The sequence below is a fragment of the Eucalyptus grandis genome, chromosome 6 (assembly GCF_016545825.1).
Source record: "Eucalyptus grandis isolate ANBG69807.140 chromosome 6, ASM1654582v1, whole genome shotgun sequence".
NCBI classification, from domain to species: domain Eukaryota; kingdom Viridiplantae; phylum Streptophyta; class Magnoliopsida; order Myrtales; family Myrtaceae; genus Eucalyptus; species Eucalyptus grandis.
The window spans coordinates 45,462,970-45,533,502 of NC_052617.1; the positions used below are offsets into that span (position 1 = coordinate 45,462,970).

The 70,533-nt window shown below is 40.1% G+C and overlaps 7 protein-coding genes across 8 annotated transcripts; all 7 read right to left on the reverse strand.

Moving 5' to 3' along the window:
* Positions 1-1,066: 1,066 nt before the first annotated feature.
* On the reverse strand, positions 1,067-3,675 carry LOC120294230 (scarecrow-like protein 9). The gene has a single exon (XM_039314203.1). The coding sequence runs from the start codon at positions 3,630-3,632 to the stop codon at positions 1,521-1,523; it is 2,112 nt and encodes a 703-aa protein (XP_039170137.1). The 5' UTR covers positions 3,633-3,675; the 3' UTR covers positions 1,067-1,520.
* Positions 3,676-12,048: 8,373 nt separating this feature from the next.
* LOC104426459 (uncharacterized protein C24B11.05) lies at positions 12,049-14,825 on the reverse strand. 2 transcript variants are annotated; one of them, XM_010039522.3, is made up of 9 exons: positions 14,686-14,825; positions 13,849-13,923; positions 13,655-13,720; positions 13,421-13,518; positions 13,260-13,297; positions 13,064-13,151; positions 12,648-12,968; positions 12,496-12,561; positions 12,049-12,421 (listed from the first exon to the last, which is right to left on the reverse strand). In XM_010039522.3, the coding sequence occupies exons 2-9, from the start codon at positions 13,907-13,909 to the stop codon at positions 12,269-12,271; spliced, it is 891 nt and encodes a 296-aa protein (XP_010037824.2). In that variant the 5' UTR covers positions 13,910-13,923; positions 14,686-14,825; the 3' UTR covers positions 12,049-12,268. The 2 variants fall into 2 exon arrangements, with proteins under 2 accessions (XP_010037824.2, XP_018721452.2); XM_018865907.2 differs by lacking the exon at positions 14,686-14,825 and having other exon boundaries at positions 13,849-14,648.
* A 10,481-nt stretch (positions 14,826-25,306) lies between these two features.
* Positions 25,307-26,787, reverse strand: LOC104426457 (probable WRKY transcription factor 49). The gene is made up of 3 exons (XM_010039521.3): positions 26,475-26,787; positions 26,218-26,367; positions 25,307-25,975 (listed from the first exon to the last, which is right to left on the reverse strand). The coding sequence occupies exons 1-3, from the start codon at positions 26,714-26,716 to the stop codon at positions 25,450-25,452; spliced, it is 918 nt and encodes a 305-aa protein (XP_010037823.1). The 5' UTR covers positions 26,717-26,787; the 3' UTR covers positions 25,307-25,449.
* A 9,697-nt stretch (positions 26,788-36,484) lies between these two features.
* Positions 36,485-40,040, reverse strand: LOC104426456 (protein FAR-RED-ELONGATED HYPOCOTYL 1-LIKE). The gene is made up of 3 exons (XM_010039520.3): positions 39,712-40,040; positions 37,151-37,812; positions 36,485-36,722 (listed from the first exon to the last, which is right to left on the reverse strand). The coding sequence occupies exons 1-3, from the start codon at positions 39,747-39,749 to the stop codon at positions 36,649-36,651; spliced, it is 774 nt and encodes a 257-aa protein (XP_010037822.2). The 5' UTR covers positions 39,750-40,040; the 3' UTR covers positions 36,485-36,648.
* A 9,609-nt stretch (positions 40,041-49,649) lies between these two features.
* Positions 49,650-52,483, reverse strand: LOC104426455 (laccase-17). The gene is made up of 6 exons (XM_010039519.3): positions 52,231-52,483; positions 52,000-52,151; positions 51,504-51,748; positions 51,258-51,386; positions 50,110-51,075; positions 49,650-49,954 (listed from the first exon to the last, which is right to left on the reverse strand). The coding sequence occupies exons 1-6, from the start codon at positions 52,375-52,377 to the stop codon at positions 49,824-49,826; spliced, it is 1,770 nt and encodes a 589-aa protein (XP_010037821.2). The 5' UTR covers positions 52,378-52,483; the 3' UTR covers positions 49,650-49,823.
* Positions 52,484-57,824: 5,341 nt separating this feature from the next.
* Positions 57,825-59,747, reverse strand: LOC104427889 (aspartic proteinase PCS1). Its single transcript, XM_010040900.3, is given in 3 exon segments — positions 57,825-58,410; positions 58,504-59,250; positions 59,253-59,747. Coding segments are annotated over 3 exon segments (1,320 nt in total). The 5' UTR covers positions 59,437-59,747; the 3' UTR covers positions 57,825-58,021.
* Positions 59,748-63,032: 3,285 nt separating this feature from the next.
* Positions 63,033-66,888, reverse strand: LOC104426454 (amino acid transporter AVT1D). Its single transcript, XM_010039518.3, has 11 exons — positions 66,400-66,888; positions 65,618-65,874; positions 65,282-65,496; positions 65,123-65,146; positions 64,846-65,026; positions 64,525-64,744; positions 64,307-64,442; positions 64,005-64,170; positions 63,824-63,867; positions 63,667-63,729; positions 63,033-63,572 (listed from the first exon to the last, which is right to left on the reverse strand). Exons 1-11 carry the CDS (start codon positions 66,600-66,602, stop codon positions 63,477-63,479), a joined length of 1,605 nt encoding a protein of 534 aa, XP_010037820.2. The 5' UTR covers positions 66,603-66,888; the 3' UTR covers positions 63,033-63,476.
* Positions 66,889-70,533: the final 3,645 nt, after the last annotated feature.

Genomic DNA, 70,533 nt, shown 5'->3' on the forward strand with positions numbered 1-70,533 from the left:
TTCGTTTTGGGGTCTCGCAAGAGGTAGACTTTAAGCACTCCTATTTCCTTATTCCCGGAACCAACTTGACCCGTGAGTTAGTTGAGTCCACTATTTAGGTTGATGAGGATCTCCATTATCGGGTACCCCATCGCTTTAGAGCGTGGTTCCTTAACTATCCTGATGGGGCTCAAGAAGGTCCTTTGGAGGGTTTTGACGGGCCTCCCGTCGGAACCGAGGAGTGGGAAATAGGGCATCCTTTGGATGTCGACATTCCTAATAGTGTCGTGGAGGACCCGGAACCCAAGATTGGAGGGTCTGGAGCTTAGGTGGCTCGGTAGTTCTTTTTGAACTAGACTTAGCATGTAAATAAAGTGTGTTTTATGAAAAAGGTGTAGCATGTGTTTTCACTATCCCATGTGTTTGATTGTTGTTTGGGGTTTATGAGTTAGCTTCTGCTTGTGTATAAAATGAAAGGGTTGGCGACGCATCCTGAGATGTCGCAAATTTTAGTCGACCACCGAGGGATGTGCGTGTGCTCGGGATTAGGGGCGTGACACCTCGCATGATGCGAGATTTCTTTTTAAAGTTCTTAGCCACTAAAATATTTTTAGGAGTTGCTACTAGCCATCGTTGGGGGTCGGTTAGAACCCAATCAAGATGTAGGGCTCTCAATTTTTACTCAACTAAAGAATTCTAGGGATGGGGACTTGCTCATGCTAATGTTTCCATTAGAACCCTTTAGGTACCTAACTTAACAATGTGTAATCTAAACGACAAATTACTCTTGATTACCATTTATAATCCCATTACTCACAAAGTGACTATACAAATGTTTTTGTAGGAAGTTCATTAAAATTCTAATATAATATTATCCTATTCTAGAAAAGGAAATTGGCAATCAATAAATTGAAATGATGGTGCGGTAAGTAAATACTCAAGTAATTGAAATGCATCTACCTAGGTGCGAGAACTGAAAACAACCCACAACTTGTTGAGTTAAGTTATACAAAGCTCTATTATTGAGCCTCGAGACACGAACCATCATAATCTTGCTATTTGAACTTAGGCAAGCTTAATTCTAATCAATCGAATAAGGTGAAATCAAAGCTAGACAATTCTAATCGTTTATTTGAATGTGAGGTTAAGTCCAATTGATCTTATTTAACAAAGCATATGCTAATTAAGCTACCAACGTCTAAACTAGGCTAACTGGAATTAATTTAAGCTAAACTATTACAAGAATTAAGGCTGGCTTGGACATTGGCCCAAAAACACCATGGCTCCATTTGGTCGCCGCCTCTTCTGGTCGCCTCCGGCCACTATGGGTGTCGGTTTCATCAATTCAACCATTCAGTCAATGCAATCAAGCCAATCACAACATTGGCAAAGCTCATACCTGGGTAAAAACCCAGGTATAAACATGTTGAGGAGAATGATGAAGGGATTCCGACATCCCCGGTCATCTTCTGATTTTTGACAGGTGCTGTTAGTGACGGCCTCATTTTTGCTCCTTTAACAATGCGCACGCACCGATCTCGCTATGCCGGTTTCCAAGTAGAAAAGGCGTATAGAAACCGTCCCTTCCATCCTATCAACAGCCACTTGCCGACTTCATCTACGACGAAATCTTTGTGGTAGCGCGAAGCCATCTGGTTGAATACGAACTGCGCTAGCCTCCTGCTTAAGGGCACCTGCACAAACCCGGCCCTCATGTTGCGTAATTGCCACTGCTTGTACGACTCCGGTCTCTCCACTCTCTCCCATCCCTCACAGGCTATCGTATTCAACGCCTCCCTCTCCAACGTAACCTTCTCGATCAGCATCCTCTCCTCGTTTTCGTGGGGTATTATATTGTCAAGCATGTCGAATAGAGAAGAGAAGTGATGTAAAGCCTCCCGAAACCGAGTGACGAAGAACGGGGCATTGTAGTTCCCGTTGACAACACCGTGGATGAAGAGATCCGGCTGGGCTCTTCTTATCAGGTTGAGGACAATGTCTCGCGGACTTTCTTCCGCGATGGTCTCGTCGAACAAGTTCTCAAACCTGAACATGCAGTTGACTATAGTCACCTCGTCCCTATCGATCTTGAGTTCCTCGAGTTCAATGAACTCCCACCTCTTCGCAATGGCGTTGTACTCAAACGGCACGTTGAAACTTCCAGCGTAATTTGCCAAGCGCTGACCCGTTTCCTTGACTCTTTCTGCGGGCCTGAATCCAGGTTGAGGCAAGTCTATGCCAGTGATCCGGAGCTTCGGTGGACAAGGTCTCTGGGAAAGGCGCTGAATCAGAGTGGGCCATCGGAATCCATAAAGAATGCCGAAATCAATTATATGAATCCTCATCTCATCTGCCACTGTATCTAAAATCGACGTGATCGAGACCACGTTAGAATATCTTTGGAATGGACAGGCTGCAAGGTACAGGTGGTACGCATTCAGCATATCAGCTGCTGTTGTTTTCCTATTGACGAGGCCTCTATATATCTGGCTGCCTGTGCCGGCCAACCGCGCCTCAAGACCATTAGCGAAGTAGTGAGCGAGTCTCTGGGTCCCATTGCCAAAAGGCGAGGCGTGTTTCCTGATCTCATTCAGCAGAGCATTCGTGCTCCTATGATCATTTGATGCCACAGCTTGTGCACATCGGATGAGGAGCATCCTCACATCGACTACCTCCACTTTCCCTCTTTTCTTCTTGCCACGACCTCTGCCACCTTTGGGCTCTTCGATCTTGTGTGCGATTTCATTCTCTCTGTGCTTCAACGATGCACGGAGATTCATAAGATGCGCCAGGCCCTCCCCTTGGCTGTTAAGTAGAACCACGTCGAAAGCATCTGAGCGAAGTATGGATTCTTCATGAACAAAAGCCTGCTTGGTACTTCTCTCTTCCATGTTCCCTTCCTCCCTATGGAGACTCTCTTTTCTCTTCCATGCACCGAGACGGTCTACTTTGTCAATCTTTCCGTGTGGTTCCTGATGTAGAAGTTCGGTAGTTGCTTGATTAGGAAGAAACTTGCTGGATTCCTCGACCCCCATCCTAAACTGCCGTACGAATTGGTTCTCACCACACAAGTCAAGCCTCTGTGCATTACCCCCTCGATTAGGTTTAAACGCCGCTGGACTAATATCTTTTTCAAAACTCAGAGTACCATAATTGCTTGGATTTTCAACCTGACGAACATTGGCATAGTGTCCGGTTTTTCTACTGCTGACAGTGCTTGTATATCTAGTGCTGTCTAAGAGACTGTCATTCGATTGTTTGTCATTGTAGGTAATACAATTCGTGCGACTTGGCTCAGGTGAAGGCGGGTACTTTTGGCCAAGGACCTCATAAAAGGATTTTTCAGCTGACAACAGATCCAAAGAATCTTGAAGCATGCACGTCTTCTCTTCTATGTCTTCTTCCATGAGTATGCGACTTATGTATTCGAAGACTGCATCGGAGAATTCAGTCTCTTCGGTGTCCGGTGCATCATGACATTCATTTGAAAATGGGGCAACATCAACCAAATGATGCATCTCTCCACATCTGTCAGGTGCGCTTTGAAAAGTTGGTCTAGAAACTAAACAATGATCTACAACAGCAGATATTGACTGATCGTCCGATGGGAACCCATCAGAAGGATACAAGGCTCCTATCAGTGGATCCATCATTGAGTTCTCACTCACTCTGACGGGAATAGAGCATGAAAATACCAGCTTCGCTGCAATAGATTGGTTATCTTAGCCCAAAGTTCGTGGTTTCGTTGCTCCAATTCAAAAAAATAAAACAAAAAAATCTCGGCTAGCTGACTTATCCTATTGTAACCTCAGATTCAGATTGCCAACCCAAACCCTAAAAGAATCAATCTGCACAAGTTCCGAGTAATATTTGAAAAGGTGACGATTTCTGGATGCCGATCACTGTTGTCAGTAATAAGTAGATCAAGTAACCAAACCAATCCTTATTTGCGCATACCCTTCTACCGCTTTCATATAAAATTCTCAAACTCACATGTCCTCTATGATAGTAGATGACTTCAATCCACCTAATCTCCGCTAATAATTTTGTTTGCATCTAGTTTTTACAGGAAGATCGAAAGCATACCTGAAGGATATCCTGGTTCTGAAGAGAGAGAGAGAGAGAGAGAGAGAGAGAGATGAGGAAGCAGAAGCCAAGCCCAGTCTTGATACGCCTGAAGAACAGCAGCAATTACTGCCACTACCCAAAGAAAATTATTTAAAGACCACAAACTTCACATGATGACCACCTTGTCAAGCGTGGAAAATTTGTTAATGTAATGGAATCCGTCGCACTAAAATATTATATGTTGATTCGTACGTATGTACTTCGACTAGGAAACACATGAACAAAGTCATTGTTTTCTTTTCGTAGTCTGGTCTGCAGCGATTGCTAATATTATAATGGATCGGGAATCCTCATTGCAGGATTCAATGTCAAAATAAAGAAGGTCCCCGCACCCGGTCAATCTCCCGCGAAAAATTTCACCCCATGTGCTTTCTGCAGAACTGGAAAAGAGGTGCAAGGTAAAAGAGTAAATTTGCAACCGATGGGAGGAGAGGACCACTTCGAGATCTGTCGGTTCTGTCTCGTTCTCTCCATGTGAATGGACTTGCCAAAATGAACTCAAGACACTATGTTATGTCCAAAAAAGCAGATCCAGAATCACAGGACCATATCATAAGGCGAACTATTAGGATGCAGTTGTAACTTTTATTGACTGTTGATATCTACTTCTATGGTAAACCTCTCAAAAGTAGCAAAACCTTCTAACGAAATTCCCATTACCTATTGCAGACATGCTCAATCAAGGCAAGAACACAATAATACCAAATGAAAAATCAAGCAACTCCTCAATTCTTCAAGCAAGTCAAATACTTTTTGAGGTTCAAATATGTACAAGCTGTGAGAGTGGAGACTCTTGTGACCTACCCCTCGAGGGGCTGCTCTCGGCGAATAGGTTTAGAGGTATTTGCTCAAAAGACAGTCATAATGGTACATATAAGTGACGTACTCAAATTTATCACCAAATGATAACACCACAAAATGTACATCAATTAGGATTGCATGCTCTCCCAAGTCCAAATCTCACATGATACACAATTTCAATTTAAAGTTCTTAATCACTTAAGTATTTCTAGGAGTCGCTATTAGCCATTATTTGGCGTTTGTTATAACCCAATCGAGATGCAAGAGCGTGGTCTCAATTTCTACTCAACTAAAGAATTCTAGGGATGGGGATTTGCTTATGCTAATGTTTTTATTAGAACCCTTTAGGTACCTAATTTAAAAATGTGTAATCTAAGTGACAAATTACTCTTGATTACCAATTATAATCCTACTAGTCACAAAGTAACTATACAAATGTTTTTGTAGGAAGTTCATTAAAATTCTAAGGCTCCGTTCATTTCATAGAAAATAACTTACAAAAACGTTTTTCGAATTTTCCAAATGTTCGTTTCATGAAAAATGAATTGCTTGAGGAAAACATTTTCCATGAAAGGAAAAGAGTCTTCTAAATTACGGAAAATATTTTCCACTTTTGAAAAGTGAAAATATTTTTCTCACTTGATCTTTCTTATCTCACACCTCTATAAACTCTCACTTTCTCCTCCTCTTCATTCTCCTTCTTTTTTTTTATTTGAATTATTTTTTATTTTCTTTGTTTTCCCTCTTCTTCTTTATATTTATGTCTTCATTTTCTTTTTTAAAATTTAGTTTTTAATTCTTTTTCTTTTTCTTCCTTTTCTTTTCTTCTTTGTTAGCCGCGCTAGCCATGGCAAAGTGATCGCCACTAGGGTCGGCCAATGGCTAGCAATCGGGCGCCATGGCTAGTGACCGGCCACAAGCCAACTCCAACCTCTTCTAAGGCCGATCCGGCGAGGGCGAGGCTTGAGCTCGCCGAACTTGGCGGAGCTCGGACTCGCCTGGATCGAGTGAGCCACGAGCTTGCTAGCCTCAGCAGAGCTTGAGCTCACTTGGATTGGGTCGGCAAGCTCAAGGCTCGGCTAATCTAGGCGAGCAAAGATCTCGTTGTTCGATGCGGCTCACCCGCACGGCCAAGCCTTGAGCTCGTCTGATCTCGGCAATTGCGTTTGGTGGTCGTGGCAGCCGGCCACATCGAGGCAAGTGACGATGAAGGAAGGAGGATGAAGATGGAGGGAGGAAAGAAAAGGAAAAAAAAAAAAAGAATAAATAAATAAATATTCCATTTTTAAAAATAAAATTAATTAAAAATTCAATTTTTTAAAATATATATAAATTAGAATTAAATTTTCTTGGTAATTTTTTCCCAAAAAATCAAATTAGATAACGAACAATGAAAAAAATTTCACTTCAATTTTAGATTTCAGCCAAATACCAAAAAATATAGTTTTTTTTTTTTTTGGAAAATGACTTCCTAGAAAAAAAAATTGAAATGTGATATTTTCTGCGAAACGAACATACCCTAATATTATTTTATTCTAGAAAGGAAATTGGCAATCAATATATTGAAATGATGGTGCATTAAGTAAATACCCAGTAATTGAAATGCATCTACCTAGGTGCGAGAACTGAAAACAACCCACAACTTGTTGGGTAAAGAATTATACAAAGCTTCATGAACCCTTGCTATTCGAGCTTAGGCAAGCTTAATTCTAATCAATTGATTAAGATGAAATATAAGCTAGACAATTCAAATCATTTATTGAAATGTGAGGCTAAGTCCAATTAATTTTATTTGACAAAGCATATGCTAATTAGGCTACCAATGTCTAAACTAGGCTAACTGGAATTAATCTAAGCTAAACTATTACAAGAATTAAGGCTGGCTTGGACATCGGCCTAAAACAACCATGGCTCCCTTTGGTCGCCGTCTCTTCTGGTCGCCTCCGGCCACTACCCATGGATCTCGGTTTCATTCATTCAACCATTCAATCATTGCAATCAAGCCAATCGCAACATTGGCAAAGTTCATTCAATTCAACACTCAATTTCCTTAGGATTGACTTTTGATTACTCATGCAAATCGACTAAAGCCTTCCTAATCCACAAAGGTTTACTAATTAAGATTAGCAGTAGTTAGCCTCTACTTGTACTCACAAAGTAATATGGCTAAGCCACTAATCACTAATTAGCACTAATCATCCCCAATAAACAACCCGTTGATCAACACATGACGTGAGCCTAATCACTCATCTAGCAATCACATAGAAAATTCAATTAAACATGCCTTTAGGTTAATTAGCCTTGAACAATCAACAAATAATGAGTGAGCCAATGATTGGATCACTTGCTTATCTTTCCTGATTCTTGGCAATTATGTTTACACTTAATTTGGAAGCTTAATGAACTACCCATTAAGCAATTCAATTGTCATTAAAAATCCTGAAGTGTGTAGTTACTTCGTGAAGACCACTTAACCTGATTTAAATTCTATTGACCCAAGATTGATCCAACACCGAGACTGCTCCATATTAGACTCAGTTTCGATCCGAGATTTGAAAATTATGGGAAAAATATAAAATAAAATAAAATTCAAAATCCCACCAAATTTTACAAGGAGCTGGTTCATTCCGCTACAAAAGTTTTGAACTTTTGCTAATAAGCCCTCAACTATGTGAAAATTGTAGGTTTTTCTAGGAACTTAGTTGAAGACAGTTTTGTAGGCCAAATATAACCCTCTCCGATTTAGCCAAATTGGCCCCTAAGCTTTGCTATCTGGTCCTCAAACTTTCCAGTCTACTCAATTGACCCAATGAACAACTTTCTAGTTTTAAGTGTTTACAGAAAATGACTTGAATTACGTTGAATTTGCAAAATAATGTTTGAGAAAATATAAAATCATTTTCCACTGAAAGCTTAAAAATCTATCACTACTTCACGGATACGAGATCTTCGATCAAATGACTTTGGAATTTTACAACAAAAAAAAAAAAAAAAATACAGTTGCAAAGATATCGATATGTATTGATGGTGATGTTTCACGAAGATTTTTGAAATTCTTCTAAAAAAATTTAAAAAAATCTGAGAACGCCTTGGGGTCACTGGACTCCAAATTCCAGTTTTGCACAAACATATTCAATCATCAAATCATGCAATTTCAAACATCCACAAGGCTAATTCTATCACATATAAGCATCGTTTGGCCATTTTCAGCAAAATCCATCAAATGCGATTCTATGCACACAATCAAACTTGGATCAAAGTTGAAAATATCCTAATTGGCATATGTCCAATCTATGATCATCTAACAAAAACTCAAGCCTCTATCAATCCTAATCATGAATCCCTAACATGCATTGATCTAGACATATATTCAGCACTAAAATTGGCCACTATGAAAATATTCTATATGCATTTGGCCATATGCAAAAATGTCTTAACTAAGTTCAATGAACAATGAATATAGTAATCCAGTGAATAATCGAGCAATCCGGCCACCACGATCACTTTGAGGAATCCACTGTTTGGCCATGGAAGCTCGGTAATTAACTGAACCAATAAAGTAAAATCAATGAGATTTTTTGAAGTAACTAAGCTCCAAATGAACGATCAAGGAACGGAAACAAGTTGAAGATGATTCGGTGGAGCTACGGCCACGATGTCATCGAGGACATATCAAGGATTAGCGGTGTGTTGATCAGTTGTCAATAGAATGCTGGCGGATGGCTAGAATACGTAAGGATTCCGATGGAGCAAAGTACCAGCATGGAGCACGGTACTGTGACCGAGAGGAACCTGGCCAACTCCAAGACTATCTAGCAAACTTTCGGTGAGGCACTAGCTATGAGGACGACGGAGATATCTTAAGGAAGATCGATGCACTTGGAGGCCACTTTTTTAAGGCCGGTGATCAGCGGGAGGACAACGTAAATCGATGGAGCTTGGCACGACCGAGAGGAAGAGAGAGAAATTTTGGGAGAGAGAAAGTGAGACACAGAATTTTCATATGAATAATGAGTCCCCCTTGATTTTGGAGCAAAAATTTGCTATATAACCCTTAGTTTGAATTCTAGCCCTTAGATTTTTTGACTGCTCATATTAAATCCTCAATCCTTAGATTTTTTGACGGCTCATATTGAATCCTCAATCCTTAGAAAAACCCCTAATTAGGCTGAATTTTCATCACATAAAATGATGAGTTGTTATTTTGAATGCGCAAGATCAAATAAACAATGGATGGCATTTTTTGTAATTTTTAAAGGGGCAATTTTGTAGTTTTGGCATGTGAAGGGAGTAGATGGCCGGGCTGGTTTTTTTTTTTTTTTTTTTTTTTTTTTTTTTTTTTTTTTTTTTGGGTCATAAGATACGACTTTCATTACTAATTAACAAATTGATAACAAGAGTTTCCAAAATCAAGACGTAAAATCAACCATAGGACATTGGGGGAGAGAGGGTTTAGAGATTCATGTCAGTGGAAGGGAGCTAATTTTGTGGGATTTGGCAACCCAATCTGTAGCTTGGTTCGATTTCCTAGGCTCGTATATGATATTCACATTGTGTAAATGGCCCACAAGAATTCTACAGTATTGTGATCGGATAACACCAGTTTGAAATTTGTGAGAAAAAAATGATTGGGTCAACACTGGTCAAACTGCTTTAACTCAGGCTTGACCAGATTGAACCAGTTCAAAATATGTCCTAATTTTGTGCAACTTAATTCAATTTCATTCTATGGCTTGACTTGTGTGACTATTAGGACCTAATTGTGAATTTTATTAGGCTTTTGACTAAATGAATTAGATCAAATTAGTCAAATTGGATTAGCATGATTTAAATTGAACTGGCTCAATTTATCGCATATGGGTAATGCCAATTTCATGACAATTGGTTCAGTTCACACAAACTAAGCCTCAGTCCAATTGATATGGCTTTTGTGTTCAATTGCTAAAATTGATTTCAATTAAGTCATATTGGCTTAAATCACATGGGATTGATTTCATTGAATTGGCTTGTGGCCCCTTAATTCTCTCAATTGGCTTTTACTTGATAGCAATTATGTCTTGTAAGATTGCTCTCTAACTAATCATAGAATCACAAAGTGTAAAAACATAATATGTCAAAGATTTCCATTTGTCAAAATTGTCTGCATATTCAAAATCAATGAAACCAACAATCGAATGTCCTATTTACAACCTCTATCAAAGACTAAACCCATATCTTAAGTACGTTGAATGTAACAAAAAATTCATTTTACGGCTTGCTAGTGAGCTTTACCTAGATATGCCATATACATGCTCATAACACTAACTGCTTGGGAAATGTATGGACAAGTGCAAATCATAACTTACATAAAATGGCCCTCAAAACTTGAATTTGGAACTGAAGACATCTTATCTTGCTCTTTGTTGGTTTTAGGCAACAAAGAAGCCAAAAGCCTAAAATGAGATGCCAAAGGAATACATATCGGTTTGGCATTTTTTATGTCAAAGCATTCAAGAACTTTATCAATATACCTCTTCTAGAAAATGTATAACTTTCCAACTCGTCTATCTCTATGAATCTCCATACCTAGAATTTCCTTGGCAACTCCAAAATCTTTTGTTTCATAAGCCTTAAACAAAAAGATTACATTTGATTTTGTCACTAAACCACAAACAAGAAATTTAAACATCTTACAAAAACATTCCATTTCTGAAATTAATAGTCTTATAAAAATAAAGAAAATCAACTCAAAAATATTCAAAAGATTACTCCATCTTATCTAATGCATTTTGGAAAAGAAATAAACATATTGTACAATTACCATATGAACATGACTTTTCTGGAAAAAAAAATTCCTACTAAAGTTAGATCTATTCAAATGAATCAAGAAGTCTTACAACTTTGCCACACAGAAATCCAAAATCTTTTGGATAAAAAAACTTGAAAATGTCAATTACTACGAAGCTGTTTTGGTTTCTATGTCGATAAAAATGTAGGTATCCCACGATTAGTATTACAAACCTCTCAACAAAGCATTAAAATAAATAAGGTATCAAATTCCTAATAAAAAGATTTATTAAATAGATTACACAAATCAAACATATTTTCAAAATGTAACGTGGATTCTAAAAAGAACAAATATGTAAGAAGGACAAGTATAAAACAGCTTTTATAGTCCTGTAAGGCCAATATGAATGGAACGTTATCCTTTCACAATATTTTTATTAAAACCAATTTCAAACCACTCACAAATACTAAAAAGTAGTATATACTTTATTCGGACTTTTATTCAACGAAAATGTTATTTCATAACTGATAATATATATAATTTATATTACTTTCAAAATATGAGTTTACAAAGTAGAAGAGGAGATAACACTACTCACTTAAAAATACCCAAAACTAAACAACGTAGCTATTTGAGCTAACGATTTCATAATCCTATCAATTAAACGAGAATAGGTGTCAAAATCAAGTAAAACACTACTTTAAATAACAACTCGACTAAAGTATGCTTAATTGCTAACAAAATGGCTCCTATGTGTCAACAAATTGCTGACCCATAGCGATTATTCAAAGATAATTATAATGTTGAGCTCAACTCGTTAAACTCGACTAAACCGTCACTCCAAATCAACTACCATCAAATCCCAAGACTCCACAATGCCCTAATCCATGATTTTCATGAAATTTCAAAAATTAACCACTCTAAAATCGAACATCACAGTTTAAATTTCACATAATTTTGCCCTAATTCTAAAAATTACTCCGATTTGATGAACAAATGGGGTAAACCCTTACTGAATGTTGCGAAACGATGTAAATTTGGTTTGGCGAGGTCTTTGTGGCGTATACTCCTTCCCTTAATTCTTTTGTCGTTATCTTCTTCTTTTCCTCTCTATTTGCAAGCACTTTCTTTTCCTTCTTCTCCTTTGGTCCCTCGGTCGTCTCTTTGCTTTAAATAAAGTGGTCTTCTTTTTCTTTTTCTGTTTTTTATTAGCCACTTCAATTGAACAAGTTAACAAACCCAAATGTTAGAGTTACATGGAAGGACCAGATTAGAGGTGCGCTCGTTTCCACATTGCAAATCTATAAAAAGGGATTTTCTAGGATGATTATGTTTCGACGGTTCAAAGCCATTCTTCTCAGACAATATGCAGCTACAGAATTCGATCCTGACTTAACTAGAACAGGAAACGAAATTTATTGCAATTATGAACATCCTAGACCGAAAACAGGAGAAGGTACTAAAAAGAACATTTATATACAATCAAAGCTTACTGCTGAACATGTGCTTCATCAGAATAAAAATTGAGCATAGAATGCAGATTTCCAGAACTACATTCCAATTCTTCAATCAAGAGATTACATTAACATCTATCTACGCTGTCACAGAAGTCTCAACTGCGACCGCGCCAGAGTAACTGACTTCTGACTTCAAATCATCTTCCCATAGTTCAGGCAGCGCTTCCCTCAGGTTGTGGATGCTTTCCAATGCATAGTCTGCGCCTTTACACCGTTGAGATTTTCCAACCTGCACATGTTTTATAATCTTCTTCAGTTTCAGTAGAGTGAAGATTTCGGTATAGGACTTCAGTTTTGACTCACCAGCACGGTGTGAAGTCCTACTCTTTTCCCTGCCTGTATGTTGCGAACGCTATCATCAAAGAATATCTGAGACACGAGCAAGAGAAATATTACTCAATATTATGACATAAGAGCGGGTCAGCCGCAAAAATGGCTGTCAAAAATAATCTCACCGTTCTGTGAGGATTGATGTTCGCAATCCTAAGTGCTTGCTCTATGGCTTCCTCAGATGGTTTACATACAATTGGCGTCTTTGGTAATCCCAAACCCAGGTCGGGTCCTGAGAAATGCCCGATGATGTCAAAAATCTTTGAACTCCCACCGTAACCAGTGCTAGGTGATTCCACAAACTCAGCGTTGTCCTCATTGCCAGATGCAACACTGCCGCAAATAGTATTTAACGTCTCAAAGCAAATGATCCCTTCAAAGCAGTCTTCTAGACCGAGCCTGCTCAAGACTTTCGCAGCATGGATCTTATCAGCATTCGTGAATATCTGGCCAATTCACAGAATGATGTCAGATGGGTTTCAAGGGTACTCATGAATAACTGTGTCATTAGGCTGGGATATATAGATGGCGAGGCACATACAATTTTGCGGTAAGGCAGGCTGAGCAAGAGACTCCTAAGGACCGGGTCTGGTTTCAAGCTTTCATAGGGCAATCTTCCGTGGACGAAACTGTAGACCCCATGATGCTTTTAGCCACATTCATGTTATCAATAACATAGAAAAAAATTCATCTAGTCAACGCAGATTTTAATCAAGGGTGGTTTCACTTTGTCTTACCTATGGTACTGGTCATAATCAAAGTCATAGCCGATCCCCTGCTCAGGAAAAGGCGAAAAGCAAAAGAAACTGATCAATATAATCCACGAACTAACCATGCGCCCTTAAAAAACTTTCGAAGAATGGCGAGTAACTAGAAAGGGCAGTGACCAGAATCATACCCTGAGACCTGCCATTGTTGTCCCATAATTTTTGTACAGCAGGTTGCACAGAGCATCCAATTTGCTCTCATCTATGCCAAGCTTTTCAACCATATAATCTACAGAAAGATAAAAAATAAAATAAAATAAGAGGTTCCACATCATAAATTGCACTAAAAAATTGATCTCCTCCTCAGCACACAAGTACAGTTCAAACAGAAGACAGAGAGCCGAGGCAAGGCATGGCGAATTCACCTTGAATATTCTTAAGGCATTCTTTGGCAATGCCAGAGCTGATTGGATAAAGGGTGTCATCTAAATCTGCAAAATGCATTTCAAGGACAGAACTTTCTCATCAATCCTTCCATTCTGAGCTGAAAAGTGCAAAGATTTGAGGACACATAAATACGAAAGAGATCCAAAAACATGGAGCAGGAGGTTCAGATTACCAAAGAGAAGGCAGTCATATTTGGGACTCTGAGATGCGCAAAACAGGTCCTGGAACTCCATCTCCGTCACAGAACCTTGACAAGAAAACGAAGAGGCGTGAGTACTACGTTCCATTGAACTCGCAAGTTCCCCAAGGTTATCTGAAAGTTCAGCCTGAGTTTTAAAGTGAGGAACTTCATGGCTGTTATGAAGCCAAGAGTCATTGCTGAGATGACAGCAAGAGAAAGGAAACAGTTAAAGAAGATGAGTGGCCATTAACAGATGGATGGCTTGGTTTTGTCGAGAAAACAAGCCATGAACAACCAGCACCGCCAACACCACCACCACCGTGTGGTGGAGGTAAGAGAACAATTGGACCACTGGATTTTCCATCGACTGAACAAGTGGTCCATCCACCTCAGTTAGGCGCGTGACTAGGAAAATTGGTGTCGATCTTAAAAATAGCATTGATAAGAGAATATGGGAGCTTGTCGGCCACGGGAAAAGGTGTGATGAAATCCAGAAGACAAACGAGCATGACGAAATGACGTCGGATGAAGCCAACAGGAAGAAATAATGTCATTTTCACAAATTTGTATCTTCTAATTGCGTTGCATTTCAATTTTCAAACGTAATGTGTATGGATGACTCCAATCTTGACAACAATGAACCACTTAAACCGTCCATTCGGGAGAGTTGATTGAGATGGAGTCTCAATCATAGAAAAGACGCCCTTTAGAGCGTATGCTGCAGAAATTGCTTCCAGCAAGAAGTCCCAACTCCACAACTTTGTCTAACGAAATACAGACTCGAACAGAAGAACCAAATCGAGCTTCATCTAAAGAAACTTAACGTACCAGTTGAAGATGAGCAATGCAGGTATTACAAGAAAGAGACAGAAGAGAGAGCGAGAGAGAGAGAGAGATGAACGAAGGAGGGTGAATGCGAAAGAGCAGAGAGAAGCAAGAGAGAGCGGGGGGAGGAAGAAGGGGAGGCAGAGAAGGAGTATATATAGGCTGGAAAGCAAAGGGCCTCTTGGTTCATTGTCACGAGTCGCTTTCGTATGAAATAATCTATGGTTTTGGCTTGTCCACGTTCAGTTGATCAAATAATTAACTAATAGCGAAAACGAAGTTGACAAGAAACCATACTTTACGTGCCTGGCCCAAATATAAAAAGCTCGAAAAAGAAATTGGGGAAGAACCCATCAAGATTGGCATTAGAAAGTCGAACAAGAAAACCATAAGGAGTACAACTTTTCGGACTCTTTCTGGCTCGTGAACTCAATTCCACGACAGAATATTTAGTCCTTGGAGTTGGATCCGCTTGTTTATTTCCTTTTTTATAGAGAAGGGGGTCTTTTTTAAATAAATTAATTTCGAGACAATAAATATATTCTTAATTTTGTAGGTCATATATATAAGATTGGATGTTATATGCGCATTTTATTCACATATAATGGCCTTTTCATCACTGTGAGGTCAATTCCATAAATTGGACTTTAAACATTCGTTTAATCAACTTATTCACTCATTGTGCAGTCCAGTGCATAGACCAGAATCTCGTGGCATAATTTCCAAAACGATTCGCAATTATGTGCAGATCATGAAGTCGGAAGTGGGTCCTCTCCGTATAATCTTTTGTAAAACAAAAAATCTTTACATGGTTTTGGATTCAAACAGAACTTTCAATATGAATATAGATCACAATACACGCTAATGTATGTCAATTTCAATAATAGAGTACAATGTTTGATTACGATATTGAATCGGAAAAGCCCTTTGATTCTTTCTTCTGCGGGACTTGATCTTCAAGGGTTTGATGGCTTAATATCAAATCAGATATCACGAATAATCAAATCCACTTCACGAACTTGGCCTGGTGGCTGATCCTCAAGTCGAAGACGATCTGAGTGTCGACGACCCTAGTCCAATAGAGCTTCTCGTTCTTAAAAAGGTATCGTTCTTGAAGAAATAAAAGTTTTACAAACTAAAATGATTTTTTTTTCTCTATTCGCAAGGGATGTCGATATAAATGAGAAGCCTTCTATTTATTAAAGAGTGGGAGATGAGCCTTTTATCCTTATACTTCAACGGAACTTAAGGTTTTCCATCTGTAACTTGAAATTTAAATAAATATCTAATGTATTTTAATAGCGACCAAATAAATGTTGATTCAATTTATTTAAATGATTAATTATGGAATGAGAAGCTCTCATCTGATTTTTTTTTTTTTCTGTAGAGAATGATGACATTTTCAGAAGGATGAAGTACTTGCTCATACACAAAGAATAGTTAATCCTCATTCCACTCAATTATTGGTACCAAGTACTAATAAAAAAAAATTGAATGGTCCCCATTCTTCCTCTCCCTCCCTTGTGGTCTTCCAACGTGTTCTTGATGGCAAGTAACCGGATGGACTCTTCCTGACTTGGTTGCTTTCGGCACAAAAGAATTATTGAGCGTTTTCCTTGCTCATAAAATGACAAATTGCTAATAGACTTGCTCCTCTTTTTTTGGGTAAATCTAATTGCTTATTTTTCATAATCGAACGGAGATTAGCAATTTAGCTCCTCATCGCAAAATAAGTACCTGATAACTTGTTAGCTCGAAAATCAAGAATTTTGTGGTAACACGTGATTCATTCTGGTTTTCCTCGTGGTGTGGATATCAAACGTGGTTTATTTTTTAATTATAGGAGTCGTGAATGAATAAAGCAAGGGAAAGCATTGAAGTTCAACTTAGACCGCCAAAGTAATGCGATTGACCGGTTGATAAAAGAATTATTCTTTTGGGGGGTTATTCGTTGTCATCGAGGAAGATGCCAGGATATGGAATTGAAGTTAGATGCCAGATCGTGAGGCCACATGCGAAGGCACAGACGTGGAGAAGTGGTCAATTACCACCAGCTGACATAAAAGTGTCGAGGCTGGAGTAAATATACTCGTAATTCGAATGGAGCACGCCTTTGATTCATTGTCCGCTTTGCTTTATTTAAAGGAAAGAGGAGTATGGAAGCAAAGGCTGAGATCTTTTGGGAAGGCACTGGTCAAGTTTGGTTGGGATGCTTTGGATCATAGCTGTAAAGCATGGCCAGGGTGAAAGATCTCGGAAGGTTGGTTCGAGGGCATCTTCCTCCTTTGGAAAAGATGGGTGTGAATGATCCGAATTTTGGATCTCCGAATAAGAGCAGACGGAAATAATATATATATGGGCTTTGTATTGTATGATAATCAACCAATTAGATTTTAGGATTCCGATTCATCTATGATGACGGATGAGCACGGTTCGATATGGATTGAAATGGAATGCCAAAATATTATGAACATACTTGAAATGGGGTCCAGACACGGAATGAAATGAGTTGTACCTAGATTTTGGGAACCAAACAAGATTGCGTTCCTTTTTATTTTATTTTTTCCTTTTTTGGTCGCTAGTTTCAAGCTCAATTTCTTACGAAGAAAAAAATACATTGAAGTTCATGTCTGTATATATCTGAGATAAATTGCAATTATATGTTGGCGCAGAATTGAGGTCTTGGATATTCTTACTCTATATATATGTAAAGGCTTTTCTTTTTCATTTCTTTTGGACAATTAAAAGGCAAGTCCTAAATCTTATTGCAACAATACACTTGAGTTCTAAAAGCATTCATTTTGTGCATCTTAGTCTGGTATTTGTAAGTTCAACGTATTTGAGTTCATCCATTAATTCCGTCCTATATAAGTGGATTAAAAAGGCTATGGCTTGTTTTTTTCTTTTTCAACCTTATTTAGCCCTGAATACAAGGTAATCGTGTGGATTTTCTGTCCACTAAAACCTAATGGAGCTGACGAAAAGTAAAGTGGGCAATTATGACAAGTTTTGCATGACTTAAATGCACAAGATGCTAGTGCATTGTTGTGACAAGTAAAGGGAATCCCGCTGTAATTGTCCCATTTCACGGTGTGTGCCACTTTTCCTAGTTTTGAAGGATTGAAAGAATGTGCTAGAACTTTTGTTATATCAAATCTACATAGAATTGATTAAGAAACCACTATAAACATATTAATTTCGTTTGACAGATGTGAAAAACGATGATTTCAAATTGCATTTGTCATGTCTTAATGAAGGTTAGATCTAGATAGGCCCTTAAAAGGCTTAAAGGGAAGAAATAGATGAGAGATCTGTGAGGTGGGAGATCTTGCAATGTTACTCCGTGTTCCCACTCACCTAAAAAGAAAAGTTCAGGTGGGAACTAAGGAGCTTTTTTAGTGGGGAAGGTAGATTTCGTCGTTAGTGATTTTTTTTTTCTTTGCTACACGTCAGTATGATTTAACATGGTATTCTCTTAGGTCTTTCTTTATGAGTATTGACAATTCTATTTTGTAATATTTTCCTTCCTGCTATGTTCCTTGCAAGAAAATGTGGTTTTCTATTGATATTATGTATCCGTCTTCGTAAGTAATGTAATCTATGTTGTTTAGGTAGAATTTTCCTTTCTGTAAAAAAGAATTATTTAAATAAGATGAAGTCAACATTGACTGAATATTGATTGAAAAAGTTCTAGTTGAAAAAGAATTTTCTTTAATCATTAGACATCAAAGAAAAAACCTTGCAAGTCGGCAAAATATATAGATTCACATAGAAAATTTTTAAAATAAACTTTGAACTTTATAATTCTTTAAGCTTATTGATAACTACCATGCACTATTCTCTATGTCAGTTCATTAAAATCTAGTGTAGAAAAAATTGGAAAAATTGCTAATTCAATTCTAAATTTATTATATGGATATCAGATTTCTCTCAAAACTTTTCAATTCTACTTATGTAGCTCTAAATTTTTGTGTAAAATTTCAATGTAATCTTTCCAATTAATTACTAGTAGAAATGGTTGACATGACAGTCCACGTAACTATCTAGGTCAGATCACTGCTCGTGTCATAGAGGACGACCGGCGATAGTTAGACACATTGTCAGCAATTTCAAGTTAAAATTGGCCAAAATGATTATTTTGAATTTTTATAAATGGGGTTAGAACTTCATTGGCAAAATTGAAAATTTTAATATTAAATCAACATTTGAATGATAGGTTTAATATTGATTTAGGAATTACCTGAAAAAAGAAAAAGAAAAAGTTGACTCCCTATTTCTTCAATGACTTACACCCCCCTCAATTCGAAACCCTGCTACTCGATCACTAAACTGAGTGATCCTTCGACCAAAAAAAAAAAAAAAACTGATTGATCCGAGTAACTGTAATCTATTTTTGATCATAGACATAGGCAGACTTGGCTGAGGCATGTGAATCCCTTTATCCAGTTATTTCTCATAATTGTCCGCCATTCCATGATTTAATGCAATAAACTTGGACACGTGTTATGATCTCAGCCGTGGCTTTGAGCTAAACAATCATAGTAAATAGTAATGCCTTATTATCCTCTAATTTCTAGCTCCAAATGATGTCTTGATCATTTTCAGTTATTTGTAATTGGCCTCATTTTCAGCATTAGAACAAGTTAGAATTGCTTCTCATGACCCATTATGTTAAATTATGATGTCCCTTCTATAACGTATTAGACTCCATTTTTGTTTCCCAACTTAGTCTACGTTTTTTTTGTGTGTGCAATCGAATTACCAAACTCGTTGGAAGATCTGACTTTGACTGCGGAAGATTAATCATATTTGTCGTACATTATATTTGTCGTAGAACTCTAAGCTAGAGGATTTTTTTAAGAGTATTTGTGTACCTAATTATGACCTCATGGAGCACGTAACTGCATAGAAAAGTCTCTGCTCAATCGACACCAAAAATAATGTTTCAATTGATTCCTTGCTTCTTTACCAAGACTTGCTCAAGAGTATGACATAATTTTGGAAGGAGACTCATTTGTTAAGCTTAGATGATCTCTGTTGTATCGATGTCATGATTACCAATTACAATTGCTTGTGTTGAAGAAGTCTCCTGATTAATGTTATATAGTTGTCATAGAAAGATGAAAATTATTATTATTATTATTATTATTGTCAACGTGTCCATTTCCTATGTATGCGTGCGCGTATATTAAAGAAAAAATAAGAGTTAAACTATAGATAGGCACATAAATACAACGACTTTGGGGTAATTGAATATTGTCTCTTCTGGAGGACAGCAAGATGGGTTAGTCATAAGGGCCCTTGAAACGCGGCAGGTTCCTATGATGGTTTTCAACGTGCTTGGTTGGTTGGCAGACGATGCTTGCACGACCATAATACGATGGGTCCATTCGTTTAATTTATACATTTAAATAGGGTTAATGCTACAAAAATTATGAATTTTTGCGTACTCCAATAAAAGATTACCTCCAATTTATAAGTTTACATTTGCTCCATTACTACTCTTTTGAAAATCATGATGTGGAACGTGTGATTTGAGGTGGAGACATTCAAAATGGCGATTTGAGTACATGTGAGAATCCTTGGTGTGACAATATTTCCTCGCCTTGTACCGTGAGGACTATAAAATACAGTTATAAAAGTTTATATGATCGTACCTAATAGTAGAAAACTAATTTCGTGCTAATTATTAAAATATGAATAGTCTTCAATATAATGATTAGTTATGATACTATCAAGATAACATAATTATCTTCACCGAAATTGTTTAGTTATTATTTGATATTTCATTTGTCAGTCATATAATATATGACTATGTCAATATTATTATAATTGTTGTTATCACTGTAGAAATAATTAAAAATAAATTTAGTTGTAAGTTACGTAATTAAAATTAATAATCTAACATCGGAAGAATGAGTGGGAGAAAAGACACGGGATATTTTGGGAATAGCCATTACATCTAGGTTGCAATAACTATTTCAATTAGGAGGCATATAATGGTTATTACAAATTTGGTTGTTATATGGATTGCGCTATAATAACTATTACTTTAAATAAAAACTCTAACTAACAGTCAACCTGTAATAGATCTGTAACATAATAGTTATTATTGCTACCAAACATGCTGTTAGGACAATCTACCTAGCTGTCCATGGGACACGAGCTAAAGATGGGAATTGGTCATCTCCTATTGAGACAAGGTACATTGACTTCGTTTATTTTGGATGGAAGTCTCTAATTTTTTAATAGCGTGATCTTTTTGTTATGTCTTTATAGCCGAAAAACAGGACCTTGGACCAAAAGTTTCGCAATTTCACTTCTATCTTAGAGACTCCAATTTGATCACCTATCCAAACTAACTATCAATGCATTAACTTTTGCGCAATCTATTAAGAATTTTGTAAGATCCAATTCATATATCAAATAATGCATTGAGAAAAAATTTGAAATCGAAAATGGTGGAATTGAGTTAAATGAAAATGGTTAAAGTAATTCATCATTTGAGGAAGATATTTTAGATCGTAAGAAGAGACAAAAATTAGCTTTGAAGTATAATCTGCAACATTAGTTTTTTCGTCTTCATCACCAAACAGTTGAACTTAAGAAAGTGACAACTTATATAAAGACTAACCAAGCTTAAACATGCAAGATTGAGTGGAGAGGAGCCCAAGCTTATTGAAAATGCAGTTGAGTTGAGCTCAAGCTTTGAAAAAACATATCCCTACAAGCTCAAGCATAGTGTGCCATCTAAGCCACGAGTGCCTGAGTCAACTCAAGCTTGATATTGAACCCTATGGACTTTATCGCACCCTTCGAGCTCAAGCAGAGTGTTGGATCCAGTCCATGCATAATCGAGTCGAGTCGACCCGAGCTTGATGCTAAATTGTGTGGAGGGGGACTCCATTTAAGCCCTTTTCTCGAGCATGGAAGTCCAATTAATCTCCTTTACTTTGAGCAGGCAGCCTCATGATCATCACAATTCAAGAAGACAAAAACTTAATTTATGTGAACACTGGCGGTGCTATGCGAGAAGAGATCGCTACTGAAAATCTAATTGGTCCAGCTAAGGGTCAGCCAATAAACCATGCTTACAACCCCCGTTAAACAATCGATGATCTTGAGTGTCTACGAAGTACACCGTCGATTTAAGATCTCTTTCCAGCCGCAAACTACAAATGTTCCAGCCCAAGACCTGACCAATCGAGCCCTCAGTTTTGTGCTCCCACCATTAGTCAATCAATAATTATGTGTCGGAAAGAATAATTGAGAGGGTGGGAAGAATCAAATGAACGAGACACCCCAAATGGTTGGCGATGAACCAGTACGTACGCCCTTTGATGGGGACTATCCTCGTCGTCCTTTCGCTTTACAACCAGGAGCCCATTGATAGTTAGGACCCCCTGCACATTTTCTGGCTAAAAGGCAAATTATTATATGGGGAAGGCCCTTGGCTCGAGGGCGAAAGCGATCGTCCAGCTATACACTCATTCGAATTCCGACACGTGTCTATTGAAGAATCCGATTAAAAAATAAGGACATGGATATTTGGGTCACGGATGATTGAATAAGTGGATGTGTGGATGAAAACTTCAACAGAAAAATCTTTCGAGAGTTAGATGGTCCCGTAACTTTCCAGCGTAACCCTAATTATTCAATTGCTAGTTGTCTCGTGTAAGAATCTTTCGAAAATATAATGGTCCCGCAACTTTCCAGTGTAACTCGAATTATTCGATTGCTAGTTTTTCATCTTTAATTAGAGATATCATATTTAAGAGGGCAATCAAATTTCTTCTGAACTTGATCGACGCCATCCTTTAGGCGGCATCTGCTCATCTACTTCAAAATTTTCTATTGATGTCCATTTGTTTCGAAAGTGACAGATAGAGACCCAACAACAGTTAGCTTGCTTTTATTTATTTATTTATTTATTTTTCTTGTTTCTAAAAACTAGCATTTATTAAATATGTGGTGTCCAACTTTAGACAAATAGAAATCCCCGAAGATGGCTGGAAATATGGGTGGGCTTAGCCCAATAGGAATCCAAAATTTGGATTATTGGATCACTGACAATCGCCAGTCCGACGGTCAACCGTTGTGCCAAAAAGAAAATTATAGTCCGTGACCCAATGGCCATTGATCGGTAACTGTTGGAAAACCCCACCCTCCTGGCCCAAACGACTTGCCAAAAAAGATTTGCCCTTTATAAATTAGCCCCCTCCTCTCGTTTATCACCATTCCTTAATAGTTACTCACATATTACTCCCTAACACTTTTGCTCACTAAAACTATTTGTCAATTTCGTCTATTTTCTCTTATAACAATCTAATCGCATTTTAAAAAAAAAACATGGAAAGCAATAACAACTATTGTTTCTTATTATTACAACTCGATCCGGACTTTACCATGCAATTTTCATAGGACTCGTTCATTGAGTTTCACGACAATAATATACACATGTCGGCTCTGCCCTCGCAACAAGCCGGATTCCATGACGACGAGACACAACGACTCAACGATAGGAAGGAATTGCTGGGTGACTGCTGGAAGCTAGTTTTGACAAGACACTTCCGCAGATGAAACCCTTACCACTGGAGAAAGGCCCCAAGCAGCTGCACAACTAGCTTGGCAGATAAGTATGTTCGAAGTCCAGAGGATATTCCAGCCCTAGATCGAGGCCAATTGTCAAGAAGGCCATTTTGCACAGTATGTGATGCCAAATTCTTGTAATATTACAAGAACATTCCACCTATTTTGGTGTCCTCTGTCTTGGATCAGAGGTTCAAGTTGGAGGGGCTCGAAACACTTATTGTTCCATTTTACGAAAATTTGTATGCTGCCAATTGATTTGATATAATTATGTTCTTCCCCATTGGCGGAGATGGAGCCCTTATTGAGTGGTTGCCTAGAAAATTTGTACGGCTTTTGCTTCGTTAGAAGAAAAGCACCCTGCAACCTTTCGCTAGCTCTTCATCTTCATCTACTGATGAGTTGGAGATGTGCTTGACAACAAACTACTGTAAGTACATGGAAAGAGTTGATGAATACAATGCTGACTTCATGAATTGGTGGAAGAGGAGAGACGCCAGTTTTCCCAATCTTTCACCATGACTTATTTATTCCATTGGCGTTTATGGTACTATGGGAGTCCGTGTTTACTACTAGCCAACGAACATTAAAGACGATAGGAGCGACTTGGCAACAAAAAATACGTAAGTAACTGTTTGTGAGCATGATTGGTTATCTCAAGAATTGACTCCAATCAAACACGCCTAACATGAACAAGAGGACAATGATGAGGGACACATTTGAATTATGGTGAGGGACACATTTCGAAAACATTAAATTTATTAAACATTTACTTGGGTGAAATTTGTATGTTACAATTATTAGGGCATTAATGAGTGCATTTTTTTTCTCAAACTACATAATACTTGTTTAAATGAATAACACTCGACATTTTCCTCAATCAACTTTTCAAATATTTGAAAATGAAAATTAATAATATTTTCAAATATATTCTTTCATTAAAAAAAGTTCAATTTTCAAGAAAAATATCGAAATAGGTCAACTATGCTCGACTCAGCATGGCCTAGTGGCCAGCCTACTTGAACTTGGATTTAATGGATTGAATCAATCATAAACTATTGATTTTGTGACACACATTACGAGCGAGTAGTTGTCATCGTAGCCAATCTAAAATTAATAAGAAAAGGTGCACTTGATAGTTTGATTTCAATCCGAATGAGATGAAAAGTATCCTATGTGGCCTTGGTGATGTATTTTCGAAAATTCAAAGTTGAATAAGTCCAAATAAAAAGAGTTTAAATAATTCTTTCGCTAGGATTGAGATAGACCCAAATAGGTAGGAATTTTTTTTGAAAAAAATCACGATGTGGCTCCAAGAGTGGCACCAACCCCTCGTGTTCTATTAGAACCTTGCGGTACTTGCAGCACTCCACGAGTGACCACTATAGCAATGGCCGTCGTCGTCCTCTCTCTCTCTCTCTTACTGATATCCTCTCTTTTCTGCCTTATTAAGTAGTTTAATTGATCTTTTTTATTTGTTTAATCATATCTGAATATACCAAAAACTTTGTAGAGTTAGATATGTTCATATCTGCAATCTCTTATCCTATCTTATTTTTGACCCGGGCAACCAAAAGCAGTCCAAGAGTCTCAGCTCCTAGAGATCCACTTCCTTCAAGATACGAGAGGCCTTGAGTTCGATTCCTAACTTCGAATAGACAATGGTCGAGGAGACCAACAAAATCAAAACCTATCATCACTTCATTTGGGCTTAACAGGTTATCCAATCTTAAAGGCAAAACAAATTAACAATCCATTTTGTGGATCGAAGAGAAACACCCCATCGATGATAATATAGCCCTAATAGGCCCACTGAACATAGCCTTGGAGTCGATCATGAACAGCCCGAGTCTTGCATTTGATAGGCATTTTGCCTGAGTAGGTCCACAACTCAAGAAGATAGTAAGCTCCAATGCACATATCAGCGCCCACATTAGGACTTCTCTCTACTTTGTTTAGGCCTAAATTAGAGCGATCCGCTTGTCAAAACGACTCAAATGCACGATAAAATTGAATAACAATACACAAGCTGGAATTTATATAATATAACTATCGCTTATTACAGCTATATATAGATAAACCGGGTACGTTCCTGTTACAATGCAAAGAAACCTTAGAAACATTGCCTAATTATTCACCTTTTAAACTATATATGACTTTACGTATGTGCACACATGTTCACTTGATGCATGAGCCGAGGCCTATGCCATAATATGGCGGTGCATAGCTCGGGGAGCATGACTGATAAGAAGGCGAATTCGGGGGCGAAAGGTGGTTGTACGACGATGAAGAGGAAGACGACGAATGGTCCGAGACATTTTTCATTGTTGGGTTCCTAATCATGAAAGGCACCACGTCTTCGAGAAGCCCGAGCCCTTGGTGGCCCATTGCTTCTTGGGTCAGGCCCAGAGGACAGCCTTCCATCGCAGTTTGGGCCAGCCCAGTCTTGAAGGCGTCGGTGCTTCCTTCCGCTTCCAGGACTTCATTGGGCTTGTCCTGGGCTTGGTCATCGGTCGACAAAGCGGCCTTCTTGGGCTTCTTGACCGGGGGGTCCAGTTGGTGGACGGGGCCAAGGGGGAAGTAAGGGTAAGCGAAGTGGAGGTGGAGACCTTCATAGGTGACGATGAGTGTGTCCGGGTCGTCGCCGGATCGCTCCACCTGCTTCTTGGCGTTGCACCTTGGGTTTGTGCACTTGTAGTAGCTCCTGTTTCATACAAACATTGAGTAAACATATTAAGCTCTCAAGTAAGGGTAGTATTTTCTACCATGACATTGAAGAATTAGATGTTATCGAACGGCTGAAATTCGAAGCATAATTTGTATTTCTCTCGAGTCTTCAACTTATAAATCGAACGATTTGGGAATTTCAAGCTACGTGTTGAAGACAGAAAAGCTAAGACTGTTAGCTAATAGTGTGGTTTGAAAAGAAGAAGACACGGTAGTTACCTCGGATTGGCACTGTTCTTGATAGACTTTTGGCCGTATTTCCTCCATTTGTATCCGTCATCGGTCGTCCCATTTCCACAGCTCTTTATCTTAAGCGTATACTTGTGGTCAATCTTGTCGAGCCCCCTCTGGAACGACGAAGTTTGAGACCTGAGCCACGAGAAGAACACGCCATGAACAGCTAATCATACAAAACTGTAATAGCAGTCGTAATTCACCCAATACTACACATTTAGGCCGAAAAATCAGAAATAAACCTGGCTGGTGAATAATCTTGCGGTGGTTGAATATCCATTGGGTGGGCGCTCAAGAACAAGGCGCTCTCGATGTCCTGGATCGTGGGGCCTGAATAGACATTGGACATGAGCCGCTTGATGGCGGCCTCTTGATTGGACGTCTCCGTCGATGGGTCCATCGTCATGAAGAGAGGAGATTCGTTGTTGAGAAGCTCCCTCACAAGCTCTTCTTCGTCACCAAAACCATTGTCTTCCTCCATCATATCTTCAAGCTCTTCACGCAAAATATTAGGTAACTTCAAGTTGAGAGAGAGAGAGGGGGGGGGAGAGAGATGGAGTTCAGAAGTGAGAGCGAGGAGATGATGAGAGAAGCTTAAGAAAAGGGATGTTGTGGAGCAGATGAAGAGAAGAGGAAGTTGTTGTGACGTCTACGTGTTCATCTTGGCCTCAACTATAGTCATATATCATATGTAACATACATATTGACTTTTTGAAGCGAAAGGCAGACATGAGAGTTTCTCTTGTACGTACTCGAAATTGACTTCTTCGAGAATTCCACGCCTGTCAACTGCTCTGCACTGTCGATTGGCCTTCGCGGTGGGTCAATCTAAGAAAGCATCTCTTCATACATGGGACTGTTGAGGATAGTGAACTAGGTAACTTTAATTATTATAACCATGCAATGAACACCTCTAGCTTTTTTTCGCACACGATGACTCAAATCCGGATCGATAATTAACAAGTCCCTTTCTTCCATCACGTCTGCATGAGTGTACAAGAAGCTATATTCGAAAATTCATGCACTACTTCAAGTATAGTGATCAAGCCTACCTAATTCAGATTTGTTGAGAAGACCAAAGATAGCCGGTACTAATTACTCATATTGATGAGTGCAATTTGTAGAGCACTTCCTACGAAAATTGATAGCTTTTATTCTCCATTAGGGATTTTTATCGTGTGAACACATCAACGGACAATCATTCCAATAATAAGATCTTTCTTATTAAGAACTATAAAAGCCGTGTGTGTAATGTTTCGTAACACATACTGTTCTCAACTGATGAGATATGTATGTAAAGAATACATACCATTTTATCGAGTTAATTTATGTAAGGAAAATTTTACATAATTATGAAAAACCCAATCTTTGATAGTATGCATTAAATTGCTCTAGTATGTAAATAGATAGAGAAATAGATAAATGTTTCATTGTTTCAGAGAGTACTGACTTCTGGTTCTGGTGTTTAGTGCGTGTTTGTCTGTGTATGTCATGGATGGATGCATAGAGGTGGACCAAAGCTAACTCATCTGGGACCCATTTCCAGCAAAAGAAGAGTCAACCACTAAAGAAACATTAATAAATACCTTCAGAAATTGTCTAGAGTCTTCCTCCTTTTGGCTGAACTATTCTTCTTATAATATTCAAGGATGAAACCAACTTTGGATAGGAATATATTAATTACACATATCAAGAATGGATTTTTGAATAAAAACGTTTTTGAATACCCAATACCCTTTTCTATTCCCCTAAGAATATTACATTATCATTAATAATTCAAATGAAAGTGATTTGACGATGTCAATTCTGGTACAAATTCAGTAAGAAATGTAGTATATTCTACCTTAAAAAATCTCGTCAAATTGTTGTCAACACTCATCCTAATGCATAGATTGAGATTTGGCCTAAGATTGGAATGTGGAAATGTTTAATTAAGGAGGTGAAAAGACACTTGCAAAGATTTGAACTTGATTGCTCCTTTAATGCTATGAAAAAATTGGGAGAGTATTATCATATGTTGTAAAAATTCAAGTTATTTAATTGGATTGATACTTAATATTAAACATGTATAAATTAGACTCGTTGATGGATGATGAATCAACCTCTCCCAACTCATTAGGATTTTGAGTATGCTGGTTGAATGTTGGAAATTTGAAAGTTAATGGCGCAATGCGGGTCGCTTTAGCATAAATTTATATTATGAACATCTTTTGGTTAACCCAATGTGATAAAACATTATTTAGTCAAACAGCATTCAATAAAATGATGCTATGGATTAAGTTTTTATACAGCATTAATCACAAAGCATACCATCCGAGAGAACTTCTATAATGTTATCTATCGTGGGTCCCACTATTTTCACATTAGTTGTACTCACTTTCAGATTTCAAGTATATCATTTTGATCGACACCTAAACTCACTTATGAAGTATCCACTTCTTTTATTCCCTTTTCTTCTATTTGTCAGTTTTATCAGGTTGGTTTTTGCCACCTTTATTTGCGTCTCTTTTTTTGGTTTTTTGAATTTCAGTTAGGGGCTTCCAAGCTTCCCTGTCATCATGTCCTTGGACTTACTAATCCCTCCTCTTTTCGTCCTTCATAATTCATCCCAATCTTAATTGCCTTCTCATTGAATAGTGATGATGGTGCCTAATGGCTGCCACGCATGATATATACTCAGCACTATCTCTCCCTTGCACGCAAGCTAATAATACATGCATGAATTTGTTGCCTAGGAACTATATAGATTGTGAAAATTAAATATAAAAAATATCGAAATTGGCCCTATAAATTTCTCTTTTGGGGTAACCCCTCTTGTGTTATTTTAATACCCGTGATGAGGAGACCACTTCCCGGAATCTACGTTTGAAGTTTCTGCTTGGGAAGCGATTGTTCCCACGGGGGCAAAGAATCTGATTGTATTGGTGATTTCGCAACATTAATTGAGCAACTATATATCTTCATCAACACGTCTTTTAGGACTGTAGTCTAGTCACATTCACTCTTCATTAATGTTATTCTCACATATCCTAACATCTCGATTCTCTCTAGAGAAATTGACCTATATTATACTCTAATCTAGATAAAAATATGTGAGTGTTGAAATGATATTGTTTGTGTGATTGAAATGCATTTATATAACAATCGTCTTTTCATGATCTTGAGGAGGTGTTAGTGCGCTTAGCTCTCTTAGTTGAAAGGATGACAATCCACTTTCAAGAACGTTGCAAAAGAAATTCTGCCATGTTAAATGTTATCAAATCTCATCATATAGTTCCATTAAAGTCATTTCATTAAATCTAAATTGAAAAGGGCTTTTCTCGCAAGTTTAGCTTGAGAGAATATTTGCACCTGAGAAAAACATAATTTAATTTGTCTCATTTAGAGAATTGTGGGGATTGGCCCGGGATTAAAGTCAACTTCTTCTTTCCATAAGAGAAGCGGTACTTCATTTCACGAGATCCGGGGCAAACGTGATCGGTAAGTCATGTGCTTTTAGGAAGGGGGATTGGGACATATCTCGTCCTATGAACGTGACCTGTGCGACTAAGTACGGTATCACCTCCGATGAGACATGGTTCACGATGAATGCCGTCCCCGGCCCGCACAAGCTTGGCCTACCTCATCCCTTGTCGCGTCTACCGGATCTCCCTGTGATGAGATCTCAAACTTCCACCGCAAATCGATAGATAGGGAATGGATAGACGAAGCCCAACATGTTAGTCTTCTCTCTCTCTCTCTCTCTCTCTCTCTCTCTCTCAATCAGCAAAGCTTAATCATGCATCTACTTACTCTGCCCTAGACAGCCGACCAAGGGGGCGCCACAGAATACCCCATCTCCTGCACAAGCCGACGGTTCCTAATCCCTCCCGCCCCCGCCCCCACCCCCACCGCGTGTGGTTTGCCTTGCGAGCGAGGGAAAGTTATAAACGTTTGTTCGCATGCGGCTTTGACTTTTGGCGAGCGTCTGGGCGTTTTCGAGGTCGTGGCCCCCCCGCCCTCGCCGGGGTGTCCTCTTGCACGTGAGGACAAGGGGCGTTGACTGTCAGAGTGGGCGTAGGTTTAGCTGCTGCTTTGGCTGCGGGGAGCTCACGCCCGTTTCGTCTGCATGCGGGAGGATGGATAAAAGTCAACCCCTCCCTCCCCCCCGGGTGGGCCGAGGGGCCAGTGGTTGGGGGACACGTGCACCGGCCGCACCCCGGGCGTCACGTGTGGGGAATGGAGCGGTTGGGGAGCCCGAGGGGAATGGAAGTCAAACGGTGAGAGAGAGGCTCGACCGTGTCAATGAGGGCCACCGTTCTTCCATAAGATTGTAAGTCCCAGGCACGTTGTCAAGCATGGTCCAGCCAATTCGTTCGGGCCTTTTGACATCTGTTAACTTGAGTAGAAAGATTTTTTAGATTTCGGCCAACTTGGGTGGGCTTGGAGTGACAAGCCTATCCACTTCGAATTCGAAGAAACCACGTAAATCAAATGGATTGGATAGCGATGACTTAAATTGAACATTTATGTCACGATCCTCTTAAGATAAAATCTGAGGATTTAATAGATTGCTAAGTGGTTGTCAATAATCTTATTGCAAGGAAGGGTTGCATTTTGCATGGCTTGCTGAGGACATTTTCCAAAAAAGTCATAAATTTATTGCACTTATACAAATTCCTAACTTAAACAATAAATTAATAATAAAGGTGTAGGAAGAATAGCATGATAATTTTGTCCAATTTTATTGAACCAAGAACTGAACCGACGCTCTCCATCCAAAATCGGCCGATTTGGTCTAATTCGGACAGTTCCCAGTTCAGACAGTTTTATATGATTACCCCTAGCGAGTCACATATCTCTCTAATTTTTAAGAAAAATTGTTTGAAAAATTCTAAATCTATTGTACAACCGGCAGTTCAATCTAAAAATTTTCAATTTGATCAATATAGTCTTTCGACAACTTTTCCATCTAGCCCATCTAGTTAGTTTATGCCAAGCATGACAATTGAATTAGCGCAGAACATCCTATGTGGCATAGCCAACGGTTAATGTGGTCTATCTTAAATGAAACGACATTGTTTTGCAAATTTTATAAAATTTTATAAGATTTTATAAGATTTTCCTTTTTCTTTTTATTCTTTCCCTATCTACTATTCATCTTTTCTCTCAATGACCATAATGAGGGCCCACACACCGTCGTGCATATGTGACTAGTAAGGGCCGCGATGCCCTCGACTAGTCCTCACTAGCTATAAATGAGGGCGTGCAAGGCTAGCCCTCATCCAAATCAAGCAAGGGCATGGCAACCCTTATCGACCACATTCAAGAGAGAGGGTGCAGGCTCTTGCCTGACCCTAATTTTTATTAGCCATCTTCAAGACCATCATGATCAGTGAAGGAAAAAAGAAGAAGAAGAAGAAAAAAAGAGAGGAAATAATAGGAAAAAAAAGAGTAAAAAAATAAGAAAAAATTAAAATTTGCAAATGATGCTATTTAGTAGGATGGCTGGCATTAATTGGACGACCAAATTAATAATTTTTTATTTAAATTGATCGGATATATTACATTAAAAATTCATGTATATATCAAAAGCGTGAGATCCACGAAGAGTCCTGATGAGGTCCTAGATTCTTAGACAAATGGGTGGGGTACACGTTGAGTCACCCAACTTTGCGTTGCATCGGTCTCACATGAAAAATGGAAATACTCTTTCACCAAATCCTTCCTTTCCCGTCTCTTACTCTCTCCCCTTCCATGAACAGCCACCAGCTAACCTCTCCGTGTCGTTTTACTTCGGATCTCATGGGTCATGGCATTGCTGTCGATCGCTATATCTCCCCCTCCGGATCTTGCAACACAGCGGTGCCCAATTAGAGAGAGAGAGAGAGAGAGAGAGAGAGTTATTATATACGTTGATCTTTGGGTGGCGGGCCTGGTGGCCATGTGGCCAGAGATGCTGTCGGTGGCAGCGGTGGTGGAAAATGCGTGAATCCACCGTTGGCGAAGAAAGAGACAGAGGAAGGCGACCCAGTGGTGCTAAGGATGGCAGCGTGAAGTTGATCGTTGGCGGCGGACACGACGACCCGACTGCGACAGTGATGGAACAATTGGGCTTAGGAAGAAGAGAGAGAGTAGAAGAGAGAAGGTTCTTTTGGCTAAGTTATCTTTTTAGTTTAGTCCTATGATAGTATCCGAAAATTTAAAGATCCGAAAAATTCCTGGGTAATTTATTAAAGAATAAATGTACTAAAAATCCTAAAAATTATTAAAAAAATGTATTTTTTTTATAAAAATTACAGAAATGTAATTGAGTTCTAAAATTAAGAAAATTACAATCAATTCTTAAAACCTATTAAATTTGTGCAATTGAGTTATTTGGTTAATTCCTTGCAATTTGACTAATGGAAAGTACTAACATAACTTCTTCTTTTTTTGTTTATTTCCTCTTTTCTATGTGACCTTGAAGTGACTGAAACATGAAAAATAACACTAAAAATACATCATTTTGATTTAAATATGATTTTTTAATCTAAATATAATTTAAATCAAATTACAAAAGTAAAAAAGAAAAGAAAAGAATGCAAGGCAAATAGTAAGTGCACTCCATCACCCCAACATCGTTGGGAAGGAGTGGCAATGGAGGGGGATGGTTGGCCAAGGGTCGAGGAAGGTTATCGACCCCACTGGCTGGCTACCCATGTCAACCACAAATGAGGAGCTCTCATCCAAATCTAGTTGAGGGCCATCGATGGCGATGGTCAGCTACCACTAGTAGCCCTCTACCAAATTTTGGCAACCCCCATCGGCCATCCCCCACCCTCACTGGTCCTTCTCGGTGATGGTGGCGCAATGGTGGCGACGGATGCAAGTCCTTGCTGCATTGTCTCACCCTTCTCCTTAGCTTTTTTTTTATTGCACTAGTGGTCTTCAATTAAATTTGGGTAAGGGTTGGTGACCCTCACCACGCCCGATTTGGGGGAGGGTCACGACACTTGCCTAGATTTGGGTGAAGGCTTGCAGGCCTCGCTTGTGATTGGTGAGGGTCGCTAGCCACTGGTTGAGGCCTAACCACCCATGCTAGCCATCCCCCATCCTCATTGGCCCTTCCCGTGATGGTGGTGGCAGCAGGAGGGTCGCAAGTCCTTGCCCGTCTAGTCTCACCCTTCTTCTCCCCCCTCAATTTAGGTTTCTTAAAATTTAATTTAAATAAAATTCTGATTAAAATCAATTTTGGATCCAAATGACGTTGTTTTAGCCTAATGTTAAATATTCTAGCCACGTTATTGTCACGTAAGAAGCGAAATATATTTAAAAAGGCCATGTCGGCATTTTTCATTAGCTAAATTAGACGAAGCTAATTGAAGGACTCAATTTAACCAATTTGATAAGTTGTAGGTTTTGATTGTACTTTTTTTGCAAGTTTTAAGATTCAATTACATTTTTGTAATAAGTCTTAAAATTTCTAGTGCACTTATGTTAATTTTTAATAAAGATTCTATTTGAGAGTTGGGCAGGCTCGCATGAGCCCAATTTGTTTTGAAATTTATATATAGTCCATAAACTATCCACTATGAACTATCGCCCAAAAGATGCACATTCTTATAGTGATGTCCGTTCTTTATGCTCGATACAATGAGGGCCAATTCAAGGGCGGAAAAATGGTTTTCCTAACGCGCAGTTCTTTGTCATTGATACGTGTTAGACCTTCACAAATCCCATTGCTGGCTGAAAGCGAAACTTTAGGCATTTCGACCTTCGTTTATGCAATAAACACAACGATTTTCTTCTGGAAATCATGCTCAAGGTTACAATTATGCACTAAATAAACTATACATTCATCCAACAACGGTGGATTACTATTTTCTTTTGTAAAATATATCTATATAATTTTCTTTATGATTAACGGATGCAATCCTTTGTAATTACATTGCCATCCCATACATGACGAACTTTTAAACAGAAAACCTTTTTTATGGATAGTATGTAGATGTATAAAAAAAAATATGACTACAAGCGAACCACCTGAAAAGAAAAATCAGTAATCTCTATAATGTAACGAGTAATCTCATCTCTAGTATCTACTTTCAAGTTGGAACTTCTGTTAATAAAAAAGCCCACCGGAATCTATGTGAATTTACTCAAAACGAATTTCAATTATTGGTGGCATTCAATCGCAACAAATTGCATATTAATAATGGGAATGAAATCTCTCAAACATGATAAAAGATTTTCTTTCATCGATAAAATGAAAAACTAAAATTTCAAATAATCTTACTTTAATTGTAACATCTCAAGTCTCACGTCGGTTGAAAAACATGTGAAGTTATTCATAAGTTAATATGCTCATTTCCAAATGCTATAGTTCAAGGGTGGAAATCCTCGAGTCGATCATTGCCTTGGGCCCGGCGACAGCCGCGTCTGGCCCAGCAAAAATCATTTTCCCCCTTCAAAACACCACGCGAACAACATGATTCCTCTTCAGCCTCAAAAACGGCGGAACCTTTTCCCGCGCAAAAGAGGTAGGCGCCGCCGAGTTTGAATGGCGCGGTGGTGACATGGGCCACGTCAGCTAAATCCGTACGGTCAGCTTAGCTGTCGCCCACCACCGTCGGCACCCGGCTCCCCTTCGCAGAAGCCGCGCCTTCCCCTCCCCGGAAGATTCCAAGCTCCTGCGTTTTCAAATTTTCGTTATTCTCGGTCGTCGCCACCGCAGCGAGAGTCCCCTCTGTTTCTCTCTCTCTCTCTCTCTCTCTCTCCCTCTCTCGAGTTTTCAGTTTCTTCCTCCGTTTCGAAGATCTTGAGAATTCGAAGCTCGTTTCGGAGGCTCGGGACCCGACGGTAAATATGGCGGAGGAAGGCTGTGTGACGCCCCGGCACGAGGAGTGCAGGATCCCGCCGCCGAGCGTCTGTCCCCCGCCGCCGAAGAAGAAGAAGCAGGAGCCGGCCGGCGGGAAGAGGCGGGACGCGCCGAAGAACGGGTACTTCCAGCCGCCGGATCTCGATGCTCTGTTCTCCGTGGCTCCCAGGAGAGAAGCTTGTGCTTAGCTGGCTCTCTTGTCTTTTCTTGTTCTGTTGTTCATTCGAGTCTTGATTGGTTTTAGTTGTTAGATTAGCGGTGGTGGGTCTTTTTCTTTTCTTGAACTGGGATAATTGTATAAACATAGAAAGGATCGCGTAGGATTCTCCAAGAGACATTCCTTGATTCGTTGCCAGAATGTAAGCAGCTGTCATAAGTGAATCAAGTTCGTTCGCTTTGTGTCGATGGCGTTTATGTAGGTTTTCTAAACGATCTGTTGAGTAGAAATTCAAAAGGCGGGCCGAGACGGGTGTTCACGCAGCGTCCCGTCAATCAGTACCGCATAAATGGAGTGTTTTCTCTGTTGCCGTGCATATTTGCCGTGTTTGCGAGTTTCTGTTAGCATTTTCCCTGTTTCTGCGCAAATTTGTTTGACGACTTCATAATGGTGTAATGCTCCGAAATGGAGTCCTCATACATTTAGGCATTTCTCCAACAGGAAGTGAGTGAGTCCACCATGGAATTAAATATCAGCAGACATCCACAACATGATCAGCAATTTCTACAACTTCAAACACCCGGGAAACCTACGTATCTCTGTTCAGAAGGAGAACCATGTCATGACACGAACATGATGCAAGTTACCAGAATCTGTAATCTGCAGTTCTGGAAGGATTCATACATGCCATTAAAGTATCCTATCAGAGGCATTTTGCCTCAACATCTTCCTTGCTGCGAAGCTGCAAAAGATGACCTTAACTTGTCAACAGAAAATAATCTCAAAGAAGTAATTTTCTTGCTCAGAGTGATGTTGGATCCCCTTATAGATAATGCTACAGCAGGAATGGAACTCCTTAGCATCCGCGAAAACCAAGACAAGAGATCCACAATTTCCCATCCTGAAGTTGCTACGAGTACTGGATATCCAGAGAGTCAAGCAGTCGAACTGCGAACTGGTTTGACACAGAATATCTAGAAAATGATGATGCACGATTTGGTAAACCATGCATCCTAGTGATTTTACTTTGAAGTAGAAACATTACAAAGGAGAGTAAACAAGCTGATGATATCTCACTTCACTGAGATCACTTACACAGTTGCTGAGGATATGGGAGAGAACATTCATTCTTATACCTTTCACTGCTAATTCATGTCATGATATTTTGAATTCACAGAAAGAATTTGTATACCTAACATGGAAAGACAAATAATAAAAGTCTAGGAAGATATGAAGAAACAGAAGAACGCAAAACGTGCACCTAATCACAGAATATTAATAGCAAAAGGGCACAAGCAAATCCGCATCCCTAATTTCCAAAGTGAAGAAAATTTAGTGCAATTGTATATAAGGAACATTGCCTTCAATCAACCAAGTCAGTAATTCAGTTATGCATATTTACAAATTCAATTAAGCTTCCCTACATCATGAGCGTGGAGAAGTAATCTTCAAATTCTTGATCAATTGTTGGTTTTCTAGTCCCGTGAAGAGTATCTGCATCGAAGAGTCAGCAACTTATCAGATGGTATATTAGAAAATAACTAAGTAGAAAAGCTATAACCACAGGCTTCACACCTCACATCACAAGAAAGGGAAAGAAAGCACGAAAGGCATAGACTCCCTCCTCTATTATACTAGCTAAGTAGAACCTCCAATTTAATATTGTCATTTAGTAATTTTCCACGGATCATTTAAGTCCCTAACCTTTTAGGTGCCTAAGATTATCTATAAATGCTTAAACATTCACCTCCTGATGTAAGCTTGAGTGTCTGTAAGTTACGCCTCTATTTAAATGAAAACCAAATACTCCAGATCCAAGAAATCCAGGTCTAGGTTACAGAAATCACATTACAAGATAATGCTGAAGAAGATTTATCAGTCATGATGACCTTCTAACTTTGTAAAAAGAAAAAAAGCTTTACCATGGTTAGTATTCCATCTTCCTGATGAAAGAACAAGATTATCTGGTTTTGAAGCATTGGAGTAAATGCTGTCTTCCACTTCTTCGGTTGCACACGTGTCCAAGCAGTCATTTGCATATTCACTTGTGTATCCCATATGGCATCCAAATTCTAAAAGCTGCTCTTCAAGTAACATTTGCAATTCATTGTCTTGATCGGGAGGATCATGCTTCCCAACTCCATTGTTGTTATCAACATTGTTGTTATCAACTCTCGTTATAGCTTTGTCAGCACTAGAGTAATGAGGCATGTCTTGTGAACTGTTCCAGGCCCATTTGACAGAGGAAGTGGAAGCTCCATTGGTTATCACAGCAATATCTGGGCCTAAATTAAACCCGCCATAAGCAGACGTAGCAGTGTCAGAATCTTCACTAAAGCTGTTGCTGCCTTTTGCTGATTCAGGTTGTGATTCATCATGATTGCAACCTCCCTCAGTTGGCCTCTTTATTCTGAATGCAGGCAAGTCCTCAATATCTGGGTTTGCATCATACTCGGAGAGCAGAACTGGATCAAAGCCTCCATCCAAGCACTTGTGCTTTGGTAGAGGCAACTCACAATGCTCAGATAGATGCTTCCTTTTCTTGCTTAAATCAACAATATTTCGAGATTTTATTGCTTGAAAGCTGTTAGCAGAGCCAGGATACAAAATGACCAAGAAGAGAAGAGTTTATGTCAAACAGAAGCTGTGCACAATGATTACAATGCCAAACAAGAATTCAAAGCTAAAAAGAACATAGTCTCTAAAGTTCCTTCTTTCCCAAGACATAATTACTGAAGACTTTCACTGAAACTAAAAAGTACAGATTTTGTAAAGAAGAACAAAAGCAAAGACATATTGCACATATATTCACTATTGACATGCATATGACAGGAACCAGGATGTTCATGAAACACTATAACTCGTAATGGCTTCTAATGTTAGCTTTGCAATTTTTTGGCAATTATTTGGGCAGGGTAAGTGGAGCCTCTTTGTTTCATGTAAATATTTCACCAGAAACGTACAATATTTCGTGCTTTTTCCTCCTTTTGAAAGCTTTGAGAGGTAGATAGGTAATAACTTGCTTAGAAGTGGCAGCGGCAGGTGGTATGACTGGTGTTGGAGATGTCAACAGTCATCTGCCGGTGGGTTGTTATACCAGCAATGACTGGTCAATTGATGGAGGGGACCATGTGCTGATACCGCTAAAGGCAACAGTACTAGTCGATGGCAACCACAGAATGAGCGCTGTGGTGAGAGATGAACTTGATTTGGTTTAGCCAAAACCAATTAAACAATCACCCCAGCTTTCCTTCGACGTGGTTTAGACTAGGAAAATATTTTCCTTTGATCAGGTGTCATTTAATTCACCAAATAGATGAAAAATCAGAAGAAATCTTATATCTTTTATAGGATCAATTGGGTATCCAAGCCTTTGGCCCAACTAATCCCATGAAACAAATTATGATAATCAAAATAATTCGCCCTTTAATTAAAAAAAGAAAATCTTGATTGAAGTGAAAATGAAGAGAAAAACGGCATTTTCTTCAGTTACAAAAACACTAATGTATTGGCATAGAGGAAACCAAAGTGAGATTGCACAGATTGCTAATCATAGCCCTCAATTAATAGAGGAGTCTTCACATAAGATATCATGATTTTTGTCCATTGCAATAAGTTCAAGTTTATGGGGGAAAAACCTCCATTGTTGGAAAATGGACAATAACACCCTGTTCCCCAACCTCTTACATGGTTAATTTTCTAGGGTTTGAACATCCATATGAAAGTAATTGGGGAAAAATACATGCTGTACCGCACACTGATAAAGGTGGTCAATCTGCAAGACTAAGAGCAATTCTGCAGCGAAGGACTTGGTAGAGTTTGTCTAAAAGTAAGCAGAAATCGAGTTCTCAAAGTGTTTTATGGACGGTTGGCTTGCTATTTAAAGAATGAAGATAATGCTTTCGGGTCATTTCACTTGCTCGCGCTACGCACGCATGTATGTAGGCATGACATTAGTCTCGCATGTCAAAATTATTTCGGTATGTGACGCTCATTGATTTAACACCGTCACTCAAAACTAATTTATTTCCATCAGGAACAAAACCAATCACTTAGGAACAGATTGGTACGAGAACAATGATCAGCTCACAACCCAGAAAGCAAAGAAGCATTCCAAGGCATCATCAATAGCCTCCGGCCAAATGCAAAGCGCCGGCATCCCAATCACCCCACAACAAGCTGTACACAGTAAAACCCTCTCTCTAATCCTATCCCTAAACGCCTAATTTAGGCATTTTTGGATCCAGCCCAAGTTCCGAACTTTCCATTTTCTTAGCAGAGCAGCCGAAGACCAACCGCCGCAGGTATTAACAGCCTCGAGTGAATCCAACAAACATCACTTCCACCTCCCACCAGCAACTCAACTCCGACCCACATCAGGGCATTCCACAAAAAACAAGGAACGCAGGATCGCAGCCACAATCGATCACAACAAGAAAGACACTCCAAGACAAAAACTTAACTCAAGAATCCGCAACCGAACCTGCTTAAATCTGATGGGCTGGCCTTGTCTTCCTCCATCGCGACACGAAAAGCGGCACCGAAAGAGTGCAGGCGATGAAGCGGAAGAGAACCGAGCGTGGATGCTGTTGGAACATGGAGGGCGTCTGGTGTCCCTTTTAACTTCGGGCCCACTTCTTTTTGCTTGTCGGAGTGTCATTTTATTACAGAGACGACGCCAGCTACGTGACCGGCCGGAGCGTGCCGGCACGACTGATCGTGGTTGGAGGGATTTGGTCTGCCTCGCTCGGGGATTCGCAATCTCCGGCTAAGCGCGTCTCCGCCGTCGGTCATTCTTGAAAACGCTGCAGTGGCTGAGGCTCGAGTTTGCGCGATGGGGAAAATCGTTACTATAAGGTTAATAGCATGAAACGCCCTCCACCTGACAAACTCACTGCAAATTACTTTTTCAATCATAAAAGTTTTTTTCTGGTGCCAAATTCCAACTTAAAAATGAGAGGTTGAGAGTTCAAATCCCTACTCAGAGAGTGATTGGGGATTGGGGTGGGGACGATTTCATTTCGGGGTCGATTCTGAGGAGGAGCGAGAAAACTTTGAGAGTAAGTGTTAGGGTAGGATTAGAGTAGAGCCGACTAAAAAAAAAATCATAAAAAATTTTAAATTAATATATCTATAATAAATTTACCATTTCATTAACTTTCGATTAATTTTACCATTAAATTTGCGGACGTGGATGACATGTGGTAAGTTTATATGGAAATTCATAGGATTAATATCATAGAAAAACCTAAATTAGTATTTATTCAAAAATAATTTTTTTTGAATTATGAAAATTCCCAAATCAATACACGCATAATATATACTTGATTTTTTCCCTTGTTAATTCACTACAAAATTTTACCAACAAGGAAAAAGGCTTTGCTATTAAAGTAAAATCAGCGTGACCATATATCATAGCCAACATCCTAATTCCTAAGGTAAAGACAACAAATATTCTTCCGACAAAAAATAAATAGATGAACAAAAAGCAAATGAGCTTTAGGAATACAAAGATTAGCCCAAAAACAAGCAACAATAGTAGTCCTGAACAAGAAGCAATGAGCTTCCATCTCTATTGCTAAATCAATGGCGAAAGTCGGCAACCCGTCCATTATTAGACACATGACAACCGTCCCCGGCGCGGACCTCAGCTAGCCCGAAACTAGCATCTCCCCAAACACCGGCCTTCTCACTGCCTTCGTCGAGGGGAACAACTCGAGCTCCGTAACTGCAGCGCAAGCGGTCCTCCGACAACCCCGTCCGTTATGGCAACGAATCGGAAGCCTGGGTACCGCACGAAACGAGATTGGATGTCGGAGAATAGGAGTAGGCGGCTCTGGATGTGGTCGAGTTGAAGAAGGTGATGTCCAGATTGGCGAGGCAGAGAAGCTCGATGAGCTTGACCATGGCGTGCACATGGCTTTTCACCGAGAATGGGAAGACGAGTACGTGTGAGAGGAATGGTGTTGGGTTCATCGTTTCTTTGTCCTTTGTTGTCCTTTAGGGTGCGCATGACAAAATTTTGGAATAGAAATTGATTTACTCGCCGAAATTGATTTCTCATTTCAATTTCGAACCGAGAAGCTAAAAATTTTAGGACTGCATGGTTGCACCACTGCTTCGTTCCAGGAACATAAATTTCTGTTTTTTTGTTCTGGGAACAAAAGGAACAAACGCGTTTGTGTGCGTTTGTTCCTTTTTGTTCTTTTGTTCCCAGGAACAAAAAATAAATGAAACAAGAAACACAAAAACTTGTTTCTTGTTTCGGAACACAAATCGAAACAAAAAAGGAACAAAATTGTGTTCCTTTTTATTTCTTGGATAGTGCTCGAACAGGGCCTCCTCTCCCCCCCGACGAGCTTCCTCCCGCGACTGCGACAAGGGACGAGCGACGAGCGACGAGCTTCTCCTCCGGCGACTGCGACGAGCGACGAGCTTCTCCTCCTCCGACTCGCGACGAGCGTCTCTGCGACGAGCGTCTCCTCCCGCGACGAGCGTCTCCTCTGCGACGAGCGCCTCCTCCTCGCGAGCGAGAGAATTCCATCGTCTTCTCCGGCGCCCCGTCTCGACAAATGCCGCTGCTCCTTCACCCCGGGTAAACGTCGCCACCGCTCCTCCTTCACCGATTGTCTTCACTTCGGCGAGAGCTCGAGTGTTAGGGCTCGCTCGAGGCGGCGCTTGCCCCAGATCTGCGAGCCGCTTGCTCGGCGACTCTCACGATCTCAAGCGAGCGTTGCTCCCAGACTGCGATGCAGCCTCGTCCGCTCGCTCGAGATCTCGGGCGAGCGAGCGGGAAATGCCCGTCTGCTGCTCGGGCTCGGCTCGAGCGAGCGGAGCAGCGAGCGTCGGCTGCTGCTCGGGCGTCATGGTGATCCATTCATGCCCGACCAACCGTTGAACTTCTTTGGGGTTCTCTTAGGTCAAGATAGTAATTGGAAGTGTCATTTTTGCGACAATTGAACACACTCTGCAGTCATGTTTGGGATATAGCATATGGTTCCATGTCCAAGTTGTTGAACTTGGGTACAACCGAGCCGGCTTTGAAGGAGAATGAGTATTGGACAAAGTTCTATGTAATGCCATGTTGAATGATGTGGAACCTTTGTGGATGCGTCTAGAAAATTGTCATGGTTGATGGCCCGAGTGCCTTACGGGAAAAAAAATGGGATGACTAAGGAATCCATAGATATCTTGACAAGCAATTCAATTCGACTTGCACCGACATAATTTATGGTTTTGATCAGTAATTTGCACACTTTTTTTCAGTTTTAGGCATTCTGAATTATTTCCTATTTGTTTAATCCTTGCATTGTTTTATGCTATCGTCATCCGCCTTCAAGCACTTGCTTTCTAGAATTCTTTAGGAGCTCTGAATTACTTTACATGTAGGTCTACACACTTTGTCATGTTTCTTGTTTACTTGCATCGACGGAATCCTTTAACAAACATTCTCCATGGATAGTTGATTCAGATGTATGATCGGTGCAACTTCAGTCATATCTCGTGAAGATGCAAGTTCTGTCTAATGTTGATGGCGAGTTGTTAACTCATATTATTATTGTTCAGAATCCTTTGAAAGACCTGCTGCGAGACTCTCGAGATGTTTCGAGTCTATGCGTTCTCCCTTCGAGCAACTCGTTTGATACCCGTGAACTTCCCTTGTAAGATGTGTTCAGCTAATATTCATATACACCATCTGGATGTTGTCGATAAACTTGAAATTTGGGAGAGAAAGTGCCATTAAGATGTTAGGGTTGTCTAAAATCTTGATATCGGAGCTTAGAGGTTCTTTTGTAAACTTAACATATGGATATAGGGATTAAATGTGGCTTTTGGTTCTTCACATTTTAGAAATTGCATTCTCCTTTACCATATGGATAGCTAGGCTGCTTATAGATTGCTTAAAATAGGAAATGATGTGGCTTATTTCATGATGCTTAGGCACACGATCTCACATCATGCATCCGATTTCATTCCAAAGATACTAATGGAAAATATACACTTCGTCCTCCATCATGAAATTCCAATAAGTCTTCTTCACAAAGAGTTTAATAAAGTTGATGACCGAGTGATCGACCATGTTTATATTGTGAGGACTCCAATACCATGATTGAGATCCCATGCTATATAATACATAAATCGGCATGTGTCCTGTTGATGATAACATAACTTGTGTACAAGGTCTCACCCATATCAAGGAAAGTGAACTACACAAAGAGATGGATGTTACTGGTAATAATTATAGCTCATATCTCTTGAGTCGGGCCAGATTGGTTTGCTCAACTTTAATGGGTATTTGTAATTTTATTTTTTCCATTTTGGCTCCCAGGATTGTTTTGTCAAAAGTTCAAACAGAATCCTTCCTTTTTATTAGTAGTTTTCTAATCAAGTTTGTGCATCCAATTGTTGCATTGACAGTGTCGTCCTTGGACAATAACATTGACAGGAATGTTAGCGATCACCGGTAGCTGGCTAATTTTGCATTCAATGTTGGTAACGACAATTATATCTTTGCTAATATGCTCATGGTGGTACATCTTCCTTTACTCTTACCCTAAGGTATGGCCATAGCCCTGTCACACATCCCGCATTAAGGGAAGGGGATAGATTGGTTACGCAAGATTTGCTTTTCCCGTTTCAGGCATACACCGGACATGATCGCTGAGAGAAGAAAGAGGGTAAGAAGTGGCATCGAAGATATATTTGGTTCGACAAAGGCTGGCGGTATAGACCAAACGTCCAACCGATCATTAGCTGAAGCGGGAAGAAGAAGGATGAAGGGTGCAAAGTGCCGGTATCTTGCGGACGATGAGGAATTTTGAATGTCAAAAGCATCTCATGGAATGAAAAGATCTGTATTTAACGTGAGCAGAAAACGTTCTTCAGTTTATAGTCGGTAGTATTGTATAATTGTGTTGCAATGAAGAAAATACATTTTATGTCTCGAGAAAATGTTGAAGAATGTCCTGAGTTGGAAGACAGCGTGAAATGCAAGAACTGCAAGATTCTTCGGAGTATGCACTTATAACTATGTTCAGAATGTTTGACTTTACTCACCATGAACAAAATTAAATTGATGAACATTTTATGATAATGAGAATTCAAAGTCAAGTTTACACTTTATTTAAAAAAAAAACAAACTGGAAAATTTTGGTACGAACTTAAAATATTTATTCCGTTCAAAGCAAATATGATCAAGTTTAGAATGTTTGTTTTCACTTAATATGAAAAAAATTAAATTGATAAGCATTTCATGAGAATGATAATTCAATACTAAGTTCACATTTTATTAAAAAAAAAACAATTGGAAAAAAATTGGAATAGAAATTTTGTACATAACCAAACGTGTTTCTGTTCTTTTTCTATTCCAGAAATAGAATTTTTTTACGTTACCAAACGTGTTTCTTCTTTTTCTATTCCAGAAACAGAAATTTTATACGATTACCAAACGCATTTTTTTGTTCAGAAATTGTTCCCAGAACAGCAAATACTTTTTCTATTTCTGTTTCTGAACAATTTTTAAACAAACGCAAACAAACGCGCCCTTAGCTTCTGATTTCTTCTTCAAATCTATTTACGAATAGAAATCTGTTTCAGAAATAGAGAAATCAAATTGCGTTACCAAACGGATTTCTGTTCCAAACCTGTTCCGGAGAACAGAGAAACAGATAAATCAAGAAACAAAAATTTTATCATGCGGTAAAATTTCTGAAACAGAAATTGATTTCTGGCCATAAATCAATTTCTCAATTTCTATTCCCCGGACAAGTTTCGAGCAAAGAAAACCTGTTTGATAACGACTCAAAATTTCTATTTCAAACGAAAACCGTTTGATAACAATTTTTTTTTTTTTTTTTATTTCTATGAATCACTTTGTCCCCATCCTTTTACCTCACTCTTCTTGGTGCTTGTGATGGTAATTTAATTTGATAAAGGTTGGTAAATCACTTTAATTTATATTGGTAATTCGATAGAGTAGTTAGGAACTTCAAAACATTAGCAATTTATGTAAATAAAAGCTAGTAATTAGTATAAAAATGCTAGTATGCAAACTATAAAAGATTTGGGAATAGGGAACTTACATTTGAGGGATAAAGGACACTTAGAATCAGATGTTTCAATAAAATTTGATTTAAATAAATCTTGTGGAAATGGTTTTTTAATCGGTGAGGTTAATCAAGGCAACGAGTTTCCATATTAAGCTTTCTTTGGCTTACCTAACAGTCTTGTTCCCGTTTATCTACACTCATCATCCAACTTATAAACATTCAAGTGGAGCGAGGCATTTGACGTACATTACCGTGACATGGACTTCAATTCAATTCCGGCCTGAATGGATCAAATACTAGTCCTGATCAATATAAGAATTGGTATTTAATGCAGAAAAATTCACAATTATTTACTGGCTATACATTTTTCCGAGTTCAAGCACACGCATAATTTCTGCAATCCTTTCACTTTAACATTCAAAACAAAGTGAGCATAACAACTTCCAGTCAAATCGTTCTTATATTCCCACAAAATCTCCAACACACGTACATAATCGGTTATCGACTACCAATTACTACTCCTCACAGTATAACTTCATAACCAACATGCCTTTTCTTGGAGGTGAAATCATGCCTCATATAAAACCAAATGCAGGATCAACACCAAAGTGATTCACTACTGGGAATGATCCCGGCAAAATTTCAAGAGATGCTGCCTTCATAACTCAAAAGTTTTGTAGAAAATCTCGGAATCAAGTAAGAAATAAACAAAAAACTTCGAGGACAAAAGGTTCTCAAAAAGTCATTTTCCCACTGCACTGCATATAAATTTTCTAGTATCTTAGCACAGGGTCAACCCACCTGAAATATCTAAAGCATCAGTGCAGATACATTCAGAGATTCAAACATCAGAACATCATCATGTTGCGTGAAGAAAACAATGAAACAACAAAAGAATAGATCGAAAATAGAACCAATGCTTTCGCTTGGTAGTTTAGAAAAATCAATCATTTTTGCTTCTCTCAATCAAATAACAGATGCAACCACATAAAATGATTTATGAGGATCTCATACAGGAATTAAAATGTTGCCCCAAAAATTATATATATCCCCTCGATCGCTTGCTGTCAACTCAACTTGATCAAGATCTAACCGAGAGCTCCCGGGGCAAAATGGGGCTCTCAAACCATATCATGAATTCTAAAACCATCTAAACAATCTTGACACTTAGCCCTGCCTTCTCGAATCAAGTTGTGCAACTCAAATGAAATTGGCCCTCTTTAAGAATCTAATTGTTCTACAAAGAATATGGCCATATTGACTCAATAAAATCCAAATACCACTCCAGCAACCACTCTTGCAATTCTTTGAGTTTCCTTCTAGAAAGCTCCTTGTAGTCCAAGTTCTTTACATCCACCATAGGTTGCCAGACACGAGAACATACGTCTTCTTTTAGCTTCCCGTTTACGACATATTGATAAGCAGTGAGGTAGTACACAAGCAAGTTCTTAACTACTTTAACTGCCGCTTGAAAGTGAACAAATAAAGTGCCCACAATCCTCGAACAGCTTGACATAGAGGGCAACGAGGAGTGGCCCCCTGGATCCACAAAGGGGTCAGCTCCTTTGAAACTTCACTCCCATAGGTCACATTAATAGCCGGTACAAAGGAGCACTGCCAATACAACATAATTAGAAAAATGAGGATAAATCTCTGTAATGGCTCATCAGACACTATCGAGCATGAGTCCACTTGCCATAAGCAATTTTAAGTCAAAGAATTAATATGGTTTACAGAATTTATATGATTTACAAACAAAATCAAGGGAAAGAACAGTTCTAGTTCTAACAATTCCAAAATCAAGCATGAGTCCCACCAATTTCTTATTGTTATTATTTCTGTTTTTCTCGGGGGTTGTTTCAAAATTCATCTCAAATTATGATAAATCTTAGCTCTGTATAACATCTCTTTCTATTATATCTACAATATATATCAAATAATTTTAGTTGAAATATTATCCATCACTGCTATGTTTCACAGATTGTCCTATTAAGCAAAAACAGATTTCTGATATCAACAGTCCGTTGACCTTCAGCAGAAAGAAAAAAGGTGCCCATCGTTCCTTTCTCTTTTCCCGTTGTAAAAATGATCTCTATTCCCCACCCCCACCGAGAAACAGAGCAACCCGGATGAAATCTACCTAAGAACTTGCAGCACAAACACCAACCATTCGCAATCGCTCTCACATTCCCCACCCCACCGAGAAACATAGCAGCCCAGACTCGCAGCACAAACACCAACCGTTCGTTTGCAAAGCACAAGCACAGAACAAGCACAAAACAACCAAGAAAGAGGTGAAAAGGGAATGATCGATCGAACCTCGTGAGGAATCGAAAGCAGAAAGGGGCGACGGCGACTGGATCCGCAGAATCGAGAGCGGAAGGGGACGCGGACGAAGATGGGCGACAGAGATGGGCGACGGCGACGGCGACTGGAGTTGGGCGACCCCGATCCGCGGAATCGAGAGTGGAAGGGGACGCGGACGAAGATGGGCGACGGCGGCGGTGGCCGGAGATGGGCGACGGCGAGAGATGGGCGACGGAGACGGCTGCTGGAGTTGGGCGACGACGACGGCTACCGGGTGATGGCGACCGGAGCGTGATTGGGGACGCGGACGGACGAGGCGGGTCCGACGGGATGACCGGAGCAAATTGGCCGGTCGAGATGAGCGGCGACGGCGAGATGAGCGGCGACGGTGAGGATGAACAGCTTCGGAGTCGCTAGGGTTTTTGGTTGAGGTGAGGAGAAGGAATGGGAAAGCAACGATAGTGAGGAGAGAAGGAGTCGAGTCTGCTTAAGGAAGGAGGTGGATGGATAAGAAACAATTTCTATTTCTACTTCAGAAATAGAGAAGCTAAAATTTTTAGCTTCTGATTTCTCCTCCAAAACAATTTCTGAAACAGAAATCTGTTTCAGAAATAGAGAAATCAATTTGTGTTACCAAACGGATTGCTTTCCAAACCCGTTCCGGGGAACGAGAAATAGAGAAATTGAGAAACATAAATTTTACCATGCGCAGCCTTAGCAGCTACGGAGGTTGCCTATGATGAATCGTCGCACGGATTTTACATTAATAGCAAAGATTTTTTTTTTTTTTTTCATGTTGGTAATATCTTGTAATGAATTAGAAAGTTTCAGGTATTTTTGTTAGAGAAATCTAGAACCTAAACTCAATTGCACATCACAACTTGGCCATGTTTAGGAGTATTGACAAAGAGTAAATGTGTCACTCGTATATAACTTGGGGTATTTAGTGTAAAAACGTAGTTTGAAATAAATTTATCATAAATGTACTAATTTGCAGTTTTTCGTGATATTAACTCTATGAATTTCCAAATGGACTTACCATATCACCATATTACGTCACCACATGCTAATGGCAAAAAATTGATGAAAAAATGAAGAGTAAATTTGTCATGAACGTTTCGCCGGTTTCAGTTTGGGATATTATATGGGTGAAAAGTTAATTTAGGATAAATTTGTCATATATGTATCAATTTGGAGTCTTTTATAGTATTAATATGGTAGGGTCTCATTATTAATTCCAACTCGGGAATTGGTGGTCATTTGATTAAATCTTATAATTTATGTAAATTGCTCAGAGCTGAAATCAATGACATATGTCGAAGGTCCAGACTTAGTTGGTTTAGGATTTTTCTAAGTAATTTAGCGTCTGTTCGAACGAAAAAAAAAAGAAAGTAATTTAGTTTCTGTGTTCCCGCGTTCATATTATAAAAAATATGTAAAACTGTAACTTATTTTACTGAGAATTCTGAATAGCTTTGCCGTTATTGAAATAAAAAAGATGACAAAAGCCAAATCATTTGATGCTTAAGGAGTCATTAAAAAAAGTACATGCTTGACATGAAAATAAGTTTTGGTATGTGTATGTAGTGTCTCAGTGATTAAATGGGAATACGTTATAAATAAGAAGAGTGGGAGAGGTGATCATTTGCAATAATTGCTCTCAGTTGTTTTTATAAGATCTCGTACATGATACGCAACGTTGGATTTGAGCCGTAATGCTAATGTGTCAAAAGTCTCTTCACATGATATAGGCAATGTCCAAGATACAAATTGATCATAAGCTTGCATGTCACGAGGCTAGAAGTTGCAAAAGAAATATTCACAAAGGTTCAAATGAGATACTTTCGACCGCTTATTGCTCTTAGTGTAAAAGAGGATTATTAAATTAATATCTCCATCATGTGTGCACGACGCAAAAGCTCTCATCTTTTGTTTGATTCATCGAACAATGAGTTCCGATATTTCTTTGAGAAAGGTGGACTCTATCCCTTGGTTCGACACCAGTTGGCTCTGATAACAAAACTTCTTTTGGCGTATTGTAAAGAGGAATAGTTAAGGAGAAGAGTGTGGAAGGTTGCCTACTTTACTTCGTTGAGATTTGGGATTCGAGTTTAAGCATTACATCTCGCATTGGACTCTCCAAGGAGAAAAAAGAACTTGAAGAAAAAGAATGAATCAAAGAACAATGCAACAGCTAATCCAAAATTGCACTTGGACAGGGAAAACGAAATTGGAAAAATCAACACTTGGGAAGATCGGCTGGCGGCGGCGGCAACTTTTGCTTCCGACCCTTTCCGTCCATGACGACCCATGCCATCTTCAGCCCCCAGCTCGTGTGAACCTCCAAGTGACAGTGCATGAACCACACTCCTACAAATTCGCACATGATTCCATCATTAGAGATGATTGTGAGTTTTATATCACCGTTCATAAAAGTTGTGTATCTCTATAACGTTACTTTCCATAGCAAATAAAACCTTCTTGAGCTACATACTAGCATTGTGCATGGAAAATAGTATGTTCACCTGGATTATCTGCAAGAAACCGGATGGCCACCCAACCACCAGATGGTACGCCGACCGTGTTCCTCTCCACCGGGTCGACCAGATTAAAATTCTTGGGGTCCCTCTTCGGCTTGAAGTTCCCGAAGCCCTGTCCCACCACGAAAAAGTTGAATCCATGGAGGTGAAGAGGGTGGCTCTCCGCACCGATGATGCTCGTATCCTGCATCACCAGCTCCACGGTCGTGTTGAACGGCAGGACCACCACCTTCGTGCCGCTAGTCACCAACATATTGCTCGGTGGCGTACCCGTGTAGTTGAACTTGAAAGGTGGTTTGGTGGGGAAATCAGTAGTGTAAACCCCATTGGACTGCTTGAAGAAGTGAGCTTGGAGTAAGGCCGTGCTTGGCATCACGAAGGAGACGTTGTTTATTGAGGCCGCAAACATGGTGTTGTTCGGACCTTGGCAGGTTTGGTTTTTCGGGCACGGGTTTACTCCTAGGCCGACGGTGAAGAAGAACTTCTTGTCCACGGTTTGGGGCACTTTTGCTGGGAACCGAGCAGTGTTTAAGCTACGTAACTTTTGGGCGAATTTCATGGCGAATGCCGTGTCGTTGAACTTCGGTAGGGTTGGCTTGAGGATAGGGAGTTTGGATGCTTTAGGTTTCGAGGGTGAAGAGGGCTTAGCGTATTCGAGGAATCCAGTGACGGTGGTGTTGTCAAAGGCACCGGGGCCGGTGGCATAGGGCCGAGCCGCCATGACGAATGTGACATTCGGGGCCTTGGATTTTGCACGGAGCAGGACGTTGGTGGTCTGTCCCGGGGTTATGAGCACTGTGTGGGTCTTGAAGGGCTTCACATAAACTGCGTCGGTTTCTACGATGGTGAGCGTGTGGTTCGCAATGCTGAAGAAGAGCTCATCGTTGAGGACGGCGTTGATAAGGCGAAGGAGGTAGGTCTTTCCGGGCTTAACTTTGAGCTTGAACGTATCTGATCAAGATGTCACAAAAAGTTTATAACTAATCTGTAGTATAATTGGAGCTCATGCATGTAAAATCATGATAATTCAGTAATAAGCACCTCTCATAGCCTGCCTAAATTATACTATCTTCTTAATTAAAATGGATTATTTGAACAATTTTATTAAGGCGTACGCCTCTGAGGAGTGCTACCTTTGGCCGAGCAATTGTATAGGGGCCCCGGAAAGCCATTCATGGTGTAGGCATCGGAGAGGTTCGGCGCTCCTCCAGTCTTCAAGGCCTGGCTTATGATGGTTTCTGTGTCGGCTTTCCACCATTCTCCTACAACATCCGAAAGCAAACATCGAAACTCAACTACCGAAATAACTTATCGCCGATTCTCGGATCAATCCGATCTATTCTCAATCTCCCTAGTAACGAGTTATTGTATCGGCTTACCGAAAACAATGGGGACTTCTTTGAAAGGCTGGGGAAAAGGGTAGGAAGCGTGTTTCTTTGGGAGGATCACGATCGGGCCATACAGAGTCGCCCTGAGCCATGATATGTGGGCATGCCAAAACAATGTTCCTCTTTGGCCGGTCACGGTGAAATTGTAGACATAGGTTTGGCCGGTTTGAATCGGGCACTGCGTGATGTATGCCGGTCCGTCAGCCCACCCGCTTCTGAGTTGTCGGACTCCATGCCTGTCGATGGATAAGGCAACTCCTTAAACGTGGAATCGGATAATATACTCACTAACCTCGCAAACGCAATGCTAATGATCAAGATATCAGCAACCGCTAAAAATTTATCTCACCCGGTTCATTATATTAGTGGTTATTTTATGGACTCGCAATTTACCTTTCTAACGTGGCCTTTCTTTATTGAAAACCTCAAAAAAAGAAATAAAAGAATTAAGAGGAATTGTAAAGATGGAGCTGCTGATTTTGCGTACCAGTGGATTGTGACATTGTACTGGACATTGTTAACGACTTTGATTAGGAGCCGGTCGCCTTCTCTAGCGATGATTCGAGGCCCCGGGAGCTGGCCATTGACCGTGACAATGCTCTTCGTCTGGCACAACCTCGTCACATTCTGCATCTTGATCTGTACCATAAACTTACATCAACTTCACCATAACTTAATTAAAGCTTTAGAGACTTATCCATGAAAAACCTTTGCTTACATCAAACTTGTAATGCCTGGTGACACCTCCGTGCTTCGCCTGAGCAAGAGCCGGCAAGAACACGAGAGCGCACAGTGTGAAGAAGGCGGCTCTCATCAGAATCATTCGCGACGAAACCGAGGCACCAGCAGCAGTAGCGGAGCCCATTTTGCGCTCCTCGTCTTCCTCGAAATCAGATGTTACTTGGCGCAAGTGATGATGGAGACTGAGACAGGATGAGATGGTGTTTCTTGGATGCGATGCTCCAAGATAGGACAAGCCTCGAGGTTTTTATACGGAGGGAGCGAATGAGAAACGGTGGTTCGTTGATTAGGTGATTAGGACCAAGATCACATCTTCAACCATCAACCCGATAGGCGATGGTTCTGGGGGCTGAACCAAGAGCTACATCTGGCTACTGCAGTTCAAGTTTTGTTTTCGAGTTTGGTTGACGTTAGTGATGTTTAGTTAAATTTCATTTTCCCTTATGACGGCGTATAATGTGTCTGTCCTAATGATGACCGGTGGATTTCTTCGCTTTTCTTATTTTTTTCTCTTTTTCCCTTGACATTTATTATGTCATGGTCAAATAATATCAAGAATCACCCATCAGATTCGTTAGAATAAGTGGTGAGTCGTCGTAAGGAATTTCCAGGAGCAGGTGAACAAATTTGCTATTGGGGAAATAGCATGAAAACAAAACAATATAACCTGAATAATGAGGAAAATATAGTCATTCAGTTAATATTTGTCAGAAATCGCTACTATAGCGGTTTAGCCATCGTTAGTCATTCTACGTGGCGCATCGCTACGTCAACAATTCCGATTAATATTGACTGACGGATTATATTGGAATATTGCATAAAAGTTTATGATTAAGTTAGGATTAAAATTTTTTACTTGAATTGATATCTAGTCAATTAGTTTAGGACTCATTACATTAACTCACCACTGAAAATGCAGTTCTTCAAGGACGAGGGTTCAAAAACCTAAATCTGGAATGATAAATGGGTAAACCATGGAAGCCAATCCCCAAAATGTCAGAAATCACTTTTTAGGGTAATTTGTCAAGGTAAAAAGGAGAACTTTTGATTAGCTTGATTTACATAAAGTAAAAAGGTTGATTGAAATGAATTGGTAAATCAGCGTGGTTGTGTGGTAGCCGTCAGCCTCCAACCACGAAGGCTTGTTGATGAAGTCTTAGCAGAATCAGAAAGTGGAGGTGGAGGGCGTTGCGACTTGCCAGTACATCTTGGTAATTGTCGGTTGTTCCTTAATGCGTAGAGCAACGACAGTTGATGCGACCGGCCTTGTCGACTTTTGTTTGAGTGGGGGATGAGTTTGTCCTTTTCCAGCTGCCCATCAGTGGTGCCCTTATCATATTGATTAATGAAATTTATTTTGACCAAAGTTATGTCGCCGTCCGTTTCGTTATGGGAATCAATCTCAGCAACAAGTAAATCTTTAGAGGGGTTGACATGTACAGTTGATAAACGGTTCAAGAAATGAGGGAACAAGAAAACTTGTCCTTTCTCAATAGTTGATTAGCTAGAAAGAAGGTTCGGAGAATCGGCAAGATAAAATTCACGACTGTAGACTCGGCCAAAATGAATCAGGACCTGATTACGCGTCCCAAAAAATAGGGTAAGGATGGACCTTTTTCTTCTTTTTTCTTTTTTCCTTTTTTTTTTTGGGTTAGAAGGGTGGACTTTTTTCAACCGGCTAAAAAATGGCAACCTGACTCAGTCCCAAAAATTTTGGAATCAGACGTGTGAATAATTTTCTTTTGGTGCTTGAATCATAGTTAGATTTCTGAAATGGTCAAAATCACATAATATTTTGTCTCTTTAGCTAAGATATGTGTGATATACTACAGTAGTGCAAGATTGATCTTATTTCTAATATTTAGTCATTGAATGAAAATAATTTGAAAAATACTACACCTTTTAAGGGTCGTAAAACTTAAATAAGGTTAAATGTGATTGAATTTTGTTAGGTGTTTAAATAGGCTTACTAGCTTAAATGACTACTTAGTGAAGATCATATCACTTTGTAAATTAATTTACTAAATGAATCCTAAAATCTTGGCGATTACTAAAGAAATTTTTCCAGGGAAAAAAAAATGTTCCATTCTTACGTTGTCAAAACTTAAAAATTTTATCTTTCAAATAATTTACAAGGTGAACTTGCAAGCTTTATTCTCTTGTTAAAAGATTGAGAGTGCTTAATATTTTTTTTTTAGTGAAAATTGTAGGGGCTAAGTTAGATTGATCTACTTAGTATTATTGACTCGGTTGGTTGATATTTGTTCATTTTAGTTTTAGTTGAATTTAATGATAAATATGAGCAAGCATCGGTAGTGGTATGTTGAGATATTGTGATGATTTGATTTATTTTGATGAGTTCTTATATGTCGAAAAGGTGTTTGATTGATTTCTTTGAGATGTGGTAAAATGTTAGATGTGAAAATGACTAAATTGGGTTTGAAAATGTTATTTTGTGTATTTTAACTCACTTGCCGATTATACCCATCCACTGATTATGCTCACTTGTTGTTTCTACCCACTTACACGTGTGTGTATATATATATGCGCATGTCCTGTCAAACATTTGCTAATTATACTCACTTGCCAAGTATACCCACTTACTGATTATACCCACTTGCCGAGTATGCTCACTTGTTGATAATACCCGGATGTTGATTATACTCATTGGTTGAGTATATCCACTTGTTGATTATACCAACTTAGCAAGCCAATTATATTAACTCGGCGAGTATACCCACTTGTTGATTATACTCATTTGCCAAGTATACTCACTTGTCGATTATACCATTTGTCAAGTACATTAACTTGTTGATTATACCCATTTGCCAATTATACCCACTTGTCTATTATACTTATTTGCTTATTTTACCCACTAGCCAATACTACCCCATTGCTGATCTCTAAATGTACTACTATTGCTTGCATGAGAAATGAAAGGATGTAAGCATGTCATTATGTGATCATTGAAAAGGCAAGGTAAATGTATGTTGGAAATAATTTGCATGAAGAAAATTTTATGTATTGAACATCAATTATTGAAATGAGTGTTGTTTCGTTGTTAATGTAAGGGTGATCATATTATTATTATACTATTAAGTGTATTGTGCTATGTGATTATATATGGAAAGTATTATATGAATTATTTTCATTGCCCACATATTAGTTGCAGTGCCTTAGAGTTGGCAAGCCCCAAGAGTATTTGGGATGTTTTAGGAGTCGAGATGCCTAGGAGTGCTCGGGATGCCTTGAGAGTCAAAATGCCCATGTGTTCGGATGCCTTGGACTTGAGATGCCCGGAGAGTGTTTAGGACACCTCAGTGGAGATACGTCGCATGTCAAGATGCTCCGGGAGTGTTTAAGACGAGATGAAATAATGAATATGATGCATGTTTATGTGTATGTCTAAATGCATATACCCACACGTGTCTAATTAGTGGTAGCCAAGGATCATAATTTGTTATGCCATTTGCTTGCATTTAAGTGAATAATCTTATGCAATGATGTTAATGGTCTCCGTCAATATATTATGATAGAAAATATAGTGCATTTACTTTTGCACTTATCATACATAGATATTTTATACTTGCCTTGAACTCACGTTATTTGTTAGGTGATCTCTTACCTTAAACTTAGAGATTTCATTTTCTAGATTTCGGCTCATTCATTTATTTTTTCATATTTGTAGGATGGATCACCCTCTACCACTTGTGAATACCAAATTATGCCTATACTTGAATCGACATTAGTATATACAAAGTGTAGTTCCACACATGGATCAATAGGGAGTTTGTTGGATCTCTTAGGGGTTTCAATGGTCCCCCTAGACACAACGATCGTAGGATGTGATGATGACGGAGGCCACCAACCCCTAAGTTGGATGGTGGTTTGGATAATGTATATGCTAACTTTTCGGTTAGTATGGGTGTAGCAACGCTAGTTGACCCAACTTTCATCCCGGTGCTTATATAATGTATTTTATATGTTTGAATACTATATCAAGTTGTTAACTAGTGGTGTTATTATGCAAAGCATATGTTTATTAATCAAAGTCATGCAAATTTCTTGCATGGGATGTTATGAAATTTTGTTGAACTTCCGCATGCTATTAATAACTCGAAGATAATGTTAGAAATGATATGTGTCACATGTGACATTCTAAGGCATCACATTCCAGGTTATGGCCTAACAGCCTTCACTTTTCTTTCTTTCTTCGTGTTGGCACCATCACTATTGGTCAATGCCAAATTTTGCACTTGTCAAACTTTCTAATAGCCCAACTCATGCTGGACACAACTTGATGGGCATAATCACCATAACATCTAGTCAATTGGCTTAATATGATCTATTCTCATAAAGGTAACGCCTCTCTCAAATTTACCTATATGTATTTTGGCTATTTTTAGGTGTTGACAATACCATACATTGCTATAATTTGACAATTAAGATTTGTCAATTGATTTTTTTTATTTGTCAATCAATATCATTCAATTGGTATACTTGTAAGATGCACATGTGAGTAATATTAGAAAGATCCATATCGAATAATTGTTGTGGTTTGGAGAGGTTTATATTTATCATAATTAGCCTATAACCCATTAGCTTAAGTTTTTGATTGAAAGTGAGTTCAACCAAATATGTTGATGGGCATAGACTTTGACTTGCTTTTGGGAATCTCCTTAGGTGAAAACATTGGATTTCTCAAATACATATCGGGATTTGGTCAATATCTCAATGAAAGAATCTAGTGACTAATGGAATTTCCTAGTAGACCGCTCTAGCTAAAGAGACCTCGGGTGAAGGTGGTTTTGAAGTAACGTGATTCCAATGGTAACATTCATATTTCAGTCTAGGGAAAGAGATCATGTTTTTCGGTTTGGAGAAAGAGACTCCAGATGAAAAATGGCGTTGGAGATTCAAGTTAAGATATGTTAATACAAAGAGATACTCGAATTAAGGGGAAGCAGACTTAACATAGCTCATTGATTAAATTTTTTGAGTAAATGTGAATCCAAGAGATATATTGATTGGTTTAGAGCAGGCTCCCTTTTCAGCAATCTCTCCAAATAAATGTATGAAACTCCAACTGCCTGCTCCCAACACACGTGACGCGACAATCTAGGGGGAAAATTTCCGTTTTAACGCAAGGCCCTAGGAAAAATGCTTTCAAGGCTTGGGAAAGGCAGCATCTTACAAATATCTTATGCAAACACAAAATCAGCAGAAAAGTTTAGAGTACCCATTAAGATGCCGACCACACGTGCTATTTCGGCCCGCAATCATGCCCTCTCAAGTCCTTTTTTCATAAAGGGCCACGGGGGTTGTCGATCCAACACCCCAAAGGCACGTCCGGAAAAAGCCACCGACTCAATTAATGCCATTTGCAACCTGTCATTCCAATATTCTTCGGCGCGAGAAGTCATGTAACGCCCGGACCCATGTAAAATATTAGACCATCCCGTTCAATCCAGTCCATTGAATTTCCATAAAACCAATAAAATTCGAGGAGCTGGATGCCTTAGCTAAAAGTAAAGTCGCATGGGCACTTGTCGGCTACGAAAATCTCGAACATGTCTAAACTCTCCCTTTTCGCATCTAAATTCAGTCGATGTCTATTTGGTACATGTATAGAATGGTAAAAGAGTAAGAAGTAAACGAAAGCTTTAGTCGGGAGTTACAGCAAGCCTAATAGATAATACTTCTACAAAACTTACATGAAACTTTGCATGTACACATAGATTTACCGAGAGTGTCGTTGTTGGCTCCGATCAGCCGCGTCGAAGTTTACCCTGCAGGCCGAGACCGAGTCTCTGACCGACCAGATCGCACCGTACGTGCGCGAGACCGATCCTGGATTTCTGGAGATCGAACTCCATCCACACGTTCTGCTGATGGTGGTGGCCGATCACGAATGCCTCCACCCCCAGCAAGTCGGCATTCCCGAAGGTCAGGCAATGCACCGCGTCGCTCCCCCTCACTTGGCCCGGGACGCGGTACAGCGCCCGGTCGCCCGGTATGGTCATCTCCGCACCCCGGAACACCAGGCTCACCGACGGCAAGGACGGCAAGTCCCGCCGACTCAGCGGGACCCGGTAACAGAGATCCATAGCTCCCTGGAACACGAAATTCGGATCATTCAATTGCTGCAAGACGCCTCCTGTTTGGAAAAGAACCGTTATGGCAACTCGGTTTTTATGTTGTCGTCGCTATGATTGCTTTGGCAACGAGCTTGGGCAGTGTTTTCACTCACCAGTTTGCTTTAGAAACTCGGATCTCAAGGCGTCATAAACCGGCCCGAGAAGGAAGGTGAACTGGGTGCCCGAGTCGACCATGGTCTGACCCGCCCCCGTGTGATCGGGCAGGAAGGCGGACGCGGGCAGCGGGAGCATCACGTCCGACACCCGGATCCCCTCGAGATGGACCGTGTACGCCGCCCTGTCGAAGTAGGGCAGCCGGGTCGACAACCGGACCATCGGGGTGTAGTTCAGGGGCGCGAGCCAGGACGAGAGGTTGGCGTCGCCGCCGCCGTCGCCGAGCAGCAGGATGCCCGAGAAGTCCGACCCGGAGATGCAGTAGGAGAACTTGGGGAAGCCCATCTGGGAGACGAAGGAGAGCGACCCGAGGTTCATGCCCATGAGCCCGGTGTTGCGGGCGTCCTCCTCCGGGTTGGAGCTGGAGGCGGAGCCCATGCACCCAAACACCATGCCCGGGATCCGGCCCGACCCGACGTAGAACGTGTCGGCGGCCAGGTTGCCCTCGCTGGAGGAGGCGTCGGCGTAGGAGAGCGTGGCGTGGCAGAGGTTGCCGGCGTCGCAGGAGGCGGGGATGGGGAAGTCGCGGGTGCGGGCGGTGCAGGTCGGGGAGGAGCAGGGGATGGGGGCGTAGGAGGCGGAGCGGGTCGGGTCGAAGGAGAGCGGGAAGTCGGGGGTGCGGTTGCAGTGGAGCCAGGAGAGCTCGCTGCCGGTGTCGATGACCATGGAGACGTTCTGGGGCGGGTGCCCACGGTGAGGGAGACGGTGAGGCTGATGTTGTGGCGGAAGGCGAGCTTGTTGGGGGGCCTGGGGACGGACCCGGACGGGACTTCCTGGGCCTGGAGGGGCAGGATCAGGGCCTGCGACTGAGCCCGAACGGCGAAGAAGAAGAAGAAGAAGAGGAGGAGGAGAAAGAGGCGCTGCTCCGTCATCGTCGCTTCGGAGAGATCGACGCCGTCACAGACGAGGAGAAGAACATGTGAAGAAGGAGAAGTGAAAGTGATTTGAGGGGTTTGGACTTTGGAGAGGTGGGGAACGTGGGTGTTGGGGGATGCGGGGACAGGCACTGTGACGGATCTGAGCGAAACTCATAGCGAAGCGAAATCGCTACGAATGAAAGGAAACTTGGTCCGAGCCTGGCTGGATGAAACGGGAAAGCTTCTTTTGCTTTGGTCCTTTCGTGGTAGAGGAAAGAGATATTAAATGGAGTTTGACATCTCGAGGAGGAGGAGGGAGAGGGAGAGGGGAGTGGGATCTAACGATGTAATAATGTATATTTTATCGAAGTGAGCAGAGCGAAATGACGTCGTCTGAGTGAGGGGCGTGTTTGGTGCCCATGCATTTAAAAGCTCTTTGTCGTGTTGGGCAGTTGTCGGGTGAGATTTTAAATGGTTCCCGATGCGGGGAAGTCGTCCGTGTGGGGAGAGCCTCCCATATTGACGAGGGGATTGGTCACAGTGATTAGAAAAGTTAGATTGATAAAGGTTATTTTTATTTTTTATGGATAACAATTTAAAGTTTACTATTTTCATGAATAATCAAAATATTTTTTATCCATTCATTTTTTGTAGTGATATAATGAATCTCTTTTCAAAAAATGCTCTTCAAAATTTTGAGTTTTTTGTAAAACACATATCCTCATAGATTGCCTATGTGGTGATGGACAAAAGAAAATAACTTGACAAAATGTGGCAGCATACTTGAGGCATGTTATTCCCATCAAAATCGCTATTTACGTTCCATTAGTTTCACAAAAAGTTAATTATTGATAATTGAGAAAATGAGTTAATGGAAAATATATATCTAAATTTGTTGAAATGACATCCTCTTTTACAAAATTAAAAGTTGATATTTCAGTAAAGACAATTGGACCTCTATCATTGCAAGGTCCTCTTACATGCTTGGATTCAAGTGCCCAATTGACTTACTTGGGAACTCAATGCCCAATAGGTCATGAAAGCCAAACTCAAGATCGAAGTGGCCTAGACTCAAGTCCTTGTGGCTTGGACCTAGGTCTCCATCATCCAAACCTAGGTCGCCACGGCCCAAACAAGGGTCCCTGATGCTCAAACTTGGGATCCATTGATCTAAATGCACAACCCTACCATTCCCACATATAAACTAGACTCAATTCCCCAAGGGCCTAGACCTAATACCCAACCACTAAACTTGGGATTGGAAGCTTGTAGATGGGATGTCATGTTGGGCTGCCATGACTCAGGTTGAAGCGTGAGTTCCTAATTATGCCAGCTAGGCACTGTTGTCCTATCACATAAGAAGAGATAGGCCTTGCAAATAGTGCAAGTCAAGTTGAACTTGAGCCACTGGGAGTTGCCCCAGTGACCACTTGGAAAGGGAAGGTGGAGAGTTGGATCCTCACATCTTCGGGATTGAGGTGAGGATGTGTGAGTGGGAAAGAAAGGTGTCATGACCTATATACAACACATAGCATGTATAATGGCTTATAATATAAATATAAAATGGGATCGAACTAAAAAAAGTTGAATTTGAAAAAACTTACCAAATATGAGTTACCTTTTACAATTTTATTTGTTGAACAGATCAAGTGATCATGCTTAGCCAAGATCAAAGAAATAAATTACTGACCAAAATGTGGATTAATGCAAGTAAAGCCACGTGTCATCGATGTAAATCTGCAAGTATTCGGACTATAATGAATCAAGTCTCCACATTTGAAGCACTAAAGAACACCGACCAAAAAAAGAAAAAAGAAAAAAGCCCTAAGGAACGGATTCCGCATAATTATTACTCTAGTTAATTTATCAAGGCCTTTCAGGTGGGCGAATGAAGAAGCTTAAAACGGAGGTTAAAAAGCCATAAAGCAAGCAGAATTCTCCTCTCGGTTGCTGGTTGCTGCACAACGCCACTCACACGCAAGGCAGAACTGTGAATGTGATATCGAATAGAATTCAAGCCGGACCATTTCTCTTACTGTTCTCTCTATGCATTAAGAATGTTGAGCCCAACCTGCTAACCAGAACGACGAGTGTCCCTCCCACGAAACACTTATGTTGGAAACCTGCACATGCGGTGTCGAATCATTTAACAGAAAGAGATCGTGATTGGCTTTGTGGTTTACTACGATGCTGTTGGACATATGTCCCATTCTAGCACTGATGTGACCTAATCATATGAGTCAAAGCTTGAACGTACGTGTTTGTTTTTGTTTTTACAGTAACAAAACTGTTCATGTGGTTTCGACGTGTAATTGGTGATGCGCATTTTACTTCCCTCCAGCATATGACAATCGGCATCCCTCGGGTGTTTTAGGTCAGGCTTATTGTTGCAGGGTTGTTTATGATTCTGCCCGAGATCTACATGTCAGAGTGGCTGAGGTTATGCAAGGGAGTCGTTGGGTGTGGCCACCTTCAAGATCTAAGGATTTGGTGGAGACTCAAACCATTTTACGCGGCTCAGTTCAACCTTTCTCTGACTGATGTGGCGGGTATAATAGACTCCGCTCTGGTTCTTAAAGGTTGACAATTTACTTATGCAAATGATTGGCGGTTGCTAAAAAGTAGGAATGCTGAGGTGCCTTGGCATAGGCTAGAAATCCCTTTTGGATAGGCTGCTCACAAGAGATGAAACAAGTCGGCAGCGTGATGATGGTCCAGATACTTGCCTACTATGTGGCTCGACTTCTGAAACAGGGGATCGTCTATTTTTGAAAATGGTCCTTCTCTATGGCTGTGCAATCATCGCTGCTCGATCTTTGTGGTGTGCAAAAGGCTACAGTGGATTCGAACTCTGAGTATACTTGGCTATGCAATCCTTAAAAGGCAATTCCTGTTATAAAAGAATTCTGAAAATGGCTTGGGTTAGAGCCACTTACTGCATTTGGAAGGAAACACTGTCTTGCATTTCGGTCCTTGTCCCTCCATTGCTGTTGGAATGATTGGAAATACTCCTTTTTCAGTAGCAGTTCAAATGGCTACTTACATTAAGGAGATAAGGCTGAGTACATCTACTGCTAAGAAGGAATTATGAGCCAAATGGAGAACATGGTTTAGGGAGGAGGACACAGTGTTGCTGCAATAATTGGGTTTGCTTCTACTGCTTTTTCAGTTTCCTTGTCCGTGCTGCAATTTTATAGCTGCTTGATATTTGGTATAGATGTAAAATTATACAGCGATAGCCAAAGAATTACTATAGAAAACTTACTATAAAGGAAAAATGGTTATATGCACACCAGTTCCTAAGAATGAAGATTTTAAGAAGATAATCACATTAACTTTGTTATTTAAATTATTTTTTAGTGTTCATCAAACTCTTCTCTCTGCCAACTTTTGGATTCTTGACCTCAAGTCAAGAAAGAAGTCTCTAATTCTTCAGTATCATTGTGTTCATGACAGAAACCACCTTATACAAATTCTGATTAATTCCTACTTCAGTTCAGGTATAGTGATGTGGCACCTACTTGATCGACACTGGCTTAAAGTTGAGATTTGAGATACCCAATTTGTCAGGTAAAGGAGTTTCGATCCAAGTAATTCAGCTTCACCATGTGGAAGATTCAACAGGATCTTTTCTTCCCCTTCAGCATAAGATTTTACTTTAAGCTACTTGATACAAACTAACACTCGCAATATGACCACAACTATTCCTAGCATCATCCATTATTCATTAAACGGATGCTTACAGCCACAGATCCACACAAGTGGAGACCTAGCTCTGTCTTTTATTGTGTGCCTAACCCTCAGTTTTTTAAAACAGAAAGTTGAGTCAAACTGATGGTTTATGCGCATTTTTCATCAGTACAAGTATATCTTGGATCTTTCACCTGAATCTTGCTGAACACTTCTCTCATGTAGTCATTCTTAACTCGTCCTGAATTTCCAGCCACTGCCTTCTTTCTTTACTCAGAGCCATCCAATGCCAAGCTAATAATGCTTAGGTACGCCATCAAGTCTTCCAAATTGAACTACTGATAAACCATGCCAAGCCCTTCAAATTAGACCATTTTGTCCATCAGATTTGTGAACGCTGAGTATGTGCCAATACCAGAGCAAAAGATCCCAAAAGTTATGATGGATCCGCAAGCTGCAATCTGCATGGAAGAATTTACAATCTCATCGACAATAATTTTGCTGCTTCATTCAGAAGGGAAGTTGATGAAATTTTGGGAAGAGCAGGGCTATTACCTCCAACTTGGTCAGTCTACCCTTCCAAATTTTGAGATAACACACGCATGGGAAGATGATTGCCTGTTTTCAGAGATCAACAAGCACATCTTCAGTTCCTCAAAACTCATTTTTGTGTAAATTGCGATTCATATTGCAGGAAGGAGGGTCAACTCACCACTAACATTGCAAGAAGAGATCCCATCAGGGCCATCACAAGACCTGCAGCAACAGCGGAACTTCTTATAGTTTGTCAAGTTAAATTTGCTACTTCCTTGGTTTATATTCGGTCAAACAAATGAGCAGACGCAAGAAGAGGAGGAAAATGATATGCGCATCAAGAGTAATGAAGTTCCTACCAAAGAATGGGACTGCCAGTGCTACGATCAAGATCGACATTACTAGGACACTCCTGATGATCAATGCCATGCCATGCGATTTACGATGTGATGAGGGCAAGAGTTCCTCCAAACTCAATGCCACCGGCATAATTGTCAAAGCATACTTTGTCATTGGGTTCACAACCTGCAAAAGAAAGAAAATTTTGAAAGAAACTAAGATAACTATTTTAATTTTATACTATCTCAACGCTGTTGTCCTGTTGTTCCTAGCTTGTGCATTTGCAGGAGGACCTTTTTCATTGAAGGATTCCTGAACTCACCGCCGTCCAAATCGCTACTTTCGTTGCCATATACTGTTGGGGCATGTTTAAGGTGAACTGAGATTTGATATTGTCCCCGAACATCAGAAATCCACATACGGATACACCAATGTAAATGAGAGAAGAAAAACCCATGCTGCATAAATTGTAAGAAAGAACATAACTCACAGGTCGAAAGTATTGATAAAAACGACTGAATGACAGATTAAGTGAAGTACGTTGCCACTAAAACCCATGGAAATTTTGATGGCTCCTTCATGGAGGAGTATATATTTGGTAAGACCGAATGTCCTGCGTAGCAGAAACCGTATATTCCTAGCGTGAATGGTAGGTTCGCAAGATTTATGATGGTCCCTCTGGGGTGGAACCCCACTTGATCCACTACACCTAACCATAACAAGCAAATCACCACCAATATCGATGCGATAACTCCTCCAGCTGAAACGTAGCCACTTTTTGGATTAGCAGGTCTTCAACAAGTGAGCATCAAAGTAGAGGGTAATTCAGGAACACTAATTACTGAGATGAGAATTGCAAACCTGAAAGGTAAGAAAGCAAGCCAAGGTTCCGCAGCCAAACGGTTGGGAGAACGACAAGAGTTGCCGTGATGGCAAAGAATTGATGTGACGTCAAATATATGCCTCCGATGTACATGTGGGTTTTTGGGAACATTGTAGCCAAGTTATCGCTCATCATGATCGTATACTCTATGCAAGAAGCCTATAAAAGAAGAAATGATTGCGTGTGGTTGAATAAGGATAAAAAACGACACCTAATCGGAAAAAGTAGGGATTAGATTGAATCTATATGACTTACATATAGTTCCATGTAGAGTATTATCTGCATTGGAGCAAAACCTACATGTCAGTACTTCTTTCAGTCCCAGTTACTTTGTGCGAACGGTCATGCAAAATTGAAAATATTCAAAACTAAAGTGAAAACCAGCGGGGTGTCATTGTTGGTTTCTGTACTCACAGCTATTACTAGGCGACCTGATATGCCAAAGGCGGCCTGTCCAATGTCGAGGTAAGTCTTGAGTCCCGGAGAAACTTCTAAACACCGTTTCAATAACATTGCAGTGTAGAAGGAGATAATACAGAAGAGAAGAAGCAGTAGCAGACTTAACCACCCTCCTTCATGGACTGCATATGGAACGGCTAGAGTTCCTAAGCCACAAATCACATTTATTCCTGGTACATGAAGAAGAAACAAAACCATAAGCATCTTCACAAGTGTCTCTCTGCTATAAATTGCAAAAACTCCTATAATTCAAGCGTTTCGGAATTCCTGATTGTTTTTTGGATGTTTTACCATTTAGTGCGGCTTGAGCAAGCGAACACTGTTCTCTTGGAGGCGGCAGCTCAGGCACAGAAATTATATTGTTCAAAGATGCGACCGAAGGAGTCTTTAGCGGAAGTACTTCCTTGTCGAAATTCGTTGATGGAATAAGCGGTTTGTGCAAGGAGGATTCTGAGGTGGATGGTGGCAGTCTTCTCTGTGTCAAGCTAGAGCCTGTTAAAAAACTTATCGAAGGAGGGGTAACGCTGGTGAACATGTCCATAGACTGCCTGCAATGTAAGCAAATTCAGGTCAAGCTCTGAGGCAAGAAAAACAGAATAAAGCAATCTCGGATTGTTTGCTTTGCCAAAATCAATGTGGTCCCCTTGATTTAGTATTAGTCACCATTCATGTCGCTAACAGATCAAGCACTGATGAAATGACAAGATATATCAGCAGCACAAATTCAATCCGACTCTGATCAGAAAATCCTCCAGGAAAGAACTTCTTGCAATTTTAAATCAATTAAATGTTCTATACAAGGTATCGAAGAATCTTAGTTTGAAGGTCTCGGCTTTAGACATTAATTTATCTGTTTCTTTTTCTTTGAAAACATGGGACATATTAGAACAATGCGACCCTCAAGAAACATATTGTACACGATATGTGATAGCCCGTTCATATCAATCTGCCGGTTCTTGCATGGATATACTCTAGAGAAAGGAAACGACGGAAACTCTCAAAATTTAACAATCCTAAACATATGCTACCATGTGAACGGTGACAAGCCACGGAGACGGGAAAAGGGAATGAACCTGTAGCTCTGAGGCCAGGGCGGAGTATTGATGTCCATGCAATTATCCGACGAGTTTTGCAAGGTGGGCGAGAGATCTTCGGATCGGCTAATGTCATCGTCGTCATCGTCATCATAATCACAGTTACACTCGGCTTGGTTTTCTTCGTCATCCGTCTGGAACTCGTCCTGCCGGTCATGTCCTAGATCCTCATCGAGTTTCATTATCGCAGCCGATGCAAATCCTCAGATCGATGCTAACTTTTTGTCTTCTCGCGGATCAAAGGTGGAACACAAGATGACGTTGAAGGGTAGATTTGTTCCTTCTTTTGCTTGATGCTGAAAAAGGCAACGGAATCCTGACAAATGAAGGAGGCGATTTTCAGCGTTGGCATTGACCCCGAAACAATGGGGAAGGTGACAGCTTCTCTCTCTCTCTCTCTCTCTGTGATGATCAGGATAAATTAGCATTCGTTCCGGACAGGTTTCTGTCGTCATGCTGTTTCCAAAGGAAGCAACGTCTCCCTAAGGTATGCAGAGACTATTGCTGCTGATGGCGGTCGATCTTATTTTCCTTTTGCGAAAGGCAGGGGTGGAACGGGGAACGCTTGTCCTGCAAATTTCTCCTTTCCAAAGGAAGAGATGTCAATGATGATATGAATGATGCCCGTGCATTGTATATGTTAAAGGCTATATTTGTTATATTGTTATAAAATGTTGGTACCGATGTGTATTTTCACAAAAGAAACGTAAGTAATAGTATGCCAAAAAAAGAAGAAGAAAATATCATTAAAAAATTATTTATCTAATCAAATTTTCCGTAGGTTTACGTAGAATTTCATTATATTTGTGTAGAATTTTCTTGACCTTAAAATGGCTACTTTTCTCTCCTCCATTTTCTCCTTTCTATTTGTAGAGAGTCAAAGGCGAAATCTTCAAAATCATCTTCTTTTGATATTCTTCAATTTCATTTATTTTATAATTCTCCATTTCTTTTTATTATTGTTATTTAATGCTTTATCTTTTATTTTGATAAGAGTTGATGAAAAATATTAGGTAGGTGGAACCCTTTAAGCCATCATGGGGCCGGCCCATTCACTAATCGTCATGTCTGACGGATGGGTCCCACTTTGTCATATTTTTTTGGAACTCCCTAGCATATCTCTCTAACACACATTCTCTCTCTTACTCCCTTCACTTTCGCTCTTCTTCTCCTTCATTCTTTAAGGAGTGTGAGTTCTCACTCAAGAGCAGCTAGCTTGGACTCCATGGATTATCAATAGGCCTATTACAAGAGAAGGACAAAACTTAGTACGGATGGATATATAAATACCAAAAATTCCAAACGTTACACTTAAATGCCTTTTTAAAAAAAAAAAAATACACTTGAGTGTCAATTCTAGCGAGATTTGCTAGAAATTCGATATGGTGTTATTTTATTAATAAGATTGGTCTATGTGACTTGTCAAAATGTTTACTTAGCAACCCTTGTCCTAAAACGATGTCGTTTTCCCCCCAATTGATTTTTAATATTAATATCAATTGAATTAAATTAAAAAACTAAATTTAAAAAAGGTAGTAAATAAGTGAGTGCCTCCATGGCCCTCGCCGTCGCTACCCCACCATTGTCGAAAAGGGTTGACAATGGTGGGGCGAGGGTCGGTTGCAGTTGGCGAGCTCTAGCTAATAGCCAGCGACTCTGTTTGATTGTAGGCAAGGCTTTGCATGCCTTTACCCAAATTTGGGTTGAGGATCGGTCTGATTCGTTGGACCTCGACTAGTGGCTAGGCCAACTTCAGGCAAGGGCTTGCATGCCCTTGCCTAATGCTGGGGCGAAGGGTCATTAGTCTTAGATTATGCCAAGGGTTGTCGCTTGTTAGGGCAAGGTTGCCGCGCAGCCTAGCTGCTAGCCCTTGGCCCCTTAGGGTGAGGGCCGACAATCCTCGCTTGATTTGGGGGAGGGCCGCAACCCCTTATCCAAAATTTAAGTGAGGGCCTTTAGGCCCTCAACTACTATTGACCAAGGTCTTGGCTAGCCCAACGTTGCTAGCCCATTCCGATGATGGTTGGGTGGCGATGGCAAAGGCCATGGAGGCCATCGCTAATTTTCTGCCTTTTTTAATTTAGTTTTTAAAATTTTATTTAATTAATATTTATATTAAAAATCAAATTTGGGCCAAAACATGTCATTTTAGGCATATCTAACCATGTCATCACCACGTGGATAATTTTTTTTTTTTTTTAAAAATTGCCACACTAGTTAAAAATCTCACTAGAAAAAGCCATGTTAACTACTTGGCTGTAAATTCTTACTGTTGGCACTTATGTGTTCATTTCTTCTTTAATTTCAATATTTAAGCGTATCTTATAAAAGTTTTGACAGTTATGTGTCCACCTATACTAAGTTTTGACACTTGGGATGTCTTTCTTCTGATCTATTTCCTAAAGGAATGACATAATAGGGGGATAGAGTAGAGATAGAGAGGGATTTAGGGTTTTTGGGGAGTAGGGGAGTTTCGGATTGAATTGACTTATTAAGGAGGCTTGCAGTGAGAGAGGGAAGGAAGAAATAAGGTGAAGCAATGTGCGACCTTGGGCAATTAATTCTCATCCAAGCGCTATTTATCTTCCTCTTTTTTTGAATCAAACAACGAACATTTCCAAACTAGCCACGGCAAAGGAACAAAAATTTCTCAAGTATGGTTTTAATATTAGGTTTCCTTATATTATTAAACTATTTTGGTAACTCATTATAAACAATTACGTTCAAAAGGCAAAAGAACAGCTCAAGTGCCAAAATTTGGCACGCGGATACTTAAATATTAAAAGTTAGAAAAATGACACTTAAGTACCACTTTTTTAAAAAATTGGGACCCTTGAGTACTAAATCCGATAAACCCCACTAGAAATCCTACATAACAATTCTTTTATTAACATTGCTTGCCTATGTGACTTGCTAGAGAGTTGACTTAGCAAAGAAACGCTAAAACGATGTTATTTTGGCGTTGATTTGAATTTTAATATAAATATTAATTAAATTAAATTTTTAATCAATTAAAAAAAAATAGTTGCAAGCCCTTGTCACCGCTAGGGGTGAGCGGTTCCCGGTTCCGGTTCGGTTCCGTCTGGAACCTAGAATCTACCCTCGGGTACAGGTTCCTCAATTTTGGAACCTAGAACCTACCCGTTAGAACCGAGAACCTAGAACCTACCCTGTCACAGGTTCCAAGGTCGGTTCCAGGTTCCAACAGGTTTTTTTTTTTTTTTTTTTTATTATTTCATTTTCGTAGTCGACGCGAATATTCGGAAGTCGAAATAATTCAATAGTTGGCTCTCCATTTTCAATACCTGCCAAAACACAGCAATATAAATCTTTTACATCCGAACAAACAACTAAATTCATAGTTTTCTAGAGAAAACATTGTCTAATGTATAATTTGGTGATGTTTCATAATAATAACTACGGGCATGTTGTATGAGCATAGGCTTGGCATTTCGCTCTTGATTTGAGTGGGCAAGAAGTGGGTGCCACGTCAAGCGAAACTTGTGTTGGCAGTGTTGAGCATCGAAAACAATACAATAGCTGAACAGAATTGAAAAAAGAAAGAAAGAAATGAAATAATAGAGAACCAGTCGTCGGAGAAGAAGCTCAACGAGCTCGTCTCTAAGAACTGGTCGTCGGAGAAGAAGCTCAACGCGAGCAGCGTCTTGCCCCTGTTCGACGGCTTCAAGCTTGTGTCGTTGAGCCCGACCCACTTTGCCCAAGCCCTCCACTACGCCTTACGATTTGTGAGGCACTTCGCGAAAGCCATGGCTCGCGAGATGGAGGCGGCGAACTGGAACCTCGACGAGGCCATCCCATTCATCAAGCCGCAAGCGAGGTTTGCGAAGCCCGGCCACTGGCACTTCACCATCGAATCGTTCGAGGCCAGATCGATCTTCGAGGGCTTCAACTTCCTCGATGGAGGAAGAGCTCGGTTCTGGCGGAGGCGATGGCGGTGGTGGTTTGGAGCAACGTTGGCCTGGACGGCCGAGCGAGCGGCGACAAGAGGTGGTGACGGTGGCTTAGGGACGGCGGCGGTGGCTCACGGCGGCGAGGGGCGGCGCGGACGGCGCAACAGCTCGTCGGGCTCAACGGCTCAATGGCTTGTCGGAC

Coding starts and splice junctions, on each gene's coding strand:
- LOC120294230 (XM_039314203.1), bottom strand. CDS start 3,632: ATGATGGATCCACTGATAGGAGCCTTGTATCCTTCTGATGGGTTCCCA.
- LOC104426459 (XM_018865907.2), bottom strand. CDS start 13,963: ATGGAACGTAGTACTCACGCCTCTTCGTTTTCTTGTCAAGGTTCTGTG. Junction 12,969..13,063: donor GCCTGCCTTACCGCAAAATT/GTATGTGCCTCG, acceptor TGAATTGGCCAG/ATATTCACGAATGCTGATAA. Junction 12,422..12,495: donor TAGGACTTCACACCGTGCTG/GTGAGTCAAAAC, acceptor AAACATGTGCAG/GTTGGAAAATCTCAACGGTG.
- LOC104426457 (XM_010039521.3), bottom strand. CDS start 26,716: ATGATGGAGGAAGACAATGGTTTTGGTGACGAAGAAGAGCTTGTGAGG. Junction 26,368..26,474: donor CAAGATTATTCACCAGCCAG/GTTTATTTCTGA, acceptor CTCGTGGCTCAG/GTCTCAAACTTCGTCGTTCC. Junction 25,976..26,217: donor AAGAACAGTGCCAATCCGAG/GTAACTACCGTG, acceptor TGTATGAAACAG/GAGCTACTACAAGTGCACAA.
- LOC104426456 (XM_010039520.3), bottom strand. CDS start 39,749: ATGGAGGAAGACAAGGCCAGCCCATCAGATTTAAGCAG. Junction 37,813..39,711: donor AGCCCATCAGATTTAAGCAG/GTTCGGTTGCGG, acceptor CTCTGCTAACAG/CTTTCAAGCAATAAAATCTC. Junction 36,723..37,150: donor AAGATGGAATACTAACCATG/GTAAAGCTTTTT, acceptor TCTTCGATGCAG/ATACTCTTCACGGGACTAGA.
- LOC104426455 (XM_010039519.3), bottom strand. CDS start 52,377: ATGGGCTCCGCTACTGCTGCTGGTGCCTCGGTTTCGTCGCGAATGATT. Junction 51,749..51,999: donor TACAATGTCACAATCCACTG/GTACGCAAAATC, acceptor ATCCATCGACAG/GCATGGAGTCCGACAACTCA. Junction 51,387..51,503: donor AGAAGTCCCCATTGTTTTCG/GTAAGCCGATAC, acceptor CGGATGTTGTAG/GAGAATGGTGGAAAGCCGAC.
- LOC104426454 (XM_010039518.3), bottom strand. CDS start 66,602: ATGAAACTCGATGAGGATCTAGGACATGACCGGCAGGACGAGTTCCAG. Junction 65,147..65,281: donor CAGGTCGCCTAGTAATAGCT/GTGAGTACAGAA, acceptor GCTCCAATGCAG/ATAATACTCTACATGGAACT. Junction 63,573..63,666: donor GTAGACTGACCAAGTTGGAG/GTAATAGCCCTG, acceptor TCTTCCATGCAG/ATTGCAGCTTGCGGATCCAT.